This window comes from Engystomops pustulosus, chromosome 3 (assembly GCF_040894005.1).
Source record: "Engystomops pustulosus chromosome 3, aEngPut4.maternal, whole genome shotgun sequence".
Classification (NCBI taxonomy): domain Eukaryota; kingdom Metazoa; phylum Chordata; class Amphibia; order Anura; family Leptodactylidae; genus Engystomops; species Engystomops pustulosus.
Window position 1 is genome coordinate 31,006,300 of NC_092413.1, and position 72,089 is coordinate 31,078,388.

Genomic DNA, 72,089 nt, shown 5'->3' on the forward strand with positions numbered 1-72,089 from the left:
TATCTACTCTGGCTTGGGTTTCACAAGATTGGGATTCCACAAAGCTGGACATATAGTTATGTACATGTGCATCGTATGGTTGACATGTCCCAACCATAAAAAGTTGAGCATACACCTTACATTTATATATCCATCCTGCCAGAAATTACTACACTTCCGTTTTTGCGCTGGTCCTTTTTCTTTTTCGAAATACTCTCTTTCGCATGTTTTAGGTGTTTATGACCCATTGCCAATCTATGAACCCTATAGACGACTATACATCCTTTCCCATTGTTTTCTTTCCACTACACATGCCGAAATTTCCCGAACAAAGAAAAGTTAATTACATCGCACCAAAGCCCAGAGCTCATTCATTTATGTGGCTTTAAAAAAATCCTATTGTGAATATTAAATATAGATTTAAATATTTCAGCCTGTAATTTATTGTATGGAAGCCTGACATAATAGCTTAATCTGTAAAAGTGTTATCTTCGTATTCCGGGGTTCTGATTTAATAAGATATTTATTGTTTTAGTAAGCATTTTTAAAATATAATCTGTACACAAACAGTCATTCTGAGTAATAGGCTTTCACATCGCAAATGTCACATCTTTAAATCACATTAGACCTCGAAAGAAAAGAAAGAACGCTTCCTCCCAGTTTAAACATCAGCCTTCCATTTATTATGTACGTGTTTATAAATCTCTTCGGAATACACTTTTCATCTGGGAATCCTAGAGCGGCGATGCTGTTTGTCAGTATGACTTATATAGTTGTATATATTGGTCATAGTTCTGCGGCATCGCATTGTCTTAATCCAAGGTTATCTTGAAGTTATACTGATGCATGCTTATTTATTCAGGGGCGAGGAGCTGCCATTTGCACACTGAGTAAAAGTCTAACGTAAACTTTTCGCATTCATAAAATTCTTGAGTCAAAGAAATAGTAGACTGGGAATAAAATAAAATTAACTCATTGCCAACCACTCTTGGTTCTTACCTCATTTTACCATGGAAGCTGAGAAAACGTATTGCCTCGAGTATAAGCTTAGGATGAGAAATTCATTGGTCATAGCCTCACCTCGCTGATGAAATGCCCATTAGCCTCCTCCACTCATTAAATACCCTGCAGCCTCCCAGCTGCTGGGGTAGCCCAGCACCTGCTCCCAGTATATAGCTATTTCCAGCATTGCCCCAGTGTATAGCTATGTCCATCGCACTGTCCACAGTATATAGAGTAGCCCAACACATGCCCTCAGTATATTGGGTAACCCAGAACCTTCCCCCAGTAGATCAAATAGCCCACCACACACCTTCAAGTATATAGCCCAGCACCTGCCCCCTGTATAAAGGTATGCCCAGCATTGCCCCAGTATATAGATATGTCCAGCACACCACCTCCAGTATATAGGTGCATCCAGCGTACTTCTTCCATTATATAAGTATGCCCATCACCTGCCCCCAGGTATGGTGATGGTATGCCCAGCATTGTCCTAGTATATAGGTATGCCCACACCTTCAAGTATATAGGGTAGCCCAGCACACTATCCACAGTATATATATATATATATATATATATATATATATATATATATATATATATATATAAGTAGCCCAAATCATGCCCTCAGTATATTGGGTAGCCCAAAACCTTCTCCCAATATATAGGGTGGCCCAGCACATGCCCTCAGCCTGTAGGGTAGCCCAGCACATGACTTCAGTATATAGGGTAGCCCAGCACACTGCCCCCAGTAGATAGAATAGCCTAGCACATGCATTCAGTATGTTAGGTAGCCCAGAACATGCCCCCACTAGACAGGTTTGACTGCAAAGCTGCCCCTAGCATGTAGGTATGCCCAACACAGTGCCCCATGTATTTAGGTATTCCAAGCACATACCACCAGTATATAGGGTAGTCCAGAAGCTGCCCCAGTATGTAGAATAGTCCAGCATATGCCAGAAGTATGAAGGTGTTGTAGTACAAATTAATAATATGCATACTCACCTACCAGCACTCCCCGCAGCTTTCTTGCCTTGAATATGGAATTTTTCATGCACCAAACAAAACCCAATATTTATCTGACTTACTGCAGAAAAATCTTATGCAATGCTTCATATAAGTTGTTTTACATCCTAAGAGCTATTGATTCATGGCAAAAAAAACTTTAAAGTTACGAGTGAAAAGAATTATTTATGGAAGGGAGCTTAGTGCGAGAGTAGTCAAGTAAAAAGTGAAATAAGCAATTTTTTTCTGATAAGACTCAGTGGGGTACATTTACTTACCCGGTCCTGTTGCGATCCACCGGCGCGTTCTCCGTAGAGAATTCGGGTCTTCTGGCGATACACTAAGGTAGTGCGCCCTGTGTTGCTGCTGTGCTGAAGTCCCATCCTATCCTGGTGCAGGTAAGCGACACTTTTTAAAAAAAATACAACTGTTTTTCCGAATCCGTCAGGTTTTCCGACGGCCACGCCCCCCGGATTTCCGTCGCATGCATGCCGGCGCCGATGCACCACAATCCGATCGCATGCGCCAAAAACCCGGGGCAATTCGGTGCAAAACCGGTAATTTTCGGGAAACCCGACGAAAAAGAGCGATTCGGGCCCTTAGTAAATGACCCCCATTATCTATCTGCATATCTATTATACTATTTTTTATTTGTTTGTACATTCATTTATTTATGAGAAGTTTGTCGAAGTTTATCACATACAATACATGGTGTGCTAATTTGTCAGACAGATACTGTCCACATCCGCTTCTTCCTTTTTGTCCACTTGGCAAAAAGGTTAAAATTCACAACTTTTTATACACAAAAAACAGTATAGTACAGAAGAGATGAAAGATGGCGGAGAGTATACTTAAAGGAACACTCCAGTCACAGCTGATTCGTTGAATTGTACCTTATTGAGGAGCTGAAGGGAGGAGCAGGACTCTAGTAGGTTCTAGCCAGGTTCTAGGAATACAATGAAAATGAGTCCTGCTCCTCCCCCCAGGTCCTGCACCATGTATTATTCAAGGAAGTAGTTTCTTCTGGAGTGTTCCTTTAAGTCACATATTCAGCAAAGCATATATATTTATAGCCCAAATGGATGTCCATGTTTTGAGAACAGATAAGCCAAAGAGCAGTTAATGGAGGCCATTTGTGATAAATAGCATTTACCATAAGAAAAGAATGACAGATGTTCTCAATTTGACTTTCCACATGGTAGAGAATGATTTAATCAAATCACAGAATAAAGCCCAGGTAATTTCATTAAACGGTAGTAGTTCTGGAGAGACACAATTTCCCTGTTATGTTGTTAAATGAAAATTGAATTTTCCCATTTTTTATTATGAAATACATGCAAATTCCTTCTGTTTGTTTGTAAAATATTTATATTAGGATAAATGTCTTCTCCCGTCATTTAATATCTTCTTACCAATGTAAATGTAAGGTTTTCAAATATTCTAAAAGAGGATAAAGTAAAATATAATTTATGCAATACCGACGGTCCCCTACTTAAGGACACCCGACTTACAGATGACCCCTAGTTAAAGTCGCACCTCTTTTCCCACTGTGACCTCTGGTGAAGCTCTTTGAAAGCTTTACTTTACTCCCAGGCTGCAATGATCAGCTGTAAGGTGTCTGTTATGAAGCTTTATTGGTCCAAATACAGCTAAAAATTTTTAAACTCCAATTGTCACTGGGGCAAAATTTTTTTTTGTCTGGATCAACAATTATAAATTATACAGTTTAAATACCACATGAAAAGAATGCATTCACAGGCTCATATGCGGTACAAAACGTAAATCCAAATTTATTACACAAAATTCATCATGACAGACAATCAAAGAAGTACACACATTTAAAATAATTTAAAAATACTATATACATGAATACATACAGTCACCTGGTATAGTGAACTGTAAACAACCCCCCGACCAACACTAGGTAAGTGATACAAGGCCAACCTGTCTGCCCAATAGTAAGATAAATGCTCAATTGCTAAATGCCAAAGAGTAAGGTATGGTCCCCTAACGGTGTGAACCGGCCAGAAGAATTGTACCAACCTCAGAGTCCATGAAAGAGTAAAGAAATATTGCTTACAAGGTAAGCAAGACAAAAACATGGATGAGTACCGAGGAGAGGACTATGGTCAATGGAGTACAGGCGACGATCCTATGGGCAGTCAAGGACGGCACAGGTGGACAGGGGTGGCGGACTCCCCACACATTTCGTCGTATGAAAACGACTTCCTCAGGGGTAATTATACAGTTTACACATTATACAATTACATACAAATTCAACTTGAGAACGAAGCTATGGAACCTATCTTGTATGTAACCCGGGGACTGCCTGTATAGACATCTCAAGTGATATTTATTGTCTACCTCAGCTTCCTATGTAAGAAAACTAAGTGAACCCCTTGAAATTACATGGAGTCCTGCATTGATTACTTGGTCCCATTGACATTCAAGTTACAATTATTGGCAAGTACAATCCAGGTAAACTAAGAACACAAATATCAAAGTAGTGCTCATCGTTAGAGCTCATGTTTTTTTAAAGGTCACCTGTCATCAGGTCTCTGTCACTATTTCTGTCACCTCTACCTGTTGGAGCAACTCACAAGGATCCCATCCCAGTCTTTATCTAGTCAATTCATACATTAATAATTATAAAATCATCTTTGTTATTATGTAAATGAGGCTGGTCACATGGTAGAGGCAGTGATGTCACCCCTGTTACCCCTCCCATCTCCTACCCCTGCTCATGTCTTTGTGTAATGTATAGTAAAGCATAGTTAGTGTCTGTGCTTTACCTGATGACATGCTCTCCCTTCTAATACACATGTAAGAGACACAGACATCAGCTACACAAGTACCTGACATGTTCTGCTATAACATGTGAGAGAGACAGACATCAGCCACACAAGTGCCTGGCATGTTCTGCTAAAATATGGCTGCCTGGAGCTGTTGTATCTCTCCTATACACACACAGGCTGCAGGGGGCGCCAGCACCAGGAAGCACATGGAGGAGTTATTACACCATTATACCTCACATCATTATACAGGCTGTCAGTCATGTGTAAAGGAGTATCTCATACACACACAGGCTGCAGGGGGTGTGGCCAGCACCAAGAAGCACATGGAGGAGCCATTACACCATTATACCTCACACCATTACACAGGCTGTCAGTCATGTGTATAGGAGTATCTCATACACACACAGGCTATAGAGGGGTGCCAGCACCAGTAAGCACATGGAGGAGCCATTACACCATTATACAGGCTGTCAGTCAAGCACTGGGGGAGTGGCTGTACCTCCCACTCATGAATAAGCTGGACAGCTAGAATATGCTAATGACTCACTGGACATCTCACAGGTCATTTGCATAAAGCTTTAATTGCTTAGGTTTACAGGCATGTAAAGGGACAATGAAGGGATAGAGGCATTGCTTTCTAATGGCAGTTTATGAAAACATATTTAGTTTAGGGGGTTATTTTGCTTGACGGGTTCTCTTTAATGGGCAAAATTACTTTCTCAATGCTCATAACTTCTCCATGAAAAAAAGATGAGACTGGAAGAACCAACAGCCAAAAACACTCTTGCTGACTTATTTTTCAATGTATTGTTCTTTTTTTTACTGTTTTTGGTTTTCCTTTCTGTATTATTTTTGTACAAATTATTTTTGTAGATAGATATATTAGATAGACAGAGGGAGATTTATCATTTGCCCCCACCCACCATGGGACGTTAGCCACATTAAGAGGCCGACCTGTCGTAGTTTTTCAAAAAAATGTGCAGGTTTTTAGAAAGTATGTAGACATGGGGCAGGAACGCATGGCTCACTCAACTCCATGGTGTGGAGGTGGCGTAGTCCCAAATAAAATCGCAGTTTGCAAGAAATTGCAATTATGGCAGCACTGTTTTACCAGAAATTGGTGTTTAGGTGCTCCCCCATCTCCCCCATAAACTTTTTACATGGATAGATTTGTTCCCACCTGAGGAATCTCCATGTAGATGAACCACACAACAGTGAACAAGGAATAACCAAAATTTTGTAGATAGATATATAGATGATATGTAGATAGACAGATAGATAGATATCGTAGATAGATTTTTTTTTACAATGTGCAAAGCAAAAGAATGTTAATGTGATATAGAAGAAAATTTCAAGGTTTTTTTTCAGTGGAAATGTCATCACGCCTCCTTCATGTGAACCAGATGTGTGTCAAGCCAAGATCAGTGATGTATGCATTCAGCATATTGTATAATGAAACCCCATGAAATATTAAAAACAAACATTTAAAATGCGCCATGCTTGAAAATAATTGCATTTATCTTCCTTCTCTTGAGTAGAGTCATTAAATGCATTTGCATATCTTAAACACAGTCTGCGAGGTTCTCCATTTTAGTTACTGTTGAGTCACATTCATGTTATACTCACTAGTGAGAGCTGTAAAATCAGCTTTGGAGAGGAATAAACCAGGGGTTCCTATATTTGGCATGGATGTTAAATGTTATGTAGGAATAATAGGCTAAGCACATTTCCTTATTTCAGCAATGCAAGACAATTCATATAAAATATTTAAATACAAACCCAGTAAACAAAGGAAATATGCAAATATATTCTCCAATTTTACAGTGTTACAGTTTTCTATGACCGTCCAGGTAAATCATTTTGAAGCTCTAAACTTGATGTCTTCTGCTGTATCTGTCGGGTCAGTATTAGGTTACAGCCTGTTCCCACCGGCGGATTGTCTGGTTCTCTGGTAGGCCAGAACAACACATTCCCTATCATGTACATTTTAGAGAAGATTTACCATATATACTCGAGTATCAGCTGACCCGAGTATAAACCAAGATACCTATATTTTAACACAAAAAAATGGGAAAACGTATGAAGCCTAAGGTGGGAAATGAAGCCGCAATATGCAGCAAAGACTTACCGGCTATGGAGAGGGCTCAGCCTGTGAGCCCTCTCCATGCATTGCGACGCGGCGCGGCAGCCAGTCGTGAACCAGTTAAATAAAAGGCTGGATTCACTCTGGCGTGTATGATGCTTGTCTATTGCAAATACATTGAATGTTGTTTCTGTTTTGTCTCAGTTTTTTTTTTTGTTTTTGGTCCACGTCTGCCAAAGCTGAAGATTTAACAATGGTTAGAAAACATAACACCTGGATTCCCAGCATCATCAGTGAAAAATTGGACCTGTCATCAGTTTTTTTTTTTTTAGTGGACCCATAGACTTCCATTGCCCTCAGTGATCCGTTAAAAAAAATGGGACATTTTTCAAAAATGTTTTCACAGACAACAGATAAGTGGAAAACGACTGAAATATAAAAACATTGATTTAAAACAATGACTCAGTAGGGTATCCATAACAATCACTGAATCAAGGACATAAAAAAACAATGATAGTGTGAAAGAGCCCTAAGACGTTGCTGCCGTTTTCTACTGCTCCAGTGTTAGCCGCCGGAGCAGTACCTGGTCTCCCGGAGACACTAGGAACAAGGGAGATGCAGTTTGTTACCACTTATCCCTCCACACAGCTCCGGACTTAATGAGCATGATGCATAGAGGAACGGCGCTGCTGCTGGCTCCATAGACTCGGTGGTCACATGACCGCCGGGTCTAAAGGGGTAAAACAGAGCTGCTGGGTAGACCTAGTCCAGCTCTAATCACAATCCCCAAAATGACAGTTGGTCATTTCCCTTGTAACTGAGTCTCTTATAGATGCCTCAGTTACAGGTGAATACTTGTAAAAAAAAAAAAAAGTGAAAATGTCCCCCAGGGGCACATAAAAAGTAAAAACACTCACACAAAAATACTAATAAATATTAATAAAAATACATTGCCATCCCCCCATATGATAAAAAAGTCCCCCCGACACACTACAAAAAGCATTGCCAAAGTCATCCCGTTTGCCTGAAGTTATAAATATTATATATCATAATGACCGAAACACAATAGGGAATTCATTAATAATGTTCATTTTTAAAGTACTATAAAGAACAAAAAAAAGCCTTTTTTCCACTTTTAACCTGAAATAAAAATAAAAATGAAAAAAAAAAGGCTTAAACTTTTATTACCTTTTTAACCAGCTCTATGTGTCCGGCAAAAAAAAAACAGAGCAAATAAATTTAAGGTAGCATGCAAAAAAACAAAGTTATGGTCCTTAAACGGCACATAAGAAAATGGCTAAAAATGGCCCTGTCACTAAGGCCGCGTCACTAAGGAGTTAATGTAGCCCAAACAACACTCATAAATGGCAACTTGGGACACTAAACTAAAGATCCGTTAGGGGGTGGTTAAGTGGCTTAAATCACACTGATTGGTTCTCTTTAAGCCTCTTAAAGCTGAATTCACATGTAGCGTTTATATTGCATTTTGAAATGTAATTTAAAGACTGTGGGGAGGAGCCTGGGCTGATTGCATTGCGATAACATTATATTTACATAATGTTGAGATTAGCTTTGCATTGCAGTAACATTGGGGGAGATTATTATGGCTTACTCGTGGAGAATCCACATGAAGCTCCCCATTCCTGCCGGTTTCGGAGTTTCTCCGACCAACATGCCACTATGGGAATGTTGGGCGGAAAGCAGGGTGGGTGGAGGGCGGCGGGGTGTGAACTCCCGGCTTGTCACATTTAATACAGTCTCGCTAATATAGTGCATGAGACACAATTTAAAAGTTAAATACGCCACTCAGTCCAAATCAGTCGGATCGTCCGATGGTACCCCCCCTAATTTGTGTCGCATGAAATCCACTGCAGCTGCGCTACAAAAAGGGTCTCGTGCGCCACAATCCCAATGCACACATTAATTAAATACCTTTGCAAACTGTTTTAGACCCTTAGTAAATGAGCCCCAAAAAGGTTGAATCTTGCGTCAACCCTTTTAAGCATTTTATTATTTTATTTTATTAGTAGGTAGAAGTAGATAGATTAGAGACTGACCATACGATGACAAATTAGGCAGGGCTACCCAAAATTTGTTGACAAAAACTGTAGAAACTATAAGTTTTGCCTGGTCTCTCCTGTGACTGTTATTTCCTAAGACTGATTTCTAAATATTTTTATTATTTTAAAATATTCAGGCAACTTTGAGTAAGGTTTTCATTTTAGAGTAGAAATCATCTGTCATATCTGACAGTCCATCTAGTCATACCAACAGAATGCTATCACTATAGGCAACCGGCCAATACTACTAATGAGCTGAAGACTATATTGTACTTCACATAATATAATCACAAACCAAACTGTTGATAGCATAAAGAGACAAGAACATTTTCTGTAGTAGAACATTTCCTAAACATTGCCGTATGTTACACACATATTGTTGGAGGTAATGTGCCAGATAAAATCTCAGATCTGTTTCTTTTACATAATCAAGTTTAACACTGTGGATATGTAATACGGGATTTGAAGTTAGATATTTTGCTTATTTGGTGAATTTAATACTAATATTTATTTAGCCTTTTCCATGATTACAGCTTTTCAGATTGGTATTAGTATCAATTCCTCTAGAAGAACAATAAAAATTAAAAAAATAAATAAATATTACATTTCAAAGTAAATGCAATGGTAGGTACGAGGATGTCTAAAAATTGATGGCTTAACAGCTTTTGCATTGTAAAGTAAAATAAATACCAAGTTTAAGAGATTCCCAAAACAAAGGATCTTGTGAGGCTGAAGAACTTATATGATATCATAACAAAGTTATCTCCTTCCTCCTGAAGATTTATCATCTTTCCTGGAGGCAGTCTCTTGGAATCTCACATAATTTTGCACATAAGGAAGCCATTTTGTGGTGTGCAAATGTGACTCCGGAGAGGTCAAACAATCTTGTTGATCATGGGGCTCCTCGTGGTAGGTCTTTTATGGATATAAGAGCAGGGGGCTGTTTTACCTCCAATTGAATAGAACATGTGGCCTCCTGCTCCATCTTCTACTCTATCAATGATGGAGATAGCCAAGAGAACACAAGGAAATCCTCTACCCAAGTCTCAGGAACTTCAGCAAATGTGGCTCCTGAGAGGACAGTCTTGCTGATCGTGGGCTTCCAGGTGGTAGTTCCTCCATGGATCTTGGGAGTGGATGACCGTTGTACCTACAAATGAATAGAGCATGAGCCATGGCACTGATGGAGATGGATATAAGGGGAATTCCTTTACCCGCATTTCAGGGACAACTGAAAACAGGTGAACCATCCACCAAGAAGCCTCCATCAGGTGAGCAGTTATTTTCTCTACTGTGATAAGAGCTCTTTTTGGACACTTTGATGCACCACTCTTTCTTCAGACATAGTGGAGCATAGTAATCAGCTACTTTTGTCAGCTTAATAGAATGCAATTGTAGTAGCATTGCCAAAGTTTGACCTACCACTCCACCATTTATTTGCTTTACATCCGACTACTAAGCCCCCCACCAATCATCAAGTTACCCTGGTCCTGTGGCCAGTAAATGAATTGTTATAACTGGACAACCACTTTAAAGAGAACCTGTCAGCAGGTTTAACCCCACTAAACTACCAGCCCCCTTCAGGTCGGGTATGAAATGTCTTTGAAATGTCAAGGATGTCTTAAAATGTCAAGAATTACCTCTGGTGAAATGTCACCTGTTTACCCATAAAAATTCTCCCCCAAAGTCAAGCAAACATGACACTGCACCTCTCATATTCACATGAGATGAGTCAAGTTTAATAGTTGCAGGGGAAGTTTCACTTCAGAGACACATATATTCTGTTCTGTAATACCTAGAAAAATTGCTACTGGTGTCATATTAAAGATACAGATCTAAAGATTTCAGATTATTGTTTTGTGAGCTGTAGAACTGGACATACAGGCGCTTAGATACATAGTTGGAAATGAAAGCTGCAGATAAAGATGCAGTTTCCATGTATTATGTACCTGCCTGTATGTGCTGTTCTGTTGCTCTGATGGTAGATTCCTCATGTTAGGTTTCCTTTAAGAACTTATTTATTATTTATTTTTTACTAAAATGTAGAAAGCTGATCCCTTTTACATGACAAACATAACAATGCCTTTGACCACTAGGACACACACATCCAATATTTTACACATTACTACATCTTTACTATGCAGGTGCACTGGAGCTGGAGGCAGCTGGTTAAGAAAGTAGTAGCAAATAATTATTATTTCTTCTCCAAGTTGGTATGGAGTTGTTTGCACAATTTAATAATACTCTATCTTGTTCAGGCTGAACAAACTGGTCCCTGTGGAAAAAATGGCAGCAATAAATCAATAGCCCAGATGTAATCTTCGATGTCTAAAATGCAAGGAGATTTTGGAGCATAATGGCACTGGTTGTCTATTGTCATTCAGACATGAGCTGCATCAGAAAAAAAGGCTTGTGGGAACCTGATAAGAGTTGGTCAAAAGTGGGTCATAAATCAAATGTAGGCAGCATTCTGCTGATTTCACACACATGCTCACTGGAAAAAGTGATAGATCTGCAATTTACTGCTTATCACATCTGCTACAAGTTTCATAATACCCAAGGCTGACCTTCACTGGGTAAACACTGCGGCTGCCTACCTGCTTCACATGGAAATATGTATGGATGGGGCTCCTGGCTAATGTAGACAAGGAAATTGCTATGGAAATCGTCATCTAAACGGGATAATACGCGGTGTGATGGCTCCTAAAAGAAATTATTTCCCTGCTTGGATGACAAAAATCAGAATTTATAAAGGAATTGTTCTGTCATCCGATGGCAATTCATGAAAACGATGTAAAAAGAAGGATCAAAGTGGTGAAGGATCATAGTGGTGAAGCATCATAGTGGTGAAGGATCATAGTGGTGAAGTATCATAGTGGTGAAGCATCATAGTGGTGAAGGATCATAGTGGTGAAGGATCATTGGGGAAGAATCATTGGGGAAGGAATGGCACCAACTATTTCTATTTAGACATTTCACATGTATTGAATCCCTTATAATGAAGAAGAGTGGAACTTGGGCTTTGTTCACATCCAAATTGAGGATATTGGATAGTATACAGTAATATGTGTACTGTCAAAACTACAGTAATCTGACACTATAAATCATTGTGATCCATTGTACCATGGATCTGGCACTGTGAGATGGCCACCAACATTACTTTATTCCCGTCACAATGTCAGAGTCAATAGTAGGGAACACAAATTGTTAAAAGCAGATTGAAAAACATCTTTTTGTATTTACATTTACTGTTATCTTTCTTGAGCTTCTTCCTGTGCTCTGTTTACATCATTTGGTGAAATGCTTTACATTGTCATGGCCATAGGCTAGATCCAGCTGAGAAGTGACATCATCAGAAATGATGTAATGAAAGGTCAGTGTTATCAATTTCGAAGTCATTGTGCAGGGAGAGGGAGGACATAAGCTGTGACATCATCTATTGTCAGTAGTGATGTAATGATGGGTCAGTGTTACCTATATAGAGGTTATTGTACAGGGAGGGGGAGGAGATAACCTGTGACATCATCTATTGTCAGTAGTGATGTAATGATGGGTCAGTGTTATCTATATAGAGGTCATTGTACAGGGAGGGGGAGGAGATAAGCTGTGACATCATCTATTGTCAGTAGTGATGTAATGATGGGTCAGTGTTATCTATATAGAGGTCATTGTACAGGGAGGGGGAGGAGATAAGCTGTGACATCATCTATTGTCAGTAGTGAAGTAATGATGGGTCAGTGTTATCAATTTCGAAGTCATTGTGCAGGGAGAGGGAGGACATAAGCTGTGACATCATCTATTGTCAGTAGTGATGTAATGATGGGTCAGTGTTACCTATATAGAGGTTATTGTACAGGGAGGGGGAGGAGATAACCTGTGACATCATCTATTGTCAGTAGTGATGTAATGATGGGTCAGTGTTATCTATATAGAGGTCATTGTACAGGGAGGAGGAGATAAGCTGTGACATCATCTATTGTCAGTAGTGATGTAATGATGGGTCAGTGTTATCTATATAGAGGTCTTTGTACAGAGAGGAGGAGGAGACAAGCTGTGACATCATATATTGTCAGTAGTGATGTAATGATGGGTCAGTGTTATCTATATAGAGGTCATTGTACAGGGAGGGGGAGGAGATAAGCTGTGACATCATCTATTGTCAGTAGTGATGTAATGATGGGTCAGTGTTATCAATTTCGAAGTCATTGTGCAGGGAGAGGGAGGACATAAGCTGTGACATCATCTATTGTCAGTAGTGATGTAATGATGGGTCAGTGTTATCTATATAGAGGTCATTGTACAGGGAGGAGGAGATAAGCTGTGACATCATCTATTGTCAGTAGTGATGTAATGATGGGTCAGTGTTATCTATATAGAGGTCATTGTACAGGGAGAGTGAGGAGATAAGATGTGACATCATCTATTGTCAGTAGTGATGTAATGATGTGGCAGTGTTATCCATAACATAGGTCATTGTACAGGCAGGGGGGGGAGATAAGCTGTGACATCATCTATTGTCAGTAGTGATGTAATGATGGGTCAGTGTTATCTATATAGAGGTCATTGTACAGGGAGGGGGAGGAGATAAGCTGTGACATCATCTATTGTCAGTAGTGATGTAATGATGGGTCAGTGTTATCTATATAGAGGTCATTGTACAGGGAGAGTGAGGAGATAAGCTGTGACATCATCTATTGTCATTAGTGATGTAATGATGGGTCAGTGTTATCTATATAGAGGTCATTGTACAGGGAGAGTGAGGAGATAAGCTGTGACATCATCTATTGTCAATAGTGATGTAATGATTGGTCAGTGTTATCTATATAGAGGACATTGTACAGGAAGGGGGAGAAGATAAGCTGTGACATCATCTATTGTCAGTAGTGATGTAACGATGTGGCAGTGTTATCCATAACAGAGGTCATGGTACAGAGAGAATGAGGAGATAAGCTGTGACATCATCTATTGTCAGTAGTGATGTAACGATGTGGCAGTGTTATCCATAACAGAGGTCATTGTACAGGCAGGGGGAGAAGATAAGCTGTGACATCATCTATTGTCAGTAGTGATGTAATGATGGGTCAGTGTTATCTATATAGAGGTCATTGTACAGGGAGAGTGAGGAGATAAGCTGTGACATCATTTTTTGTCAATAGTGATGTAATGATTGGTCAGTGTTATCTATATAGAGGACATTGTACAGGGAGGGGGAGGAGATAAGCTGTGACATCATCTATTGTCAGTAGTGATGTAATAATGTGGCAGTGTTATCCATAACAGAGGTCATTGTACAGGCAGGGGGAGGAGATAAGCTGTGACATCATCTATTGTCAGTAGTGATGTAATGATGGGTCAGTGTTATCTATGTAGAGGTCATTGTACACAGAGAGGGAGGAGATAAGCTGTGACATCATCTATTGTCAGTAGTGATGTAATGATGGGTCAGTGTTATCTATATAGAGGTCATTGTACAGGGAGAGTGAGGAGATAAGCTGTGACATCATCTATTGTCAATAGTGATGTAATGATTGGTCAGTGTTATCTATATAGAGGACATTGTACAGGGAGGGGGAGGAGATAAGCTGTGACATTATCTATTGTCAGTAGTGATGTAATAATGGGTCAGTGTTATCTATATAGAGGTCATTGTACAGGGAGGGAGAGGAGATAAGCTTTGACGTCATCTATTGTCAGTAGTGATGTAATGATGTGGCAGGGTTATCCATAACAGAGGTCATTGTACAGGCAGAGGGAGGAGATAAGCTGTGACATCATCTATTGTCAGTAGTGATGTAATGATGGGTCAGTGTTATCTATATAGAGGTCATTGTACACAGAGAGGGAGGAGATAAGCTGTGACATCATCTATTGTCAGTAGTGATGTAATGATGGGTCAGTGTTATCTATATAGAGGACATTGTACAGGGAGAGGGAGGAGATAAGCTGTGACATCATCTATTGTCAGTAGTGATGTAATGGTGGGTTAGTGGTATCTATATAGAGGTCATTGTACAGGCAGGGGAGAAGATAAGCTGTGACATCATGTATTGTCAGTAGTGATGTAATGATGGGTCAGTGTTATCTATAAAGAGGTCATTGTACAAAGAGGGGGAGGAGATAAGCTGTGACATCATCTATTGTCAGTAGTAATATAGTTATGGTTCAGTGGTATCTATGTAGAGGTCATTGTACACGGAGATGGAATAATATGCATTTATGGGATATATTATGGATGAAAAAGGCTACGTACATTTTGTGATTCAGAAGCCAAAGTTTAGAGATGTGTCCTATGAAAATGAGTAATGAGTAAGAAAAAATACTTTTCATGTCCTGTTTGGCAACTCCAAAATGTCTCTTCTTAAAAACCATGACAGCATGATGCACCTTTCATGCCAGGCTGGTGTAGAAGCAAAAGCTATGCAAGCCATGTAATAACTGGCGTACATTTCTCCCATTTTTGTCTATCCCCCCACCACCACCATCACCATTCTCAAAAATATAGTCTTTGGCACTCAACATATTTAACAGCATTGTACATAACTAGCAATATATTATTAGCAATGTAGAATTCAGGAGGTGGATACAGAAAGTTAAGGGCCTGAGGTGCAGTAACAGCATATTGGCCCCTTTTAGATAGACCCCTTTTAGATAGATCGATATGACTCTCTAACAATCTATTACTACTTGTTTGCCATGAAATGCATTCGCTCCGGCCTTTATATACAAAGTGAAAGACAGTAAGAGGAGGCATTTGGGTGAAATGGAGGCACCTCACCTACTACCTACTTACTCACCTACACATAGGTTACACCAGTCATTTGGCTGCCTATAATGGTTGAAGTTCAGCTTAAATTACTTAAAATAAAGAGTTTTATGACTTTTAAGTCCTATTTTTCATCTGCAACTGAACACTGGGTGCTCCCACCAATACGCAGCTTGAAACTGCTGCTGTCACCTCCTTGCTTGACCTTCAGTAAAAAGAATACAGAATGATAATAGATCATGTTGAAAAAGTTTGTAGGTCCCTCAAGTCCAACCTATAATCCTATAGTCTTGATCCAGAGGAAGGCAAAATTAAAAAAAACGCCAATTGGCCCACATTAGGTATGTTCTTCTGGCCAATTACAATCTTAAATTTATATATTACCCTAATCATCAATATCTATGTTATATAGAAAAATATTCTTGGATAGTGTAAGAACAGCCGTCTCCACTCCCAATGATATCACCAGGCGTAACCGTCACATAGCTCGGTATCTCCCCCGCATCCTGTGGCTCCACACATCTTCCTCTTCTTAGTTGTTGATTCCTGGGTCCTATGGCACCTGTACGGTCAGGTCCTGATGTTTGCAGGATCAGTGTACACACTTCTAAACAACCCCATCCAATTAATGCACACTTCTGTGAACCTAGTTTTTTTTATTCGGACCGGATTGCCACCTACCCTGCTGTGTATGAGTATGCTCATGTGACCTCTAGTGCTTTTAACCGGTGTCCACTGACCTATATGGGCCACCCAGGACCACCACTAGAGGAAGCGGCCTATATATATACATATATTAATGTGCTTTGAACTGGTATTCCCTGACCCAACCGGCACATCTGCTGTCCATTCTAGGACTATCACCAGAGGAAGTGGCCTTGCCATCTATCTGCAGTGAAGTACAGATATTTGTATGGGGGTAAAAAGATGAAAACTGGAGAGATTCAGATTCAGGGATAACGCCCCTAGTGGTGGCCCAAAGTCAAACCAGCTGGAGAGTAGACCGGGTCCACAACCCACTGTTAATTATAGATTTTAGTAATGATTTTAACCACACACAGTATACACACACACATACTATATGTAGATAAGAAGATACATATGTATATTAATTTAGCATATTCTGCATATACTGTAATGAATGCTTTTCCACATTAAATTACATGATCTCGTTGAAAGCCTCTTAAAAGAACATATTCACTTTTTAGCTGAGGACGTCAATGTTAAATTGGGTACTGTTCCATTAAATCAGTGACATCTGGTATGCCTGTGTAAATGAATTACCAAAAGTAGATAGAAAACCATCTGCATTTCGTTTTGCTCGTTGCATCAGTAGGCATACGTTGTGAGCAGTGACTTTCATTAGCCGGATCTCTGCTATGATTTCAGCAATAGTGTAGATGTAAATGCTGACCCTGATTCCTGCATGAATAGTTTGCTTATATTTCACCATTGTATTACTCCTGCTCAGTGGTGGGCAAGATGGAGGTAAAAAAAAAATCCAAGGAAAAAAAATTTCAAAAAGTGCTATTCGTATTCTGATTCTGAGATGTAAATCATAACCGTACATCTATAATATAACACATAATACAAAATATTTGTATTGGAGGTTGCATCAGATTTCCAGCTCCGGCACATAAGGATAAAATATCACAATGTCTTTGCCTTTGCGGTGCAGATATCGTACAGAGAGCCTCATTATAGCATTTGGAAAAACAGTGTCTGAAGGCAATAGTGCATAAATGAATTATTTAAGCTTTGCAGTAAATTGCCCTGATCTTCTGTGCTGAGCCTTAATGCACTCTAACAGAGCCCTGGGAAGCAAATCATAGCAGACAAGGGGTATAATGTAAACCAAGTTTTATTAGGCACGAATAACTAAACTATACATTTTATTAAGTGTCAATGACATATCGTTGTTTTGCAAGGTTGATTCGGTGAGTAACCATCATCGTAAAACCCTACTACGGTTTTTCGTGTTCTTTTCTTCGAAATCTTTAACTGAAAATACGATCTTTACATGTCACTTGGTTGAAGAATAGACATCAATTTTTAGTGGAAGCGACCATCAAGAACGTAGTTATAGGGGATGCAGAGGTAGGAAACGCATCATAGCCTCGTTGCCTGGAGGAATGTGAAAGGCTCCACTGCCAAAGAGAACTCAGATTTTATAATGAGTTTAAGGATTCATTCCCATTTGAAGGATTAGCTCTGAGCTGCAATGTTAGACATAGCCAATGGACAAGAGGGGCACAGTTGATGGAATAATAAAATATGCAATTTTTGAAATTTTAGTCACTTCTTTGACTCTCATAACATATTAGCCACAAGTTTATAGAGTAATTATGACAAACACTCAAAGGGGGTTTCTAGGCTAAAAATATTGATGATTTCTGCTAAGAATATGTTCTCTACAAGAGACCGGGGCCAGGGTCCAAAACTGAACATCAACTGATGCCAATTGGTTTTATTTATCATTAACATTTTCTATAAAATAGGTCCTTAAAGCGTAACCATCCTTTCAGAATATTTCTGATATTGTGAGTGTTGTGGGTGTGAACATTTTTCTAATATACTTCATTAATAAATTCTGCTTAGTTTGCAAGAAACAGACTGCAAAGTGTCCTTTAGTTACAATGTTACTTCTTCATTGCTTTGGCAAAAGACGGGTCTCTCTCTACTCTCCTACGACTGTTGATCCATCCTGCTCCCTCCATGACTGTAGTATGCTATGAACAGTATTTACAAAGATCAAGCTGAAAGTAAATGCTTTAATCCTCCCTTCTCAGAGCTGTTTAACCAAACAATGGGATATTAGATGTGAGCTCATGTAGCCTCCAAAAACTCACATTGTACAGGCTAGAATGTGCATCTCTGTGGGGGGAGGTGCTTGATTTTTTTCACAAACTAAGCAGAATTTGTAAGTGAAATATATCACAAAAATGTTCAGCACCTCCCCCCCTCCACACACCAAATAGATGATCGATTGTCAGCAGCTGATCTACAGAGAATAAACACGGAAGCAGACATTTCCATTTTCTATATAGTGGTCAGACTAGGTTACTGGATCAGCTTTATTCATTTGAATGGTTCTATACTACAGTGACTCTGTTCAGGCAATACAGAGAAGGGGTAGCTGTCGGATACCAGTTCTATTCTTTAAATCAGCTGCTGACAATATGCAATCTCTGGGGGTGCTTGATGCTGATATCAAGAAGCTATTTTATGGATAATGTTATTGTGAAAAACCTCTTTAATTCCTTATAAAATTGGTATCAGTTGCTCCATGTAATTACAAGGTGTTGGACCATCCCCAAATAATATAAAGGACCAATTCTTAGGATAGACATCAGTATATTAAGCATACTGTAAAATTTGGCTTCAGCACCATCCTCTATCTATAAAGTACTTGCCGAGGATGCTCTGCTGACTGTAATTTTGTACTTCGTTTGATTTCTGTCATCCACTAATTTAAACATTGCCTTATTTAAACCCTGACTGCCTTATTTGATATCCATCTCACCAGTATGTCTCCAGCTAACTTTGTTCTGGGGCGCAGACAGTTAAACTAGATGTGATGGATAGATGCTTTCTTCATGCACATTCCTCCCCTGCTAGACTGGTTTGTCTTAATCAATTTTAAAGGGAACCTTTCACCAGGGACCTCATTTTCACTAAAGACAGATTGTAAAAGCCCATTACACTTGCATTGAAAATGTCTCTCTGCCTTTTCTAAGCATTTGCATAACAATATAATTGTGTGTTATAACTTACTATTGCTTCCTAACAAAATCATGGGGTAGTCACAGAGGCTGGGCTTTGGTTTGAATGCATTTCAAAAAATAACATGTGACTTGTCTAGGCTGCAGGCTGCCTCCATCTTTGTGCTCCTGTACAGCTTGTCCCTCCCCCACTGATGTCAGACTGACCAGGCTGTGACCTCTGAGAAAGAGCAGGAGGTGGAGCTGTACAAGAGCACAAAGGAGAGGGCCAAGCTCTGAGGAGTGAGTAACACAGACAAGGCACATGTTGTTTTTTTAAATGCATCCAAACCAGAGTCCAGCCCCTGTGCCTACCCCAGGATTTTGTCAGTGTGCAATGTAAGTGATAACACACAATTATATTGAAATGCAAATGCTTAGAAAAGGCAGAAAGGCATATTTGCACTGCAGGTGTGATAAGCTTTTGCAACCTGTCTTTAGTGAAAATGAGGTCCCTGGTGATAGGTTCCCTTTAATCACACCCATCTGTCTCTTGCTAACTTTGTTCTGGGCTGCAGACAATTAAACTAGTAGTGATGGAAAGATTCCTCCTCCACTCAGATTCTTCCCCTGCTACTCTAGTTTGACTGCATGTCATGAGCAGGTCCAATCACTATCTGAACCTGGACTCATATATCTCATAAGAGGATTGTCTGCCCACTACCCATTGCTCTATATATATCTTCCTTGGAGGTTGCTAGAGTTTCCTGGACTGCGTATTTTAGACATTACCCTTGCTTGGCTTGACCATCCATTTGTCTCTTGATTAAGTACTGTATTGTCCTCTTAGTTTTGACATGTATTGTAGAAACATTCTTTTGAGTTTGTTTTGTTCTGTTTTAGTGTTTCTGTGTTTTCACGTTTGGGCAGATAAGGAATATCGACCAGTTGTCACCTACCATCTATAACAGGATGGGAAAGTAGGTTGAGAAAACTGGGTGGGGCTAGCTTTAGTCTAGTCATAGTCTATGTCTTTCCTTACCTTTTCTATTTCCAAATGATTGTATTCTTCCACCAACAGTGCGAAAAATTGACTATATTTAGCATTGCAACTCGTATTCACTTGAATTGAAGTTAAGTGCAGACAAACCTATGAACAAGAATAGAGCCGCTTCTGGGAACAAATAGCCCATCATTTTTCTTATGGCGAATGATCCCTTTAAGTGACTGCTAACCTAGCCCACAAAATCAGTTAAGCATTTTGGTTTTGAGAGATTTTTACAGATCTTAGCGCCACTTACTAAAGACAGACTTGCTTTGTCCTTCCCCTAACAATATGTCAGCACAGTTAATGTAATGTATATCTGAATTAAATGCATTATACCAAACACACATGTGATTTACCAACTATGGAATAGCAAAATAAACTAACCGGAGAAGCCATGTTTTTCAAATCACAGAGCGGTGTGATAAAATAAACCATGGTTTATGTGGCTTTATTTTCAGCTTAAGGCTCAGAGAAAATGCAGATTTAACACAGAAGAATATCCATTTGGAAAAAAAAGTACTTGTCTACCAGCATTTTTATGGTTAACAAAGCAACTCCTCGCATCTCGTAATAGACAACAGAGTAGAACCAGACCCTGCTAGGATAAACCAATTATACAAGATAGGCTTAACAGGCAGACAGATTGCTCTAAAAATATCCAAGTAGAAAACAGGTAGAATATTCTCGGTGTTATCCGGGTGAGGAAATAATATCCCCAGGATCCTATGTTATGGACAAACTAAGGAACTAAGAGACGGAGGAGGATGAATCCTAATGTGATTTTATTATGCTGCTATAATTTTAGGTATTGATTTTATGCTGTAAATAGTTTTGCATTCCTAAAAGAACAACTGACAAGTAACAGTAAAAAAAAAAGTATCATATTATAGAAAAATGGGTACATTTTTGGTTACCTAAGGGGGTCCTGAAACACTGGTTTACATAATTGGGGAATGTAAGATGAAATCATTTTAAGGCCCTATGAGGAAGACATGGAATCATAGAGAAAACTGAAGAGCTCTTCATTTTGATCCTCATGGTCTGTTTAGAGCAGTGATGGCAAACCCTTGGCACGGGTGCCAGAGGTGGCACTCAGAGCCCTCTCTATGGGCACCCATGACATCACCCCAGCGCAGAGTTCGCCAGACAAGACTCAAGGACTTTTGCAGTCCCAGGCAGCCCAAAACCCTGGAAGGAAGCTACAATGATGATCCGACCTGCTACTTCTTTCTACTGTATTGGTGTCCTCAGGTTCCTATACGATTTAAACCTGTGACAGACCAGGGAGTAAAACGTTACTGCTTAAATTAGTTTGGGCACTCTGTGTCTAAAAGGTTTGCCATCACTGGTTTAGAGGGTTGAAATAATGTTTTTTTTTATTATTTTCCCCAGCAAAGCTGGATTTTGGGTGGAGGGAGGGTGGATATAGATATCACTTAATAAAGTTTTTTTCTTCTTCATCGGATGTGTATATAAAAATATTATAATATTAAAATAATATTAAATATTAAAAATAGTTCATTTTAATACTTTTATTTTATATTATTATATTATTTTTATTTTATTTTAATATTAAAATATATTAATTAATTATGAAACCATTTATGAAATGTATTTTTTACTGTTGTAAAGTAATATTGATTAAATAATTGTTAGAAAATAAAAAAAAAAGATAATTTGGGAAAGTATACTTACAGCCTGATAGTATATTTACAGCACTGGCTTTAGCTGCCATAGCTGCCATCAGGTAGTTGGTGAAATAATTTTTTTTTAATCTATCTCTCATTTTAGAATAAAAAAAAAAAATTTACAGAGGAGATTAAACAAGTCACTTTTTGCTGGTGATGAGTCATGCTAAGTTTGGGCTCTAGAATGACATCACAAGTATGGTTCTAAGTGCTACAGTGCCCAAGATAGCACCATCATAACACCAACTCTGGCCACTCAGTGTGACAACAGAACAAAGAAAACAAGCAACACATACTAGTCTCTTAATTAATAGATGTGATTCATGTTAAATGAATGCATGCAAAAAGTAGAACAGAAGAACATATGAAATATGTTTTTCATGGTTTTATGGGAAAATGCAAATAGGTTTTCAAGGATGGGATAAGGAAAACCACACCTCTTTTAGCTACCTTGTACGGTAGCTCCCATGACATCAAGCATGACATTCAGGAAGCCTAATAATATGATGCGGGATTAAGACCAAACCACTATATGTATTCCAGAAGTAACATATTCACACTGTAGACAGAACTTTCGACCCCAATCCTCATGATTTTTATAATGTAATATGATTATGATATGGTTTACTATAAGAAGCTGAAGAAAACAAACATGTTAGAGATATCAAATCAATTACCTCTGACATTTACCTTTTCATGTTGGAGGCACCTGGACCAGTAATGTCACATATAACCTGGACACAAGCCAGAGGTCTTCCTTCTTCAAGGCTTTATTAGATTGCTGTATTCCTTAAGTGTTTGTTACAATTAGGAATTAGGTATGTTTCTTTTGAAAATATTACAGTGTGTGTTGTCACCAAGGTAGTATTTGAAAATGATTTTTAAGATATCAAATTACTTAAACTGGTTGGCCACACATAAGAAAGTTTACCAGGTCTAAAATGATGCCCTTCTTCCTTGAGGTGTCATGGGCAACATTACCTTCCAGCAGCCACTTTGAGGATACCTTGTGATGTTCTTTTGGGTAGGGCGGGGGGTTCCCTCATTACTAAATGCACGGCCCTTCATAAAATCCAATTTCGTGTCAATGGTTATGCAGATGTCTTTGTCAGTGACAAACACAAAGGTAACAATGTTTTGAACGTTTTCCTTACATGGTTCATATCTCACCAACGTCTACAGGAATAAACAAGGGAAAAAGTGGCTAGAGGGTCAAGAAATTGAAGGATCAAATTTGGTGGAGGAAGCCTGATAATGTGAGGTTGTTTCACAGCCAAAAGCATTGGATACTGGACCAGCATTGGTGGTGTTCTATATGGGAGTACCCTACAATTACTTTGTACATTCTATGGGTAATAACGACACAGAGTTGTAGCAAGACAAAACTCATCGAGATTGGCAGGTGAATTAGGATTGACACCATAGTAGTACAGTGGATGACTGTTAATATGTTGTCACAATTGTTGAATATGAATGATGGCAAGGCTGAGGATCATTCATTCATCTTCTCTAGACGCGGGATAGAGTACCGGACGCCTAATCCACGTGGACCCACAGGCAGCGCATCACATCATACACTACATGCTAGGCTACAAGGCTACACCTTAAAAGCTGTAGCTACAAGAACTGTGTCTCTAATACTACACCTGAGTCGCGCACTTTGGTTTTCTCCCTCTTCTCCCTGGTTCAGAGAATCGGTCCACTGCTTGACAATTGTTGAATGTCAGCATGGTGGTACAGTGGGTGAGTTTTTGATGCCACAGTTGATGAATATCATTCTGATGGTACAGTTGTTGACTGTAGGGTCTCATGGTTGTTGACTGTACAGTGTGGTGTCACGGTTGATTAATACCAGAGTTGTTGGCTATGAATATGGCATACTGTGTATTGTGTGACTTTGATAAAGAATATTCGTTTTATCTGTATCCTGTGGATGGGCTGGAGAACCTTTTCTTTCTTCTGGAATTCACCCCTCAGACCTTCAAGGATGTCTCTGTGCACCTGGGAACCTGTTGTGGTTTCTTCTTCAAGTTAAAGTTTCAAGTTGTTGATTAATGGCACAGTAATGTCTTCTCCCCTCCTCCTCAGTCATGGCTCTCCCCCTTTCCCTCGATCAGCCTCTCCCCTGCTCCCTGAATGAGGTGACATGGGGGAGAGATTGAAGAGAAGACGACTTATGACATTTGAATTACCCTTTCCTCCTGGACTCACGACATGCTGCAGGCAGGGAACTAAGGAGTGTAAAACAATTAAAAAGAACTGGATTTATGCATATTGCTGACTAATGAATTTTTAAATGAACTTGCAATAGGCTATTGGAACCTGTCATCAGGTAAAAATTGCCTTTCTGATAACAGATTCCCTTTAAGCAGATTAAAATGTGTCCATTCATGTGATGATCGCACAGGAGTATCCCCAAACCAATGTAACTTGTAGAAGAAGAAACTATAACAGTTTAAATAATGGAAGAACCTAGAACAAACTTTTTACATTAAGCATAGTTATTTCCCATGCGCATGCGCAAATTATTTAAGTCTCATTGCTACAAATTGGTCTAAGCTGAGTAATGAAATGTGCAATCAATATAGCACAGCTTGGTCTGAGACTGAAAAATATTAGACCTCCCCTATCATAATGGCTCAGGGAATGTGAAAAATGAAGAAAAGTGGAAAAGGTTTTGTTCTATATGGGAGTACCCTACAATTACTTTGTACATTCTATGGGTAATAACGACACAGAGTTGTAGCAAGACAAAACTCATCGAGATTGGCAGGTGAATTAGGATTGACACCATAGTAGTACAGTGGATGACTGTTAATATGTTGTCACAATTGTTGAATATGAATGATGGCAAGGCTGAGGATCATTCATTCATCTTCTCTAGACGCGGGATAGAGTACCGGACGCCTAATCCACGTGGACCCACAGGCAGCGCATCACATCATACACTACATGCTAGGCTACAAGGCTACACCTTAAAAGCTGTAGCTACAAGAACTGTGTCTCTAATACTACACCTGAGTCGCGCACTTTGGTTTTCTCCCTCTTCTCCCTGGTTCAGAGAATCGGTCCACTGCTTGACAATTGTTGAATGTCAGCATGGTGGTACAGTGGGTGAGTTTTTGATGCCACAGTTGATGAATATCATTCTGATGGTACAGTTGTTGACTGTAGGGTCTCATGGTTGTTGACTGTACAGTGTGGTGTCACGGTTGATTAATACCAGAGTTGTTGGCTATGAATATGGCATACTGTGTATTGTGTGACTTTGATAAAGAATATTCGTTTTATCTGTATCCTGTGGATGGGCTGGAGAACCTTTTCTTTCTTCTGGAATTCACCCCTCAGACCTTCAAGGATGTCTCTGTGCACCTGGGAACCTGTTGTGGTTTCTTCTTCAAGTTAAAGTTTCAAGTTGTTGATTAATGGCACAGTAATGTCTTCTCCCCTCCTCCTCAGTCATGGCTCTCCCCCTTTCCCTCGATCAGCCTCTCCCCTGCTCCCTGAATGAGGTGACATGGGGGAGAGATTGAAGAGAAGACGACTTATGACATTTGAATTACCCTTTCCTCCTGGACTCACGACATGCTGCAGGCAGGGAACTAAGGAGTGTAAAACAATTAAAAAGAACTGGATTTATGCATATTGCTGACTAATGAATTTTTAAATGAACTTGCAATAGGCTATTGGAACCTGTCATCAGTTGTAGCAAGACAAAACTCATCGAGATTGGCAGGTGAATTAGGATTGACACCATGGTAGTACAGTGAATGACTGTTAATATGTTGTCACAATTGTTGAATATGAATGATGGCAAGGCTGAGGATCATTCATTCATCTTCTCTAGACGCGGGATAGAGTACCGGACGCCTAATCCACGTGGACCCATGTTAGGATCAGTGGATCCTCTGGACCACCGCGGGAGATGTAACTAGCCAACACCCGGAACCGGAGCCTAGCGGCACCTGGTTTTCACCAGAGCCCGCCGCAAAGCGGGTTGGACTTGCTGCGGCAGGAAACCACTAGGTCGTTCCCAGGTGTGACTAGCCCACGGTGGCAGCCGAGGTCGAGGTACCTTAACGGATGACAAACTCGTAGTCGGGTCCAGGCACAGGGTCAGGGCAGGCGGCAGAGATGCAACGTCAGGTTCAAGTCCGGGGTCAGCAACAGGAGGTCCAGGCAGGAGGGTACGGGAACACAGGCACACAGCAACAGGGAGGAACACAGGTAACACGGCAACACAGGACTCAGGAACGGGAACACACAGGAATACACTGGAACGCAGGAATACAGGGATACGCAGGAACACAGCAATACTCGCTAGAAAGCTTTCTCTAAGGCTAAGAGGCACAAAGATCCGGCAGGGAATGATGGGAAACAAAGGGTTATATACAAAACAGGGAATGACCAATACTAATCACCTGTGCGCTGGCCCTTTAAATCTTGAGGCAGTGCCGCGCGCGCGCCCTAGGGAGCGGGGCCGCGCGCGAGACCCAGTCCGGACGGGAGCGGGAGCCAGGAGAGGTGAGTGCACCGGAGCAGCAGTGGGGCAGCGGAGGGAGGCACGGGTGCACCCGCGATCCGCGATATGGATCGCGGGGGTGCCCGCAACGGAGGCACGGGTGCACCCGCGATCCGTGGTATGGATCGCGGGGGTGCCCGTGACAGTACCCCCCCCCTTCGGCCTCCCCCTCTTCTTCTTGGTCCCGAGAAACCTCTGGAGGAGAGTCCGATCAAAAATATTCTCTTCAGGCTCCCAGGATCTCTCCTCAGGCCCGAACCCCTTCCAATCTACAAGGAAGAACCGCTTACCCCTTACGAACTTCATGTCCAGAACCTCCTTGACTTCATATACATCTGGAGAATCAGCCTCAGGAGCCGGAGGAGGGGATTGCTGGGAGAAGCGGTTCAAGACGACTGGCTTCAGGAGGGATACATGAAAGGAGTTCGGGATGCGCATAGATGGAGGAAGGCGGAGCTTGTATGCCACTTGATTAATGCGCTTGATTACCTCAAAGGGGCCAAGGAACCGGGGCCCAAGTTTATAGCTGGGTATCTTAAGCCGGACGTATCTGGAGGATAGCCATACTTTGTCACCAGGAGAGAAGACAGGAGGAGCTCGACGTCTTTTATCAGCCTGGGTCTTGGTACGGTCAGAAGCTCGTAGAAGGGACTGGCGGGTCTGGTCCCAAACAGCCTTGAGATCCTGCACCAGATCCTCCACCGCAGGGACAACAGAGGGAGTAGACAGCGGGAGAGGTGGGCGAGGAATACGTCCATAGACCACGAAGAACGGAGCCGAACCAGTAGATCCCGAGTCCAGAGAATTGTAAGAGAACTCAGCCCAAGGTAGAAGGTCAGTCCAATTGTCTTGACGGGCTGAGACGAAGTGGCGCAAGTAGCAGCCCAAAGTCTGGTTCACCCTCTCTACTTGACCATTCGACTGAGGGTGGTAAGCAGAAGAAAAGTCAAGGATGACCTGTAGTTGGTTACATAAAGAACGCCAGAATTTAGAGACAAACTGGACTCCTCGATCGGACACAATGTGAAGCGGAAGGCCATGCAGACGGAAGATATGTTTGAAGAACAAACTGGCAAGCTGTGGAGAAGACGGAAGACCTGGAAGGGGAACAAAATGGGACATTTTGGAAAACCGGTCCGTCACCACCCAGATGACAGTATTGCCCGAGGAGACAGGCAAATCAGTAACAAAGTCCATTGCCACGTGAGACCACGGGCGACTGGGTATCGGCAACGGGAGTAACAGTCCAGCCGGTTTGAGACGAGAGGCTTTATTGCGGGCACAGGAGGAGCAGGATCCCACAAACTCCCGAACATCTTTGACCAGGTCTGGCCACCAGTAATAGCGGGAGATGAGAGCCAAGGAGCGCTGCACCCCAGGGTGCCCAGCCAGACGAGAAGAATGTCCCCAAGACAGAATCCTCTTCCTGAGAGCAGGTCTAACATACGTCTTGCCAGGAGGCAGCTGCCGAAGGTCCACCGGAGCTGCAACAACAAGCTGGTCAGGAGAAATTATGTGCCGAGGAACTGGTTCATCTCCAACAACATCTGACGAACGGGACAGAGCATCAGCCTTGACATTCTTGTCTGCCGGACGAAAATGAATCAGCAAGTCAAAGCGGGAGAAGAACAAAGACCACCGGGCTTGCCTGGGATTCAGGCGCTGGGCTGTCTGGAGGTACAGAAGATTCTTGTGGTCAGTGTACACACAAACAGGATGGAGAGCTCCCTCCAGAAGATATCGCCATTCTTCAAGAGCAAGTTTGATGGCTAATAGTTCTCTGTCTCCAATGGAATAATTTCTCTCAGCTGGAGAAAAAGTCTTGGAAAAGAAACCGCAAGTCAAGGTTCGGCCCTTGGGCCCTTTCTGAGTGAGCACCGCTCCAGCTCCTATGGAGGATGCGTCCACCTCCAGAAGAAAGGGTTTGTCCGTATCTGGCCTAGAGAGTACGGGAGCCGAGGAGAAAGCAGACTTTAACTTGGAGAAGGCCATTTCAGCAGCTGGAGACCAGGCACGTGGATTGGCACCCTTCTTGGTGAGCGCCACGATGGGGGACACCAGAGTGGAGAAATGGGGAATAAACTGACGGTAATAGTTCGCAAACCCCAGGAACCTCTGTATGGCTCGGAGACCCTCTGGACGTGGCCACTGAAGAACTGCAGACAGCTTCGCGGGGTCCATCTGAAGGCCTCTGTTGGAAATTATGTAACCAAGGAAGGGAAGGCAGTGCTGGTGAAACAGGCATTTTTCTAACTTGGCATAGAGGTGATTGGCACGAAGTCGACCTAGAACTTGTCGTACGTGTGCCTGGTGGGACTCAAGGTCTGGAGAGTACACCAAGATGTCATCGAGGTAGACCACGACACAAGTATAAAGAAGGTCCCGAAAAATGTCGTTCACAAACTCCTGAAAAACAGCAGGGGCATTACACAGTCCAAAGGGCATCACTAGGTACTCAAAGTGCCCGTCACGGGTGTTAAACGCCGTCTTCCACTCATCACCTTTGCGGATCCGGATGAGATTGTAAGCACCACGGAGGTCCAGCTTGGAAAACACCTTGGAACCACGTAGGCGATCAAAGAGTTCTGTAATCAACGGCAGAGGGTAACGGTTTTTTACCGTGATCTTATTCAGCCCACGATAGTCTATACAGGGACGTAGGGAGCCGTCCTTCTTGGTAACGAAGAAAAACCCTGCGCCAGCTGGAGAGGAGGACTTGCGTATAAAACCCCTCTGCAGATTCTCCTTGATGTAGTCGGACATGGCCAGAGACTCAGGTACAGAAAGAGGGTAGACACGACCTCTGGGAGGAGTGGCGCCAGGAAGAAGATCCACAGGGCAATCATAGGGACGATGTGGTGGTAGAATCTCCGCCTGCTTCTTGGAGAAAACGTCCGAAAAGTCCCGATAACAAGCTGGCAGACCCTCCAGAGACTTGGGAGCCAGAGTCGAAGTCCTCACAGGTAGCGGACGGATAATCTGCATACAACGTGAAGCACAGTTCGGACCCCAACGGAGGATATGCCCGGAGGACCAGTCCAGTACAGGGGCATGAAGCTGCAACCAGGGGAGACCCAGCAGTAGAGCAGATGTGCTTTGGGGCAGCACAAAAAACGAAAGTCTCTCTTGATGTAGGACACCAACTTGCAGAAGCAGGGGCTCCGTGCGAAACCAGATGGGTACGGAGAGAATCTGACCATTGACCGAGGCAATAGACAATGGCTTCTCGAGACGAACCACCGGGAAGTGATGCCGAGAGACCAAGGCTGCATCCACGAAGTTCGCTGTAGAGCCCGAGTCCAGGAAGGCAGTAACCTGGATCTGGGTACCGGTGCCAACGCTGAGGAGCACGGGAAGAGTCAGACGTGGAGAAGCTGTATTTACACCTAGGGACGCTTCTCCCAAGAAGCCTAGGTGCTGGCGTTTCCCGGACGTTGAGGACGGACAGGACAGGAACCGATGAAATGCTCAGGGCTGGCACAGTACAGACATAGGTTCTCCTGTCGGCGTCTTGAACGCTCTCGTAGAGTGAGCCGGGTTCGGTCAACCTGCATGGGTTCCTCAGCAGAAGATTCAGGCGGACCCTGGAGCGGCCTTTGGAAGACTGGCGCCAGGCGAGGAATGCGTCTAACACGGCCTTGAGGATACTCGGAGCGTAGTTCCTCAGCTCGCTCCTTAAACCGAACATCAATTCGAGTGGCCAAGGTGATGAGGTCACTCAGAGTAGATGGAAGATCCCGAGCTGCCAGTGCGTCCTTGACCTGCGCAGAGAGCCCTTTCTTAAATGTAGCGGTGAGGGCTGCATCGTTCCACGCAAGTTCAGAAGCCAGGGTGCGGAATTGAACTGCGTACTCTCCCACCGATGAGTTGCCCTGACGCAAGTTCAACAATGCAGACTCCGCAGAGGAGGCTCGTGCTGGTTCCTCGAAGACAGACCGGAACTCAGACAGAAACGCAGTGAGGTTAGACACAACCGGGTCATCTCTGTCCCAAAGCGGAGTAGCCCAGGCCAGGGCTTTCCCGGAAAGAAGGCTGAGGACAAATGCCACCTTGGACCGCTCTGTGGCAAATTGCGACGGCATCAGTTCTATGTGCAAGGAGCACTGGGTTATGAAGCCCCTGCACATCTTTGGATCTCCATCATACTTGCCGGGCAAAGAGAGGCGTAGCCTGGGTTCAGCAGCAGGAAGATAAGCCGGGGCAGCAGGGGTCGCAGCGACCGCTTCAGGAGACTGTTGCTGATGTTGGGTAGCAAGTAGTTGTTGGAGCATGGCGGTGACTTGCTCTAGCTGATTCCGCTGTGCTGCAATCTGCCGGGACTGGTGGATCACGATGGTGGCGAGATCAGGCTGACTGGGAGAAGGAGCCTCGGCGGGATCCATGGCCGGATCTTACTGTTAGGATCAGTGGATCCTCTGGACCACCGCGGGAGATGTAACTAGCCAACACCCGGAACCGGAGCCTAGCGGCACCTGGTTTTCACCAGAGCCCGCCGCAAAGCGGGTTGGACTTGCTGCGGCAGGAAACCACTAGGTCGTTCCCAGGTGTGACTAGCCCACGGTGGCAGCCGAGGTCGAGGTACCTTAACGGATGACAAACTCGTAGTCGGGTCCAGGCACAGGGTCAGGGCAGGCGGCAGAGATGCAACGTCAGGTTCAAGTCCGGGGTCAGCAACAGGAGGTCCAGGCAGGAGGGTACGGGAACACAGGCACACAGCAACAGGGAGGAACACAGGTAACACGGCAACACAGGACTCAGGAACGGGAACACACAGGAATACACTGGAACGCAGGAATACAGGGATACGCAGGAACACAGCAATACTCGCTAGAAAGCTTTCTCTAAGGCTAAGAGGCACAAAGATCCGGCAGGGAATGATGGGAAACAAAGGGTTATATACAAAACAGGGAATGACCAATACTAATCACCTGTGCGCTGGCCCTTTAAATCTTGAGGCAGTGCCGCGCGCGCGCCCTAGGGAGCGGGGCCGCGCGCGAGACCCAGTCCGGACGGGAGCGGGAGCCAGGAGAGGTGAGTGCACCGGAGCAGCAGTGGGGCAGCGGAGGGAGGCACGGGTGCACCCGCGATCCGCGATATGGATCGCGGGGGTGCCCGCAACGGAGGCACGGGTGCACCCGCGATCCGTGGTATGGATCGCGGGGGTGCCCGTGACAACCCACAGGCAGCGCATCACATCATACACTACATGCTAGGCTACAAGATAGCCATTAAATAATGGAAGAACCTAGAACAAACTTTTTACATTAAGCATAGTTATTTCCCATGCGCATGCGCAAATTATTTAAGTCTCATTGCTACAAATTGGTCTAAGCTGAGTAATGAAATGTGCAATCAATATAGCACAGCTTGGTCTGAGACTGAAAAATATTAGACCTCCCCTATCATAATGGCTCAGGGAATGTGAAAAATGAAGAAAAGTGGAAAAGGTTTTGAGAAAAACAATAATTCTGTCTCAAACAACATTAATAGTTTCAAGCTGAGTCTTCCAACTCGAAAGAATCACATAGAAATGTTACATTGGAGAGGCATAAATGGAGAGTTATTATAAATGTTACACATTCAAACAATACATTGAGCTACTCAGAAATGCAAATGTGCACTTAGTATGAAAAATACATCTCCCTTATTTCACCCATGGTAAAAATTCTCAATGAATAGATGAGAGGAAGGAGACATTTATTTTTCTTCTACAAAAGTTTCTTAAATGTGCAAAATCAAGATATGACTTGTGAGAGTTGTATTTTGCATGTAGTTAGGGAAAGGGAGAACAAAAACTCTTCTTCAAAGTGTTATTATTTTCAGACTTGGTTCCATGAATAGAGATGAGCGGACCCAACTTTAAGGTCAGGTTCGGGTTCAGGTGCATAACCTGGAGATATTGCCGAATTGACGCCCCTGGCCAACTATCCACGGCTATAATTAGGCTATAATTAGTCCCCCGGCCAATCATAGCCATGGCTAGTTTGATAGGGGAATCAATTTGCCAAATTGACTGCTCCGCAGCCAACCCTGCAATATTCCAGAACCCCAGACCCAATGTTAGAGTTCAGGTCCACTCATCTCTATCAATGATCCTTCAGATAGTCTACAAAGTTGGGAAAAAGCCATCATCTTGGTGGAAACGTAGCAAAAAGAAAAACTCTAGCAGTCCAATCTTCAAGCAGCATGTTTCAGAGAAGGAGAAGCATGAGCATGTTCATTGTGTCCTAACTTTATAAAATATGTTATAGAGCAGGAAAATATGATCAAGATGTTCAAAGTGTCCTCTTTGCAGGCAGCATGTTACAGAGCAGAAGAAACTGAGCAGGATGTTCATAATGTGCTGCCGGCAGGTAGCATGTTACAGAGGAGGAGGAACTGAGAAAAGTGCACATACTGTCTTATCTGGTGGCAGTATTTTATAGAGCAGAAGGGGCAGAGCAGATTGTCCATAGTACTCTTTCTTCAGGCAGCATGTTATACAATAGAAGAAGCTGAACATATCATATGTTGTGTCCTATTGTCAGGTAGCGTGTTACAGAGCAGAAGTTGAGCAAATTATGCATAATGTCCTTCTAGCATAAAGAGAAAACATGAAAAAAAGTTTTCTAGGATGGGGTAAGAAATACCACGCCTTTTTTTTAGCTACCTTGTAAGGCATCTCCCTTGACATCAAGAATGACTTTCAGGAAGCCTTATGACATGTTGCAGGTTTAAAACAAAACCTACTTTAGAAGGAACTGATTCCCAGCTGTAGACAGCAACACTGTTTCAAACTGGTTGGATCTCTTCAGTACAGCGTAGAGAACTGGTTTTGCTGAGTGAGAGGCTTTTGACTAGGGTCCGGAAGTAAGAGTTCTCCTTATGAAGACTGCCAAGTAAGGTTGCCTTGTAGGCATTTGGAGACTGTAACGTGTCACCCAGACAACTGGAAGGCACCTGGGAGTACCCGGGAGGAAAGTCTCTATGGGAAGAATCCAGAGGGAGGAGTCTGTGGACGAGTGGACCCTCTGGACCACCGCGGGAGATGGTATGAGGCCCACCGCGGCAGCCAAGTTGTACAGGAAACAGTCCAAGACTGGGATGACAGCAGGAACACGGAGGAACACTGGTAATGCTGGCATGGACTAAAGACACTGCTGGACTGGAACCCTGGAAGGCACAGCAGGAAGTGTATGGGATCACTGGAGCCAGGAGACATGGAGACTTCTGGAAACGCTGGAAGACAGGACACACCAGGAGCATATGAGAATGTTAGAGACAGGAGACACAGAGGCATCTGGAAATGCTGGAGAAACATGGAGGCGTCTGGAAACGCTGGAAGACAGGATCGTCTGGAAATGCTGATGGGCAATCACTTCAACAGGAACTGCTGTGGGAAGCGAGGTGCGGAAACCTTGGATGTTCTGCAGCCTCGGCAAATGAGGCTTAGTCGGGAAGTAGGCTCGTGGCAAGGTAAGCCCGGGCCGCGGGGGCATCCGTGACAGTACCCCCCCTTTTAGGGCCCCTCTTCTACTTCTGCCTCTTCTTCCGTCTCCTCCAATTCTTCATGGTGAAGGAACACCTAAGGAGGAGAACAGGGACCGACAGCCGTGGAACCTGGAATGGCACTCAGATGGCCAGAGACTGGAATGGCTCAGGGAAGCGGGAGACTGGAATGGCTTTTGGAAAAGCCAGAGACTCTGGAGAGGCTTGTGGGTAAGCCCGAGACTCTGGAGATGCTTCTGGGAAAGCTGGAGACTCTGGAGAGGCTTCTGGGAAAGCCGTAGCAGCACTAGGAAGCTGCGGAGGATGGAGCGGCTCTTGGAAAGCTGGAACAGCTTTGGGAAGCTGCGGAGGCTGTAGTGGCTCTTGGAAAGCTGGAGACTCTGGAGCGGCTTCTGGGAAAGCCGGAACAGCTTTGGGAAGCTGCAGAGGCTCTGGAGCAGCTTCTGGCAAAGCCGGAGACTCTGGAGAGGCTTCTAGAAAAGCCGGAGACTCTGCAGAGGCTTCTAGGAAAGGCGGAGAATCTGGATAGGCTTCTGGTAAAGCCAGAGACTGGAGCAGCTTCTGTAAACCGAAGCCAAGCAGGGTGGACGTGGAAGTTGACCTCGAAGTTGCTGGGAGTCAAGCAGTTGATGAAGCATGGAAGCAACTCTGCTTAATTGTTTTTCCCGAAAAAAGAGCTGCCGGGACTGCTGGGCAACTACTCTGGAAAGATCAGCAAGCAACTGATTAGAATCCTTGGCAAAGTCCCTGATCCTGGTGGAGTCCATGGCTGGATCTTGCTGTAACGGGTCACACAGACAACTGGAAGGTACCTGGGAGTACCCGGGAGGAAAGTCTCTATGGGAAGAATCTGAAGGGAGGAGTCTGTGGACCAGTGGACGCTTTGGACCGCCGTGGGAGATGGCATGAGGCCCACCGTGGCAGCTAAGGTACAGGGATGTGCAGGAAACAGTCCAAACCTGGGATGACAGCAGGAACACGGAAGAACACTGGTAACGCTGGCACTGACTGAAGACACCCCTGGACTGGAACCCTGGAAGGCACAGCAGGAAGCGTATGGGAACGCTGGAGACAGGAGACACGGAGGCGTCTGGAAACACTGGAAGACAGGACACACCAGGAGCATATGGGAACGCTGGAGACAGGAGACACAGAGGCATCTGTAAACGCTGGAGAAACACCGAGGTGTCTGGAAATGATGTGGAAGACAGGAACATCTGGAAAAGCTGATGGGCAATCACTTCAACAGAAACCACTGTGAGAAGTGAGGTGTGGAAACCTTGGAAGTTCCATAGAATGCTGAAGATCTGGCCAGGATGGAAGGGAGGTGCTGGATTATAAAGGGTAAGCCAGATTACCAGTGCCAATCAAGAGGACGCTGGCCCTTTAAGGCTGGGAAAGAGCACTTCTAGGGAGGGCACTTCTAGGGAGCGCACGGCCTCGACAGATGCGGCCTAGTTGGGAAGCAGGCTCGTGGAGAGGTAAGCCCGGGCCGGGGAGTGCAGCGCTGTGCCGGGGGGCACAGGTGTGCCTGCGATCAGTGACAAGGATCGTGGGGGCATCCGTGACAGAGACTTATAGCCATAGACCCTCTGGGATTCTGGGAAAACATGAAAATAAGTTAAAACCAAGCTAAAAGAGGCATGGTTTTCCTAATCCCATCATGAAAAACGTATTTGCATGTTTTCCCTAAATCTCCTAGTGGAGCATCAATGGCTATAAGACTCCACACACCTACAAGGTAACCATAAATGGAAGCCTCCGTAAGGAGAACTCTTACTTCCCGACCTTACTGACATACAGTCATCACAAATGTACAACTGCCCACTTGACTCACAACCCAAGAAAGAGCAGGATTTTAAAGAAATAAATGAAAACCTTTCCAGATTATTTTCTGACAACATATTAATCAGCTTAGCCTGACATGGTGGGGAGGCGGAACAATTTTAAAAAGTCTGTAAGTTGTATCAAACAAAAACATTTGCCAAATATTTAAAAAGTAAATAAAAATTACTCCGACTAATATGACATGATAAGACAAATTAAATATTTGAAATGAAACATGAATGAAAACACAAGTTTTTGCTTTCCAAGCCACATAGTAAAAAGTAAAAAGATAAACTTAGAATTTTCCTTATACTAATTCGATATATATTTACACATTTCATTTATTGTATGTTTTTCCTGCAAATCCACTGTATTTCTGGCGAGTGGTGGCTTTATTATGTTAAATTATGTTATTATGTATGTAGTACAGTGCAAGTCAAAAGTTTCTGCATTTTTCTGATTTTAGAATAGTAGTCAAACGATCCAAGCAGTATATAAACACCCACGTATTGTGCAGTTACCATAAATAATATCAAAACCAAATAAAAATGTTCATGTTTATTAATTCCCTCAGTCCATCAATTTATTTTCCGTCATCTCCAAAGATATTCATGTTCATTGAAACAGTCAGATGAGTTAAAATTCCTAAAAGTTTTAAGCTTCTCTAATTCATTATTCAGGTTCATGATCAAACAGATGCTTGGAACTGCTGATGACTTCGACCTCTGTGCCAGGGTGTGCCGGTCTCTAGAAACAATGCAAGTATGTTCCAGACAAAAATGAGAAAAGTTACATAGTCATTATATTTTGTCATTTCTATTGTTCACAGCTTTCAGCGTTGTAGTCTGCTATTTGTTAACCCTTTAATGACAAGGCCCTTTTGGGTTTTTTTTTTTCATTTTTCACTACCCACTTTCTAAACTTTTTTATTTCTCAGTGTAAAGAGCTGTGTGAGAGCTTGTTTTCTACAAAAAAATTTGCATTCTTTAGTGACAGTATTTAATATTCCATGTCGCGTTCAGGGAATCTGGAAAAAAATTCTGAATTCACTGAAATTGGTGAAAAAACGCATTTGTGCTATTTTCTTGCAAGCTTGGTTTTTTACGGCTTTCACTGTGCACCCCAAGTGACATGTCTCTTTTATACTTTTGGTCGGTATGATAATAATTTATATAGGCTTTATGGTGGTTTAATACATTTTAAAAAATTAAAACCCTCTGTACAAAAAAAACCCTAATTTTGCCATCTTCTGGCACTAATAACGTTTTCATACTTCAGTGTATGGAGCTGTGTGACATGTAATTTTTTTGCAAGATGAGCAAAATGGGGAAAAATTATGAAAAAGTAGCATTTTGGACTTTTGGCGCTATTTTCCGTTTGAATGCCGGGAATAAATGTTATTATATTTTGATCTGACACTTTGGGATGCGGAAATACCTAGCATGTTTAGGATTTTTACTGTTTATTTCTTTTTATATCAGTTCTAGGGAAAGGGGGTTGATTAGAATTTTTAATGTTTTTTTTACATGTTTTATTTGTTTACTATTTTTCAGACTCCCTAGGATACGTAAATATATAGGTATTTTACTGATTATTTATTACTATGTGCCACTAGCCAGTGAAGCCTCTCCATACATTCACAGCCAACATGTGATGTACTAATATGTCACATGTTGCTAAGGAATTAACACGATTCTGATTACAACAATATACAGATGTATTATATACTATTAGCAGAGGAAGCTATTGCACCCAGGCTTTGTTACCTAAGAAGAGACAATTATCATAAATGCCATATGATGGGTAGGCATTAGAGATGAGCGAGTATACTCGTCCGAGTATACTGCTCGGTCGAGTATTAGCATACTCGGACCGGCTCGTTACTCGGACGAGTATCTCGCCGGCTCGAGATCGAGCAGTAAATTAATAAAATAAACTGAATAAAAGAATTTTTATTGTAAAAAAAAAAATATTACACATGTTTGCAGATGTTTTACTTGTAAGAACACATTGAAATAACACTATTCTTCACTTTCCAGGTGTTCGCGCGTGTCTCCCGCTAAGTTAGGAGATGTGCACGAACATCTGGAATGTGAAGAATATTGTTCTTTCAATGTGTTCTGCACTTAAATGGTCCTGTATTCACCGTTTTTAATGTTTTAATTCTATTCTTCACTTTGCAGCTGTGCGCGCGTATCTCCGAACCTATCGGGAGACACGCGCGCACACCTGCAATGTGAAGAATAGAACTAAAACATTAAAAACAGTGAATACAGAACCATTTAAGTGCAGAGCACATTGAAATAACACTATTCTTCACATTCCAGATGTTCGTGCACATCTCCTAACTTAGCGGGAGACACGCGCGAACAACTGCAAAGTGAAGAATAGTGTTATTTCAATGTGTTCTTACAAGTAAAACATCTGCAAACATCTGGATTTTTTTTTTTTTGCACTGTTCTTTTACTGTTCAGTTTTATTAAAAAAATGCTCGGGTCTCCCATTGACTTCAATGGGGCTCGTTATTCGAGACGAGCACTCGAGCATCTGGAAAAGTTCGTCTCGAATAACGAGCACCCGAGCATTTTAGTGCTCGCTCATCTCTAGTAGGCATATTAAAGAATTGAACTGTAACCCAGCAGCTTCAATGAACCCCTTGGTCATTACTAGGGGTGAGAAGACCCGTTAATGGTTTGAGTTCAACCTAATCCAAACCGTAAAGTTCTGTTTTGTTGGAATACCAAACCTGAACCCGTGGGTGTTATCCTTCAAATACCACCAGCAAAGTAGCCAGTGGCATGTGCATGCTGCCATTTTCCATAGATTAATCGCTCCCTGTGATGCCATTGGAGAGAATAAACCCCAAAGTAAATAATTGAAATGGCATTTAATGGAGGCACCCAAGCAGCATTTAAAAAGTTAAAGGAAACCTACCACTTGAAATGGCAGGTTTAAGAAGAAAACACCGAGCACCAGCTCAGGGTGAGCTGGTGCCGGAGCTTATTTTTGTTAGTGTTTTAAACCGCTGTATCACGGTTTAAAACACTTTTGAAACTTTATAGCCGGCGCAGGCAGGTACGCGCTCGGCGCTTACCATGCGTGCGGCTCTCCTTCACTTTCTATGTAGCCGCGCGCATGGTAAGCGCCGAGGGCGTACCTCCCTGTGCCGGCTATAAAGTTTAAAAAGTGTATTAAACCGTGATACAGCGGTTTAAAACACTAACAAAAATAAGCTCCGGCACCAGCTCACCCTTAGCTGGTGCTCGGTGTTTTCTTCTTAAACCTGCCATTTCAAGTGGTAGGTTTCCTTTAACACCCGAGAATGGAGCCAGAACCAATTATCAGTGCAACCGGCAAGGGAGTGAGCCAAATATTCAGGGACCTACACCCTCAATGTTTGGCACCTACCCAAACATTGCAATTCGCATCCACATATCACTACTCAGTACATTAGGCTAGAACTAAAGTGCAAGTCAAAGTGCAAAGTGCAAGGCTAGAACTAAAGTGCAAGTCAAAAAATTCTGCACATTTTTTCAATTAAAAATACTTTCCACAATTTTCACCTTTTCAGAATCGAAAGCAAAAGATTCCAACTAAACAAAACCAACGCCAACAAACCCCTATACAACACTTTGATGTCATTTGACTTTTCAAAATGTATCCATTGTAAAATCTTCAACCTTACTCTGTACATCAATATTCAAGACGCAATATTTCAATAAAGCACTCCACCTTCCCCTAACATGACCATTTGGAGGTCTTAAGCATTAGCAGTAGCAAAGATCTTTGAATTAGCAGTAGGTCAGTATATAGTCAAGTAACTGAGGCTATAGAGAAATATGTAGGCATCAGTGTTACATTGTTCTCCTTTTACTCCATTCTTACTAATTTCAAAGAGGACGTCACTAAATTGAACTGGAGCATAATCATTGTGTGGATTATTAACATTAATTTAGAGGCATTATAAATAGAGCTAAGCAGCTATATTCAAGCTTTGCGGTAAGAGGGGTAACATTATCTTGGGGACTGTGTTCCATTTTTTTTTTAAACAATGGTATTGAGTCTGACTGCTATTGGTGCATCAATGCATTATATGATCTTCTTCAGGTACTGATGGAAGTGAAGAAAATTTCTGGGGGCCCTAAGGCGTACTTTCGCCCTGGGTCCTCTAAGTCTTACAGTATACTACTGAAAAGAATACAAATGTATCTTTTCCTGAGGTTGAAAAACATGGCTGTTTTTTTTTCCAAAAACAGCGCCATACCTGACCATGGGTAGTGTGTGGTAAGCTCTACTCATTTCTATGCAGCAGAGCTTCAATACCTGCATATACTATGGTCAGGTGTGTCACTGTTTTTGGAAGAATGCAGCCATGTTTTTCAATCTTGGGAAAACCCCTTAAAGAGAATAAACACATCAAAACGAATTGATATAAATTCTAATTAATATTCCCAGCAGCCCTCGTAACACATATGCATACTGTTGGCAATAACTCAAATAACTTCCGCTTCCTTGTAAATTTAAAGTTCTTCTCTTTATTAATCAACTTCTTAAAACACAATATTCATAATATGTCCATGTCTGTAGATGCTTACGTGTATAATACAGCTTTGTTCTTATTCATCACTCATCATGTGACCTGAGCTGTTTTGCCCAATGAATTATAGGCACTTGTTGGCCGTTTTTTTCTGAAGTCATAGCCATGTTCCATTCTGGCATCTAGACTTTGGAGAGGTAACATTGCTCCATTCGTTGTATTTGTTAAATAACAGTTGCCTAACCTGACACGTTATACTAGATTTATCCAATGCGATTGTTCAAAAAAATTGCAAAAATCATTGCAATTGTACTTTAATAAGGGAGTGACATTGAGAGTAGGACAACGCTAGACTTGCAACAATCGGCACCAAACTGATCAATCTCCATTTAACATCTGACAGATGTGGCAACAACTCGGACTCCCTTCTTCATGAAAAATAATACTAATTACTAAGGAGAACTACAGGAATTGGAACCCCTTGACTAATTCGATAGCTTGGACTAGTCCCTATACCGATAGGTACATACAAGCTTTCCATTCAGTCGATGGGCATTATAAAACAGTTGATCTGAACTTGGTGTCTTCCTTTATCCCTGGGAAATTCCAATCTAATTCTATTTATGTTAGTAAAATGCTCCTCCATTCAATGGATATGAAAAATATGTTTGTGAATGGTGTCCTTATACTCTCAACTTTTATTTTTGTGCTGACTAATAGACTTGCCGGGGCATGTTATGTCCAAAATTTATCAAATATTTGACATGCATATTTTTTTCCTACAAAACCATGTTCCATGAAAAACTATTAGAAGGGGAGAAGAACTATTTAAATGGGTATTCTCATGTGGGCATTGACATTTAATTTATCTGCTATATACATTACCTTAATTGGATGCTATAATAAATGTACATGTATTAATATAATTTGCCATAAATGTAGTCATCTGGCCCCTTAAAAACAAGATTGTTTTTCTTGGATACAACCACTGCTCCTGTAGTGATTGTACAAAGAAACAAATCGTTTTTACATATGACATTTTTAGAAGTCACTGCATGTCACACAGTTGCCCTGTGGTAATGAATGTTGAATGTTGAATCCAGGTGGATGCAGGGCTCAATGGCTCATGTCCGGACATTAATGCCAGAGGGTAGGAGTGGTCATATCCAAGGACATCTATGTAGTTTATAAGGGACAAAAACATTTATGGGAAATTTTCTTCATCCAGGTACATTTATTTTAATAACATGCAATTGAAGAAATCAAATTGAAGTAATGTTCGCACTATACAAAATACAGATCTATATAAAAAAAAATGTATAGTGCTGCAACTCATTCTCTATGGTGCCCACATTACTTGCATTTAATTTCCAATTTTTAACCCGTTGGTGTTAAGGGTATGTGGTAGCACATGAGACTGGTGGGTTATAACTGTGAAGTGCCACTAGCCACTTGCTATTTTTTTTTCAATTGAAGAAATGTATATATAGATATATAGTAGATCAATTAAATTAAATGTGAATGCCCAGGTGGGAATACCCCCTTTAAGTACTGTCCATCAACCATAGAAATACTGGCAGCACAAGAACTGAAATAAATAAGTTTTACATCTGTTAACTTACTTTTATCCAAATTTCACCTTAAGTAATTAAACCTAAAATGTAAACATAACACAATATTACAACTATATTTGAAATAGAATTTGAAATATTTTTTTATATATTTGAAATATAACTTGATTTAAACTCCGTCCTTGTAAGGTGTAAGGTGGGGAAATCGGGGACTTTGTTTCAATGTTTACACACCAGAAATCCCCCCAATATTATTTATTTATATTTTTATTTATTTATTTATATTTATATATTTATTAATATTTTTTTATTATAATTCTCTTAAAATTGTAAATTGTACAAATGATGATGCCTTCGTGTATATATTGCTCAATTATGTAAAAATCTGTTTATCACAATTTTACTTCATTAGTAACAAACACGATGAATCCCTTTTAATGTTTTTTTTTTTAAATCAGCAATAAGATGAATTATTACTTACATTATTTTTATATTCGCACACTTTACAGGACACTACTGAGTTATTCCGGTTCCATTGGCTTTTACACTGTTAATAGATTGACAATCCACAAAATACAATTTCAAAAAAAGTGAAAGCATTTACATAAATAGGTATAGTAATTATTAGAGAAATATGGTGTCAGATTAATAAATGACATTGTACGAATGAAGCAAATTCCTCCATGGGAGTCTTCTGGGTAACTTTATCTTGGTTAAAATAAGCATTAATGACACATATAATATACATCGTCCATTACAAGGGAAGTTAATTATTTATACTCTTCATCTTCAAAGCCCTTCCTAAGCCTCTCTGATCATCTGTATGGAACAGCATGGTCAGTAGTCCTACACAATTGTAAAGTCATTACAAATCATAGACCCACAACCATTCATTATGATTCGCTGCCAGGGAATGCAAACTCAACTTCATTTTTCTGAAGAACAAATAGTTATTTAATAACGAGCGGCAGATTTTACATGCTTCAGATATAATATATGATACCAAACAGATATTAATGTTCTTCCAGACAGCCAGCCATGCAACTCCTAGCAACGTTTGTTGTAAGAAATAGAAGGGGGGGGGGGGGATCCGGCCATTTGGTGCGCTTCCAGTACAATCGATCATGGTTAGACATCCACAAAACTTTTAAGGTATTCCAAACAGTTTAATCCCCATGGTGCCTCATAAGGAGTGAAGCCAGAAAATGTTAATGCTGGCAATAAGACAATCCAGTGAAATGTGAAAATATGAATTTATCTTCATAAAAAAAACTGTTGAATTTATTTAATACAGATTAAAACTGAAACTGTTAGTCAGTCTTGTCTTCCTCGCAGTGGTCTGTTGACACTCAGTATGAAGTCCGTTCCTACAGCTAAAAGAGTTGTGTATGCTTTATAAACACAAATTTTGACTCAACGCCGAAGAAGTAAAAATAGACTTCCATATGTAGCTTTCACTTTCCATCTGACAGATCACTTTATATTGTTGTGCTAAAATCTAATAGTTGAATGGTGTTTGGATTTTAAATCCGAATTTTTGGGCTTAAACTTGAGACAACCGAGATTTAAGGCTATATGCACACGATGTATGCCCCCCGTACCGTAGGTGAGGCTACTGAAGTGTATGGGGGACGAACATACATCCCCCATATGTTCCTGTGAATGTAGGCTTAAGGATGGATCCTAAGAACATTCATCCTTGGACCGTACCATTGTCTAGGTCAATGGATATAATAGAGAAAAGTGGCTCTGCAGGTAAAGATATATTGGGGGTCTTTTATCTTTATATTTCTTCTTGTTTTTTCTCCCTTTTTTGAGACATTTTTGACGCATTGCAATTTTTGTGCCCTTTTTGGGGGCATTTGGAAATGTCTACCGGATGTCAGTAGGACACATTTATCTTCTAATCCAGATGTGCTAAATGTTGCAAATGACATTTATTATTTCCAATTGTCTAAAATTTGCAACATTTTTTAGCACAAAATATTCTAGGCGAAACCATACTTAAGGAAAACTTAGAAAATGGAAAGAATTGACTTGAGAAATGACTTCTTAACAAATGTCTCAAAAAGAGTCTGAATTGGCAGAGTTTTCTGCTATAGCCTCAGCTGGTTTTGTGGCAGAAACGATAGAAAATGTGGCGTGCCAGGCGTTCACGCCCTGGCCCAGAACCCGCCCACCCTCACACAACCAAAGTGATGTTTGGGTCAGAGAAGGCCAGGAAACTGGCAAGGAGAGGGAAGTTTATAATGGATCTCCCCTAATGTGTCTAGTAAATTCTTACACTACTGTCAGTTGTACAATGAGTACATTATTGTTTCACAATATTGGTTATTAAAATTATAGACATGTAGCTATAATGTAATAACATATAATACAAAGGTGAGCCCACTTACCTGCCTTGCCCTGTGCAGCATTGAGACTGTATCAATGGCACGGAATGTCCCACTTGAATATGTAATATGTTTAGATCCCCATAACACCAGAATTGCCACCCTTAGGACTATAGTTGTTAAGCAGCAGGCCGAACAAATATTAATTATTGTGCAAGCAAAAGGTTTGGCCAAATTTTTTTTTCAATTTGGGAATTTGTTAGATCCATCCATGATTGATGATGATGAGAAACTCAATTTTTTGGAGTTTTTATTTCAACTAAAATGACCCTCTTCCTGGAACATATCCTTTACTATTTGAGACCACATCATTTTCTTTTCTTTACTAAAAAAAAAACATGAACATTTTTTCCAACTTGTTCCCTTATCATTGAAGCCAGGGAAATGTCAGGAGCGTATGATTTAAGTTTCTGTGATTTGCTAATGGGCTGACTTAGTGTGATGCCAAAACAACAAATTTCTCATCATCATCATCTCTGTCACAAGATGGCTTGGAGGTCACCAAATGACTTATTGACCCTATGTAGTAATACTGAGGTCACAGCAATCCCAGTCTGATTATCGGAGGGGTGTTGTCTGTTACAAAGAAGAAAATCACTATTGCTTAAGTGATATAACAATTTCTAAGGATAATTACTCAATACTCGAAAAGTATTTAGTATATTATAATCTATTTTCCAAACACATGATGTTCAGTATGTTGATAATGTGTTAATGATGTAGCATTTTAAGAGAAAGTACAAGAACACTTTCATACCTATTTAAAATGGAACCCATACAGAACAGAGCAGGAAATCAATGAGGAAGTTGAGGTGTAGCTTCAGCCAATAGCAGAAGAGCAGGAAGTGATGTCAGAGATAGTTTTGTAAGTTTGGTAGCTGGACTCAAGAAGGACAACCCCAACCCCTATGTGTACGAGTGCAGATGCAGAATTTTATTGTTTAATTTCATGGCTATGTAAGACAAATGGATCTATGTAGTTATCCATGTAAAATAATCAAGCAGCCATTTCTTCCATGGTGTGTTCATGTGATGGAGAGCTCCCAATTTCATTTGGTAGTTACAGAACTACCTCTAGCCAAGGTATTGGCGATCAATTGCTGTATGTAGACCTACAGGCACCATTGCACTTTTCTAATTAACTCAAGTTATCTCAAGCTTTCCAAACAAGGCACCCATCAGTAATTTTTTTCCAGCACCCTGGTGGTATTGGTTCTTCTTAAGGAGATTCAGTCTGTATACTGAAACTTAATACCTTAAAGGAAACCTACCACTGCTCACATGATAAAATCATGCGAGCAGACCTCCTGGTAGGCTATTTAATACTGATGCCGGCACATACTTTAGTTAGGTACGGCGATCATTAGTTTAGATAAAAAAATGTTTTACTCACATATGAAAATAGCCCTCCGGTGCTACCCCTATGTCATCTTCGGAAGGGAGATGCCTTCCGATCTTTATTTATTCCCGCCTCCTTCATTTTAGCCGTCCTCCTTCGGGTGCAGAGAGCCGTGACATCACCAAGCTCTCAGCACCTATCGCTGTCCGGCTGTGTGAGAGTTAGTATCTGCGCATGCGCGATAGGTGCCGAGAGCTTGGTGACGTCACGGCTCTCGGCACCTGAAGGAGGACGGCTACAATGAAGGAGGCGTGAATAATTAAAGATCGGAAGCCATCTCCCTTCCGAAGATGACGTAGGGTAGCACCGGAGGGATATTTACATATGTAAGTAAAACAGTTTTTTATCTAAACGATCACCGTGCCTAACTAAAGTATGTGCTGGCATCAGTATTAAATAGCCTACCAGGTGGTCTGCTAGCATGATTTTATCATGCGAGCAGTGGTAGGTTTCCTTTAATGACTAGGTCCATTTTCGTTTTTTGCATTTTAATTTTTCACTACTGGAGGCTTGCTGGCTATATACTGGGGGGGGGGGGGGTCTTGTGACCAATGAATTTCCCACCCTCGGCTTATACTCGAGTCAATAGGTTTTCCCAGTTTTTGGTGATAAAATTAGTGGCCTTGGCTTATACTCAGGTCGCCATATACTCAAATATATACGGTAGTTACAAAAATGATAGTTTATGTAGGTAAATAATGACAGATGATAGATATACAAGTATCTAACTACTTTTACACCTTATACAGCTAAACACACCCATTTTTCCGTCAGTCATTCAATCAGTTCAAGGAGAGGTAATAGGAGCAACACAAATATTTATGGATATATATGCATTTTATAGAAAGCACAGCATATTTATTTACTTACACAAACATGTCAGGAAAGGTGTTAGGTCCTCTTTAAGTAGTCACGGCACACAATATATCTGGCCCAGTATATTTTTGGCATTAGAAGCCATATCTGTAATTTTATACCTCACATTAGTAGATCCTGCACCAACTGTTTCTCTCTTGCTGTCCACTGTACCTGACACCAACACTAGTTTACAGACATAACATCAGACCTAAGTGTATTTGACATCAGACGTAGTATTATTGTATTTGGCATTAGAGCTGGCACTATTACACTTGGCACCAGACAGGATATTATTAGACTTGGCACCACATAGTGGTTACCAGTCTTGTTACGGTGTTGGTAAAGACTGAAAGACATTGACATATTCTCCGGTGATATATAGGTGTATGTAAATATCACTAAACATGTTGGCAGGTGTACAGAATATTACATGAGAACTAATGTTGCAATGAATTCAAGCCCCAAATATTTTATAGTAAAATAGTAACAGCTATTTTACAGAAAATCTTTGATACTTGAAATTCTGATCCACGTCTTCCCAATTTTGGGCGTTTCTGCTTTAAAGGAAACCTACCATTTAGAATGGTAGGGGTAGGCTGTAAGTACCGAGCACCAGCTCAGGGTGAGCTGGTGCCGGTACTTACTTTCGTTAGTGTTATAAACCGCGGTATCGCGGTTTTAACACTTTTTAAACTTTAGAGCAGAAGGGGCTTCGGCGCTGCGCGTGACCGTGCGCGCGTAACATCTCCGCTATTTCCTATGGAGGCGCGCGCACGATCGTGCGCACGCAGCGCCGAAGCCTCCTCTGCTCTAAAGTTTAAAAAGTGTTAAAACCGCGATACCGCGGTTTATAACACTAACGAAAGTAAGTACCGGCACCAGCTCACCCTGAGCTGGTGCTCGGTACTTACAACCTACCCCTACCATTCTAAATGGTAGGTTTCCTTTAAAGGAACCCTACTGATGCAGAATCACAGCCTTATGTATATTAGACACTAACATACCTACCTAAGAGTAGGCCCATATTTCTCATATTTGCTGGAAGATACATAAAAAAGAAAGTTTGGCATGGCGCATCTCCCCCAAATTTTCTTGGAAATGCCAAGGACCCATCTTTTAGAGATCCATCTGGTGTAGAGCTCTTATGATGCCCCATGGAGAAAAAAGTTTGTTAACCTGAACCCATAGGTATGAAATAGGTATGTGTTATTGCTGTCATTCGATATTCAACCCATTATGTACCCTTAAAGGGATTGACTGCCCCCAAAACAAAGTGGCTTTAATGTGGCTTTACATAAAAAAAATCTAAACTTACCTTTGGAGCATGTAACTGTGATGCCATTCAGTATCCTCAAAAGTGACATATACATTTGCAAGATCTTACTGATGGAGCTCAGCAGTGATGTGCCATATGTAGATAAGGCCTGTGTTTGTATGCAGCGGTCACTTGCTCCAAACAGCATGTCTGATTCAGTCCACGAGTGTTTTACGTTAATGGAAATTTAAAGGAAAAAATTAATAAATTCTACAATTGCTGGGAGTTCCACTATTTAGAAACCTACTGAGGGTACGATAAAGAAGAATTTGAATGGAGCAGCAGTAAATCAAATACAATTGAAAGTCTATGGACCTGAAAAAAAGGCATTGGGGGGAATTTATTAAGGCTGGAGTCTAGAAAGCCATTTATTAAATCCCCCCAATGTCGGTCCTACGCCTGTAATCACTAAGAGGCTCCAGCCCCTAAGAGGATATGGGCACAAACTCTGCCGGTAAACTGGCCGTTTATTTATATAGTTTGCATGGGTTTTCCAGTGGGGACTATAGTAAATGTCTCTCCGGGCAGGGAATAGGTCTGAGAAGCCAGAAAACTGGCAGGGAGGGGGAGATCCACATGCCTTCTCTGTAGGCCCAGCTCTAGGTTTCAGTAGGCCACTAGGAGACAAACCCTTAGTAGGCCCATTTGCAGTATCCAAAATTCAGAAACTGAAACAGTCCACTATTCCCTAAAATATTCCCTAGTTTATCATCCCAAACAGCCCTCTCATGGTTATTTTATATACAGTCCCTCATTGTAATTTTTTATATAGCCCTCTCATGGTTATTTAAAATAAGCCCTCCTCACACCCTTATGTGCAGCCTTATGTTGACCCCCCCCCCAGCAGCTCTGTGCCCTGGCTCTTGCCCAAGTATGCCCTATGCTGGCATCTGCCCTGCTTCTCGACCAGAAAACTGGTGGAGAAGGCAAAATGAATCTCCCCCATTGTACAGAGATTGGATATCTCCATCAGCCCAACAGACTTTGAGAGGGGCATCGGTGTGTATGTTCAATCTCAAAAGTGAGAATTTACACGAGAGGTTTGCCCCTGATCATGGGTTCAAACACTTCTCACTTAACCAAAAATGTTGACCTCCTCTAAGACAAAATGTACATAAATGATGTAAAAAGGATCTAAAAGACTACTGTAGAATATACTGTAACTCTCAAGGAAGTATCAAGTACTAATCCAAAAATTAGAAATAAAAGAATGTTTTTAATTGTATAATATTTCAACCCTTCAGATTTTTCTAGATCCCAGATCCCAATTCTTTGGTGATAACAATCTACACATTATCTAGAAGTAAAACTAATTGCTACCGATGTTTCTCATGCTGACATTCTCCGTGTCAGACGTCCATACATCTATCTATAAACAGCCCCTATTTTAAGTTTTGCATTTGGAATAATTGCCTCTTGCTCGTCTTGAGTGTCTATTAATCACCGTGCCACACACTTTGTGAGATAAATCTAGCACTGCATACCAAACATGTGAAACCCACTCTGAAAATCAAAATAATAGTGTAGTCTCAAACGTCCCCTCTGGGTCTGCACATATCCTCTGCATTGTAACTCACAGAAATATAGCACTTTCCACACTTAAAATCACATGCTGGATGGTTTCTGTAAGGGTCAATGCTTGGTCCAGTCAAATATTTTTCTAGCCAAAATAAATAAACTTATTTGAAAGGACTATGGTTGTAGAGTTACTCATTTTGATATTTTTTTTTTTTTAGAAACTAAAGTTAAGTGTCTTTTCAATTAAAAAATTATTCTGTTTTTCATTATTATTTTGGTTTCATTTACAATTAATAATAATAATGATCTTTACTTATTTATTGCCAACAAATTCCGCAGCGCTTTACAAATCATAGGGGGCAGATATAATATTACATTACAGAGTATAAACAGTCATATGGAACAATAGGAGTAAAGGCTCTGAAAGAGTTTACAGTCTATGAGGATGAGGGGGTGACACAAGAGTTTGCAGTCTATGAGGATGAGGGGGTAAAAAAGAGCTTACAGTCTATGAGGATGAGGGGGTAAAAAAGATTTTACAGTCTATGAGGATGAGGGGGTAAAAAAGAGCTTATAGTCTATGAGGATGAGGTACGGCGATCATTAGTTTAGATAAAAAAATGTTTTACTCACATATGAAAATAGCCCTCCGGTGCTACCCCTATGTCATCTTCGGAAGGGAGATGCCTTCCGATCTTTATTTATTCCCGCCTCCTTCATTTTAGCCGTCCTCCTTCGGGTGCAGAGAGCCGTGACATCACCAAGCTCTCAGCACCTATCGCTGTCCGGCTGTGTGAGAGTTAGTATCTGCGCATGCGCGATAGGTGCCGAGAGCTTGGTGACGTCACGGCTCTCGGCACCTGAAGGAGGACGGCTACAATGAAGGAGGCGTGAATAATTAAAGATCGGAAGCCATCTCCCTTCCGAAGATGACGTAGGGTAGCACCGGAGGGATATTTACATATGTAAGTAAAACAGTTTTTTATCTAAACGATCACCGTGCCTAACTAAAGTATGTGCTGGCATCAGTATTAAATAGCCTACCAGGTGGTCTGCTAGCATGATTTTATCATGCGAGCAGTGGTAGGTTTCCTTTAATGACTAGGTCCATTTTCGTTTTTTGCATTTTAATTTTTCACTACTGGAGGCTTGCTGGCTATATACTGGGGGGGGGGGGGGTCTTGTGACCAATGAATTTCCCACCCTCGGCTTATACTCGAGTCAATAGGTTTTCCCAGTTTTTGGTGATAAAATTAGTGGCCTTGGCTTATACTCAGGTCGCCATATACTCAAATATATACGGTAGTTACAAAAATGATAGTTTATGTAGGTAAATAATGACAGATGATAGATATACAAGTATCTAACTACTTTTACACCTTATACAGCTAAACACACCCATTTTTCCGTCAGTCATTCAATCAGTTCAAGGAGAGGTAATAGGAGCAACACAAATATTTATGGATATATATGCATTTTATAGAAAGCACAGCATATTTATTTACTTACACAAACATGTCAGGAAAGGTGTTAGGTCCTCTTTAAGTAGTCACGGCACACAATATATCTGGCCCAGTATATTTTTGGCATTAGAAGCCATATCTGTAATTTTATACCTCACATTAGTAGATCCTGCACCAACTGTTTCTCTCTTGCTGTCCACTGTACCTGACACCAACACTAGTTTACAGACATAACATCAGACCTAAGTGTATTTGACATCAGACGTAGTATTATTGTATTTGGCATTAGAGCTGGCACTATTACACTTGGCACCAGACAGGATATTATTAGACTTGGCACCACATAGTGGTTACCAGTCTTGTTACGGTGTTGGTAAAGACTGAAAGACATTGACATATTCTCCGGTGATATATAGGTGTATGTAAATATCACTAAACATGTTGGCAGGTGTACAGAATATTACATGAGAACTAATGTTGCAATGAATTCAAGCCCCAAATATTTTATAGTAAAATAGTAACAGCTATTTTACAGAAAATCTTTGATACTTGAAATTCTGATCCACGTCTTCCCAATTTTGGGCGTTTCTGCTTTAAAGGAAACCTACCATTTAGAATGGTAGGGGTAGGCTGTAAGTACCGAGCACCAGCTCAGGGTGAGCTGGTGCCGGTACTTACTTTCGTTAGTGTTATAAACCGCGGTATCGCGGTTTTAACACTTTTTAAACTTTAGAGCAGAAGGGGCTTCGGCGCTGCGCGTGACCGTGCGCGCGTAACATCTCCGCTATTTCCTATGGAGGCGCGCGCACGATCGTGCGCACGCAGCGCCGAAGCCTCCTCTGCTCTAAAGTTTAAAAAGTGTTAAAACCGCGATACCGCGGTTTATAACACTAACGAAAGTAAGTACCGGCACCAGCTCACCCTGAGCTGGTGCTCGGTACTTACAACCTACCCCTACCATTCTAAATGGTAGGTTTCCTTTAAAGGAACCCTACTGATGCAGAATCACAGCCTTATGTATATTAGACACTAACATACCTACCTAAGAGTAGGCCCATATTTCTCATATTTGCTGGAAGATACATAAAAAAGAAAGTTTGGCATGGCGCATCTCCCCCAAATTTTCTTGGAAATGCCAAGGACCCATCTTTTAGAGATCCATCTGGTGTAGAGCTCTTATGATGCCCCATGGAGAAAAAAGTTTGTTAACCTGAACCCATAGGTATGAAATAGGTATGTGTTATTGCTGTCATTCGATATTCAACCCATTATGTACCCTTAAAGGGATTGACTGCCCCCAAAACAAAGTGGCTTTAATGTGGCTTTACATAAAAAAAATCTAAACTTACCTTTGGAGCATGTAACTGTGATGCCATTCAGTATCCTCAAAAGTGACATATACATTTGCAAGATCTTACTGATGGAGCTCAGCAGTGATGTGCCATATGTAGATAAGGCCTGTGTTTGTATGCAGCGGTCACTTGCTCCAAACAGCATGTCTGATTCAGTCCACGAGTGTTTTACGTTAATGGAAATTTAAAGGAAAAAATTAATAAATTCTACAATTGCTGGGAGTTCCACTATTTAGAAACCTACTGAGGGTACGATAAAGAAGAATTTGAATGGAGCAGCAGTAAATCAAATACAATTGAAAGTCTATGGACCTGAAAAAAAGGCATTGGGGGGAATTTATTAAGGCTGGAGTCTAGAAAGCCATTTATTAAATCCCCCCAATGTCGGTCCTACGCCTGTAATCACTAAGAGGCTCCAGCCCCTAAGAGGATATGGGCACAAACTCTGCCGGTAAACTGGCCGTTTATTTATATAGTTTGCATGGGTTTTCCAGTGGGGACTATAGTAAATGTCTCTCCGGGCAGGGAATAGGTCTGAGAAGCCAGAAAACTGGCAGGGAGGGGGAGATCCACATGCCTTCTCTGTAGGCCCAGCTCTAGGTTTCAGTAGGCCACTAGGAGACAAACCCTTAGTAGGCCCATTTGCAGTATCCAAAATTCAGAAACTGAAACAGTCCACTATTCCCTAAAATATTCCCTAGTTTATCATCCCAAACAGCCCTCTCATGGTTATTTTATATACAGTCCCTCATTGTAATTTTTTATACAGCCCTCTCATGGTTATTTAAAATAAGCCCTCCTCACACCCTTATGTGCAGCCTTATGTTGACCCCCCCCCCAGCAGCTCTGTGCCCTGGCTCTTGCCCAGGTATGCCCTATGCTGGCATCTGCCCTGCTTCTCGACCAGAAAACTGGTGGAGAAGGCAAAATGAATCTCCCCCATTGTACAGAGATTGGATATCTCCATCAGCCCAACAGACTTTGAGAGGGGCATCGGTGTGTATGTTCAATCTCAAAAGTGAGAATTTACACGAGAGGTTTGCCCCTGATCATGGGTTCAAACACTTCTCACTTAACCAAAAATGTTGACCTCCTCTAAGACAAAATGTACATAAATGATGTAAAAAGGATCTAAAAGACTACTGTAGAATATACTGTAACTCTCAAGGAAGTATCAAGTACTAATCCAAAAATTAGAAATAAAAGAATGTTTTTAATTGTATAATATTTCAACCCTTCAGATTTTTCTAGATCCCAGATCCCAATTCTTTGGTGATAACAATCTACACATTATCTAGAAGTAAAACTAATTGCTACCGATGTTTCTCATGCTGACATTCTCCGTGTCAGACGTCCATACATCTATCTATAAACAGCCCCTATTTTAAGTTTTGCATTTGGAATAATTGCCTCTTGCTCGTCTTGAGTGTCTATTAATCACCGTGCCACACACTTTGTGAGATAAATCTAGCACTGCATACCAAACATGTGAAACCCACTCTGAAAATCAAAATAATAGTGTAGTCTCAAACGTCCCCTCTGGGTCTGCACATATCCTCTGCATTGTAACTCACAGAAATATAGCACTTTCCACACTTAAAATCACATGCTGGATGGTTTCTGTAAGGGTCAATGCTTGGTCCAGTCAAATATTTTTCTAGCCAAAATAAATAAACTTATTTGAAAGGACTATGGTTGTAGAGTTACTCATTTTGATATTTTTTTTTTTTTAGAAACTAAAGTTAAGTGTCTTTTCAATTAAAAAATTATTCTGTTTTTCATTATTATTTTGGTTTCATTTACAATTAATAATAATAATGATCTTTACTTATTTATTGCCAACAAATTCCGCAGCGCTTTACAAATCATAGGGGGCAGATATAATATTACATTACAGAGTATAAACAGTCATATGGAACAATAGGAGTAAAGGCTCTGAAAGAGTTTACAGTCTATGAGGATGAGGGGGTGACACAAGAGTTTGCAGTCTATGAGGATGAGGGGGTAAAAAAGAGCTTACAGTCTATGAGGATGAGGGGGTAAAAAAGATTTTACAGTCTATGAGGATGAGGGGGTAAAAAAGAGCTTATAGTCTATGAGGATGAGGGGGTGACACAAGAGCTTACAGTCTATGAGGATGAGGAGGTGATACAAGAGCTTACAGTCTATGAGGAGGAGGGGGTGACACAAGAGCTTACAGTCTATGAGGATGAGGGGTGACACAAGAGCTTACAGTCTATGAGGATGAGGGGGTGACACAAGAGCTTACAGTCTATGAGGATGAGGGGGTGACACAAGAGCTTATAATCAATGAGGATGAAGGGGTGACAAAAGAGCTTACAATTTATGAGGATGAGGGGATGACACAAGAGCTTACAGTCTATGAGGATGAAGGGGTGACACAAGAGCTTACATTCTATGAGGATGAGGGGGTGACACAAGAGCTTACAGTCTATGAGGATGAGGGGGTGACACAAGAGCTTACAGTCTATGAGGATGTGGGGGTGACACAAGAGCTTACAGTCTATGAGGATGAGGGGGTGACCCAAGAGCTTGTATTATGGTCCATCCAATCTTTATAAGGGAATAGTATAAAATAATTTAATAAAAATTCTGCTACTTGAACCAGCCATCAGCCCACATCTTATATACAGTTCCATGGTGAAAATAACTGCAGAGAAGCCTGGAGCTTGGTATATATCTGATGTTTGCCAGATAACCAACGGGAGGAGGACACAGAATGGATTAGTAAAGAGAGAGCTGACGTTTCATGCAGTTAGCTAGTGTGATAGGCTTGCCTAAAGAGATGGGTTTTTTAAATGATCTTTATTAATTTTCTACATGAATATACAAAACCAGTACAGTACAAAAAGAAATTAAAGAAATATATCAATTAACAACCCTATCACTCCACCCACTCATATGGACCAGCCAGAAAGGACCAGATAGGAACCGACAAAAAGAACTGTAGAAAAAAACTATATAAATAGAGGGGATGTGGAAACCAAAAGAAATCTTTAATAGACTGGAGTCATAGCAAAGATAAATAGACGACCAAGTCAAAGACAAATTGTAATGATGAATTCCCCCCTTTGTGCCTAGAGGCACTTGAAGGGGTTGGTCACTTTATGTTAACCAGTTGAATATTGATAAATAAATGAAGCCCTTGGTTCAAAAATGTATTTTACCCCAACAGTTGGGGCGTGAAGGGGGGCACAGCTGGCCGGGAGTGGGTCGGTGCGGCACACTCAATGCACTCTCTGCTGCCGGTGACTTTTTTAATGTGTGAAAAGTCGCCTACTGCATCTTTTCTATGCCAGGCCCATTTCCACCAACCTTCTAAAACCAACTTTTAAACCATTAATTATGCTAATGAGTTGAAAGGGCCCTGGGGGCATTACCAGAGCCCCTCTGTGCTGCAGCGCCACATGTTGCTACACTGTATCACCCTCACCCTGCTCCCTTAGCACTGCCCCCTCCCACTGCCTGCTCTAATTTTACACAGTGGGAAGGGGGAGTGCTCCTGCACAGTGTAACAGCCTATGAAGCCCTTCTGTCTCATTAATTTAAAAGTTGATTCAGAAGGAATCATGGTCATAGCACCTTGTTGCCAGGTCTTAAAAAAATATAATGTATAGTAGTCATAGTTCATTAGTATGGACTTTGCAAAATAATACAAAGTCCACATAAATATTGTAAAAAAAAATAAAACATATTATGATAAAAAATATTTTAATTGTGTAAATGCATAAATATTCCAAAGACCTGACCTCAGAATCTGGGGGTTAATAACTGGTTTCTTTATTTTCATAGAGATGGAGTGATGTAAGATGTATTCTGATTAGTGTGCCCTTTAATGGATCATGTACGAAGAGTCCACCTTTCACATCAGAGCCATTAATTTCTCCATAGTGTTATGGAAAAAGCAGGTACAGTCTCTCCGTGCTGATTGAAAAGTGATGGATTGTTTTCATGTAGAAAAAAACACATTGTTTTCTTTAGCACAGCAGGATATTATGTTTGCGAGATTCAGCAGTGAAATATTATGCATATCTACAGCTGGCTTATTGCCGGGGTTTTCGGAATGTCTAGCAAAATCTTGGATCTTTAGGTTGCATTCCATATACATTCAAGGTGGCCAGTGTTGGTGATGGCCGGCTGAGTAAATATTCTCCACACAATAGATATAGGCTACAGATAAACATTTCTGACATAGTTCACTGCAAAAGCCAGGGAAAAATCAGTAAAGCACATATCATGCAGTATTATATCACACTGTATTAATGTAGACATCGAGGATTTAAAAACAAGCTTCACGTTCCAAGCCTTTATTAGATTTCAGCTCAATAAATAAGCAGATATGACATAAAAGGGAAATAATTCTTAGTTACAAAGCTATAAAAATAGAAATGTTATAACACTTAACTCAGGCTGACAGTGGTCAGACAGTGTCAGGCTGGCCCACCGGAGCCTCCGAGGATCCTCTGGTGGGCCAGTGCTCTAATTCAATACTGGACTCCAGAGGTACTACAGAAGAAAACCCAATATATAGGCTGATAAGGTCTTTCTTATATAACGGAGGATGGGCCCTCAGAATGGGGGCCCTAGATTTGTCACCTTACACCAATGGCAAACACATATATCTGAACACATATATCTGCTGTGTAATAACAGTGTTTGGGGCTATTTTTTGTGGCATACCCAACTTCAGGACTGTTTTTTGCAGTTGTTTTCTCTACTCTGGCTGATAAAGAGGAATTCTACATTAATCTACGGCACCTATAAAGCATTTGCTCTATGAATAAGTCAACTTATTTGCAACTAGTATTAATGTAGTATAATTTGTGAGTTAATAAGAATAAGATATTTGTCTGTAGCAGAAGAGGGGGTGAAGAGTATGAATATGAGGATCCTTGAATATGGGCCAGGTGAACATCAACTAGGTTCTTCTAAGTAAAGCACCTACGATTAAGATAAGACAAAATAACTTTATTGTCCACCACTATACATACAAGGAAGTTTCATGTCCAATACACTAGGAGCTACTCCTATACTAATCATTAATATACACTTAATATACAGATTATAGATTTGTTCTCTTTGCATCAAATTCTACTTAAAGTGAACCTGTCACCACATACATCCCCACAGAAAATATGTTTTAGTGTACTGTACAAGTGTTGTATCGATATCTTTATATAGTGTATTGCGGCCTCCATTCCGGTAAAAAAATGAATTTTATTCCTTGTGTTTGGAAGATAACGTCAAGGAGGAGGGGAAACTCAGCCATGTAATCAAGCTCCCTCCTCTCAGTCGCTCCCAATCCGGCCTCTCTCCATCGACATTGCCCGAGAACTTGCCTATGCCCAAATGTGTCTATGTGGTGTGCCTGAGAAGCCGACTGGGGATGTGTAGGGTCAGCAAAGAACTCACAGGGTGCATTAGCATCCACAAGTTTTCAGCCGAAGAGCAGGATGGCAAAGTCAAAAAGGGGTAGGGTTAGGAGATCGAGCGCCTGATAGGAGGCAGAAGGAGTTTGATTGCAGGGCTTAACTCTCCAGCCTCCTTGACTTTATCTTTAGATCACAAGAGTAGGAATAAAATTCATTATTTACCGGAATGGTGGCTGCAATACACTGTGTAAAAGTATCCACGAAACACTTGTAAAGTACACTAAAAGTTACTATTTGCGGGTTTTTTCTGTGATAATAGATTCCTTTTAATTCGTGCATAAATATCTGAACATTTTACCTTTTATTGACAAATATTTTTAGTGAAAACACAGGATAAAGTTAGGTAAAACCAAATTGGTATTTTCCTTGGTCTATTTGAACTGTGTTTGAATGGTCCACGCATAGTGTGATAATTGTAAGGAAGTATTGTTTTTCCATATGACAGATTAGCAGACAGGGATTATGGATGGGGGGGGGGGGGGTTGATCACAATACAGAACAATCTGAAGTGAGCAAACTGCATTAATCCACCAATATTGACATTAGCATTCCTCTTGCTTGAGATGTGTGTCAAACCGGAGTGAATAACTTTACCACATCTCTTGAGACGTCACATAGGCAGTGACCCATGACATATTTCCTGATCAGTCTCATAGCTGTTGTATATGGTAAATGCACTTAACCTCAGAATATCCACTCCAGTCTACTATAGAAGACAGTATGGCTTGTAACTACTTGTTAAATCTACTCCCTGTGAACGGTGACTATGGGTGCAGTATATGTATATCCTGAATATCAGCTAGATTTTCATATATAATATTTGGGGATATGCATTAGTATGTGTCACATAAAAAGTCATTTAAAAAGGAGAATGCAGAGGGCCAAACTGTGCAAATATTATATGGATTAATAAAACATATTTCAAAAATATACATAAAAAAATTTGAAATACTGTATATATTGAGTATAAGCTGACCTGAGTATAAGCCGAGGCCACTCATTTTAACACAAATAACTGGGAAACCATTTGTACTCAAGTATAAGCCTAGGGTGGAAATGCATTGGCCACAGCCTACGCCAGTAATTTAATACCCACCCGCAATGTTCAGCACACACCCAGCCACTCAACACTACTGATCAGAGGAGACTGCAATATCTGTGGTAAATCCAAGAATTACAGTCCTGTTGGATATGCCAAATATTTTCTACAAGACGAACTTAATTGTAACCCAAAGAGTATCAGTGATTGGTACCTTTTTGGCAGAGGAGTTTATGATAATGGCTGACCATCTTCCATAGAAGGTAAAGAAATTGGGATAGCAATAGGAACAAGAAAGATTTGTGGTACAGGACACCTGAGTCTTATTCTGACAGCTCATAGATGTCGGACCGTTAAAGGTGAGAGCATTAAACTATACCAAGTGGTATTTTTATCCTCTAGTTTTTTGCCTAGTCAGAATTGAAGAATAGTTATGCATATATACGAGTAATAATGTAGATGCAATGTTTGGGCTCATTTGATATTTAATCCCAATGACGTTCATTTTAGTAAATAAAAGTAATGATTTCAGATGAGCTCACAAAAATAACAATTCACTAAATAATTTTTTATGATGTAGACAACAGGAAATCAAACTATCAATCTGTATTAAGGCAATAAGTAGTATAGACATTTATGGTTTCATCTATACAACTTGATCATGGCCACCAAAGCTACGGAGCTGATGATAGAAGAGTTTCTTACAAAAGAGCCCAATAGACTTTGAGTAATGTGTTCTGGTGGTCTTGTCAACCAATATTGACTTGATGACCTTTATACTACGGAGTTCAACCAGCATGCAATTTTCTGACACCTCTACATTGTGATATGGCTTTGCTCAGAGAATGTAGAGTTCAGCTTTTCTTTTACTTTCTTCAGTGCAAAAATTTTGTAAAGGCATATTCTCCTTTATCATGTAAATAGAAGAAGTGATATACACACTGGTCATCATACTAGGCATTGACTTTCATCCCTTTCCTCTACCTGCGAATGTAAGTGGTCTAGGTAAGCACAGGAATTAAGGAATTTACATTTGGAGTTTGCAGCGTGAAGAAATCTCAGTGGGTCAATCAGTCATGAGGCCGGAAGACCAGTAGGATTAATTAGTGGACCATTGGAACCATTGTACTGATTCCTCTGTCGTAAGTACTGGTGACCAGAAATGACAGAAGAAGACATCAACAGGAAGAGGTAGTGGACCAGGTAATGGACCTGACAGTACATTGGTAAGACAATATACCATATATACTCAAAAAAATGTGCTGAAAACCCAAACTCGGCTTATACTCGAGTAAAAAAGTATAGGTTTTACCAGGTTTTTGTGGTAAAATTAGGCGCCTCGGCTTATACTTGGGTCGGCTTGTACTCGAGTATATACAGTAATACATGGGAGTACATAATCCACCAGAGCTCAAGCCAATCTTTATCTTAACTCTCAACAGTGGTCAAATAGAGTACATTGAGTGTGATACCTCAATCAGCCATAAATAGATCTAATTTGCCTCATATGCCGATACTTAACTAAATTCAAGAATATTAATCATGCTCACCAGCCTACACTATGCTGACCGCACCAAGTGGTAGCATCGGTTAGGCTCACTAGAGTATCCTGCTGTGTCCCAGACTATAAGACAATATTGGACCAAGAGGTCAAGAAAGACATTCAGATATGGAGGCTGCTTTTTCCTTTTGTCATGCCCCGTAAGAAACTGAGAAGGTGAAATCCAGGGTCGGGTAATGCTGGCTAGCATGCTATTTGCATTCATGATTTTAATGCACATTTTTCGATTCACGGATGGGCTACGCTATGTGAATTCCTTCTTTCCCATAGAGGATGCTGAGGATCTGTACCTTAGGTCGAATAAGATGAAAAGAGAGAAAAATTCACAGTAGGGTTGATCTGAATGGTGACTTATTCTCATTTTATACTGTGATGAAATAATTTTCAATTAAGCTTGATGTTTTGTGGGTAAAGAAATTTTAACTATCTGGTGTAGAGCTGGAGTAGCTATTGGAAAGCGTGGAGTGAATTGACGCGCCCATTTGTGGCAGGATCGGATGGACTCGCTAGAATATCCTACTGTGGTCCCATACTCTAACACATAATAGAATAATACATTATTTCAATGTGGAAGCTACCTTTTCCAATCAATTGATGGAAGATGGAACACTAGAATCATCATATGGTGCGCATTGTCCAAGCCTTCTTCTAATACGTTTCCAAATACAACAAAAGGCCATTTTATGTTTTCCGATACGTCCCTGTATCTGTTATATATCCTTTATTTTGATCTAAATTTTGTATAATAATACATTTTATCTTTTAATTATTTTATAGATTATGACAACAGTTTCCAAATTTTATTATATTGCCCTTAAAGGTAATGTTTGATATGTTCTACGCCGTATCATCAATCATATCTCCATCAGTTAGCTCGGCATTTTGATTTTGTCACAATATGAACATCTTAAACAAGTCTATTCAGTGTTTGCTTTTCATTCTCCTCATTGTCCCAGGAGGCATTTTGCTTTTCATTAAAAACTGCCATAACCTTTTAAACCCAAAAATGATGGATTGCCGTTGCAGTCTTGCAGAGTAGAGCTATGGCAGGAATCTCACCACGTTCAGGGATCTCACTTGTTCCAACTGCTTCCTGTTACACATGAACTCTAACACTAAAATTAGCCGGATTCACATGTTCAGATTCTCACTAGGAATTTGCTCGAATAAAAAAAGACGGGAATGGAATATACAACATCTACAATATGTCATGGATTACTTATTAAGAAAAATGAACAGGCTACTCAGCATTTCTTGGACACAGCAAACAGAATGTAAGTGCTGGAAAGGAGATTTTTATAATTGGATTTCAAAGTAATTTAGCAAAGCAGATAAGGCCTAATGGGCAAATATTACAGGTTACAACTGGAACAGAAAGCCATGTTATACAAGATGGAAATCAGAAGAAATAATAGCTGTATAAAATCAGGCTGTATTCACTGGAGATCAGCAGAGAGTAGGTGCCAGGAGATAGAAACTGTTGCCCTGCAGTAACAATAAAATGAATGCCAGGCTCCAAAGCAGACACACACAATAATTGTTTGGTTTCGTGAACATGCGTAGATGGTGACCTTGTCTCTTTGTCTGTAGAAGGTAGAACAATTGCAGTGCAATTTTTGTTTTCAGGACCAATATATTTTTTATATTTTTTAAACAATTGTTTCCATGTAATAAAGAGTTTTATTACATTTACAGCCAAATTTGTATAATAAAACAGAAATAATATAATGATATAAGAAAAGGAACGTATAGTCAAATTTACAGAGACACTTACAAAACAATTCATAATAATCAATAATAATAATTCCTTTATTTATAGCGCATGCAGATTATGCAGTGCCACACAGAGCTTGGCAGGTCAGTCACATTTTCAATTTTGTACTTGTTTTTATGTTTAATGTATACTTACAAGTTCGCATAAATATAATAGAACATCTATAATATGTATGTAAAAAATATACATTTGATATATTAATGTTAGATATGTAGATATACAGTGTTACTTCTCCCGAAAACCACTTCTTTGAGAAGACCCTCCCTCTAAAAGACTTTTTTTTTTCCATTAAATTCTATGGAAGCTACAAAACTGGGTGGTCTGCTCAAAAATTTTCACCGTTAAAGCAATTTTTGTAAATATATATATATATATATATATATATATATATATATATACCTATCTATAGTTATGTATGTATACTGAACCATATGTCATCAGTATATATATATATATATATATATATATATATATATATCAAATACAGTCCGAAGCGGTACTGCTATCCTATTCATATTAAATGGGTGCCAGCCGAAGAGCCGGGTTAAAAAAGTCCACTTCCAATATTTCAAAATAAATGGCAGCACTTCCAAAATTCATGTATATATGTAGTTGTAATATAATATATAATTAATTAAGTGTGTTTTATAAAGATACTTTTTGGGGTTTTTTTATTACTGAATTCCGTCTACACCCTTTCAGTGTAGAAAAAAATGATTTAAAGCTACTGAGTTATTAGAACAAGAGCCAATTTTCATCAGCATTTCTCGTACACTTTCACAAACAGACCAAAAAATAATACTGGAATAATAAACATCAAAAATATGTGTTTACTATTCCTTGTATACAAGGCAGGACACTACAATTCTCAGCCACACTTGCAAGTGCTTGGCTACCCCCTACTGGGCATAGAGGTCACACACCTAGAGCGAAGGATTATATGAAAGCAGTGGTAGATTCTAGTGTCATGTTAAAAAGAAAAAAAGTTAATGAAATTATTATTTCTGTCTCTAATATTGGCAAACATTTTTTGCAATGTTAACACTTTTGTTTTAATAAATTAAAAATTTGTGGCTGTCTGTCCCTATTTGTGAAAGGGTTACACTCACACAAATGTTTTTGGAGTTTTGTGTAAAATGATCAATGATTTGACTTTTTTTTTTCATTCTCTTTTGTGTTCTTTCATTGCAAGCAAAATAAATGAAGATACTAATACCAAAGAATTTTTGATTGCAATCAATTTCTGGAAGAAAACGAGGGGTGCCAAAACTTTTGGCCACCACTGTATATAAATCTGTTAAGACAAACTAGACTTTTGTCAGGGGATTCTACCAATTTTGGCAGAGCGGAACAACTTTTACTAACATGGGGTGCAACAAAAGCTGAGTAAATCTCTTGACATCTTCTGTTTTCATTTTCTTTCTTGAAATAAGACGTACAAGTTGTACTCACCATGACTGTCGTTGGAATTGGAATTGAAAACTTCTTTACAATACATCACTATATCATTTACATTGTAGTCTATTAATTGATTATAGTTCTGATCATGACCCACCTTAAAGTCCAAAACTTGTGTTACGCTCTATTTGTGGTCCATTTTTTAACAGATTCATTGGGCCAGATTAATCAATACTCATACACACTGTGGTGGTGTACCGTGTGCAGGACATCACATTGGACAGATGTATCCATGATTAAGACTTTACGGGTCGGAACTTTAGGGAGAACTTCTGTGCACCTGCATGTCTTAAGGAATCGGTGGGTGATATGAACATAGTGTGGAGCTGCTAAATTTTGTAGAGTTAAGCAGATTTGTCAATGTGAAAAACTGACGTAGAAGAGTCTCATAACTGATCCAAGTAATAGGAGGTACAGAGTATGACTAGACAGTCTTAAATTCGACAGTCAGGCTACAACATCCCCTTACTTCTCTGTCCTCTTGTTAACACACCCCCTGCACACCTTTTGCTAATATGCAGCACGGAAATGGGTGTGAATGATATGGGGGCGTGCACGGGGTGTTTACCAAAGGACAGAGGACGAAGGGGGTGTTGCAGCCTGACTCATCTGAAAACACCCAGCTGACTCAATTTACAGGACAACGCAGAGTCAGGGGCTCATTTTATAATTCACAGCATTTCAATATCATTAGACAGAGCAACTTAGTATAGTAAATGAGGTAGGAACTTTGGTTTTGGGGGTAGAGGTGCCTGATAGGTTCCGTTTAACATATTCACAATACAAAGTATGAACCATGACTTACCTAAGGCATTTTCCATACACAAGTTGAGTGCAAATTTGTCAGAACGTCAAAGTATTCATGAACAATGATTGCATTGTGACAGGGCACATTATCCATCTGAAGGTGCCCATTGCCATTATCAATAGTAATAATTTATGTATTATCAATAAGATTCCCAAAATTTAACTTTTACTATGAGAAAATTCCCCTAAAATTACAAAGTATGTAATGTCCAATCCTATATTTCAGGACTTGCTTATTTCTCCTGTGGTGGCAAGAACTGGATCATATTTCAGGGTTCGTTGCTTGTAGCTAAACCCAGGGCTATTTGGTTAGGAGCGTTAATTGTCAGCTGCCTTTCAGAGTCAGTTCCCTTGGCTGAGCTGGGTAGTGTCATAAGATCCGGTGTGCTAGTATCAGCTGTAACTTGAGTGTTTAAAGGCTAAACCATTTGCTGCTGGGGGCAGCGTCCAGGTATTCCTTATATATCTGACCAGTTCTGACTGCAGGTAACTGTTTATTAAAGTCCTTTTACTCCTGTCAATTGCTAATGCTTTGCTATTCTGTGTATTCGACCTCTATTACATTTATTCGACCATTCTCTCGCTATATGATTCTGTGCCTCACTGTCATCTTGGATTCGACACGGTTCTGTATGAGTTTGCATTTCTGCCTATTATCTTTTGTTTGTCCCTCAGTATGTTGTCTATCCTGGTGTGAACTGTCTCTGACTTTGAAAAGTTGTCCGGACTAAGTAAATGGACTAGAGAAAGCACCACTCTGGCCTGAAACAGCTTATCGTCCGTCCTTCATCCTGTATCCTTCAATCCTTGGCCCTGGTGGTAGATGTCCTTTTAAGGCCTGTGCTCTTGGTGTGCCCTGGGTACAATAGGTATTAATGCAGACTGGAGCCCCTCAGCCTCATTTGCATATTTTTAAAAAATTTGCTAACATTGATCATGTGACCTTTTTCATGACAAATTTTTTTTAAAAAACATCTGTTTTATGGCTGCAAGCTTCAAACAACTATACAGCATTTCAGGGCATTTATTTCTGTACAATACGAGCCAAACTTACATCACCATCGAATAGTTTTTATCCTTACTTTTTTTTATTTATAACTTTAGTTGTGCTTTTCATGAAAATACACTTGGCATCCAATTTGGAAGGTTTTAACATTCCTTAAGAGACCCAGTTCAACATATGGTTCAGAGTGTCCTACTTCCACCCAATATCTTCCACCCAATTCCAATTACAGAAAGTAAAAGGATGGAAAGGGTTGTTTTACCTTGCATGTGTCAAAATAATTCAACGTCAAATCCATAAACCAGCAGATAGGGAATATCTTCTGTCACAAGGGAAAGGAGAATCATGACAATAGCAAGTTGTTTTTTATATTCCAGGGCAAAAGATTAAAGAGCAGGGAATTATGTAAGTAAAAGCATAATCTATGTTCTCTTCATGCATGGATTTCCCGGTGTGTAAGCGTCTTCAGAGCCGACCTGCTCAGCATCAAAGTGTGAAATCAGGAGGCAGCAGGTACTTTCCTCTGCCAGTGGTAAAATCACTGGATTGAAGAGGGAAAATCAGAGTAGTACAAAGTGACAGGAAAAGGAGAAAGTAAATGAAGTGAAATATTGTCTAAAAATGTAACCGCCCCTTTGGCTATTATACACCATCATATCACATATAAACTTCCCAGGGCCATGTCTTTTGAACTGCAGGATGGATTTAAGAAAAAAAACTTTAGCAAAATAGAAAAACAGAAAAAAATTAGAGATTTGTCATTTAGAATTATGTACTTGGTGCCAGGTTCTCTTACCCATTGCAAGAATAATGACATATACAGGCGGTCCCCTACTTAAGGACACCCGACTTACAGACAACCCATAGTTACAGACAGACCCCTCTGACCTCTGGTAAAGCTTTCTGAACGCTTTACTATAATCCTAGATTGCAATGATCAGCTGTAAGGTGTCTGTAATGAAGCTTTATTGATAATCGTTGGTCCCATTACAGCAAAAAATGTTTAAACTCCAATTGTCACTGGGGCCAAAAATTTTTTTTTTCTGGATATACAATTATAAAATATACAGTTTCGACTTATATACAAATTCAACTTAAGAACAAACCTCCAGACCCTATCTTGTACGTAACCTGGGGACTGCCTGTACTTGTTTCGATTGTTATCCCAAAGGGCTGTTATCCGGCTATATAAAAGCCTTCTGGAGGCAGTAGATTTCTGTTGTAGGAACAGTCAGACCCACTAAAGTTCAAACACCCTGAAAGAATAGTAAAAAAGAGTATACAAAACAATTATTATTAAAATAAGAATAACAATTCAAATCACCCCCTTTCTCTGGAATGCATATATTAACCCCTTGCCGCACCATAACTTTCACCAACATCATGGTGTGCCAGCGGGCGTATGAAGAGGACTCATGGGTTCAGCCCTCTTCATACACCCATTGCTAACACCCATGATAGGTGCTAGGTGTTAACCATTTAAATTATCCAGCAAAGATGTAACGGGGAGTTTGTGTGTGTGTGTGGGGGGGGGGGGGGGGGGTTGGTGATCCGTGCTGTGACAACTGGGAGTCTACTAAAGACTCCCAGACTTGTCGTTCAACAAGATCTATAATAGTGTGCAAGTGGCAAAAGGAATAAATCAATAGGAAAATTCATATATACTGTAATACAGTAGTATTGCAGTATATGTTAGGATTGATCAGACCCTCTAGGCTTCAGGTACCTTAGGGGGTATAAAAATACAGAAAAAAAAATTCAAATTGTTGAGAAATATATATTTTTCTAAATGAAAACATAAAAGTTCAAATCCTCCCCTTTCCTATACATATTAAGCATCATCACATCCCAAAATGCCCAATATATCAAAATATAACAAGTGATCAAAAGGTTGTAAAGTCCCCAAATTGTCAGCAATGAAAATGACATCTCATTCCGCAAAAAAGTTTTTAAAAAGTGCAATTGAAAAAATTATTAAAAAAGAATAAAAGTCCCCTGGAGTCCAATCTCATGCAATAATCAAATAAAACATAAAAAAGTGAAAATCATGAAAAAAAAAACCCCACAACATATTGGGTATCACAACGTCCGTAACAAGCCGTACAATAAAATAAAATTGTCACTGAAACTGTACAGTAAACGCCATTAAAAAACGCAAACAAACCTCACAAAAATTATGACGTTTTCCCATCTGACCTCATAAAAAGCGCATAAAAAGTGATCAAAAAGTAACATTTACCCCGACATGTACAAGGCATTGGTTCGACCCTACCTGGAATATGCTGTCCAGTTCTAGGCTCTGGTCCATAAAAAGGATGCCCTGGAGCTGGAGAGGGTTCAACGTAGAGCCACAAAACTGATAAGGGGTATGGAGGGTCTTAGTTATGAGGAAAGATTAAAACAAGATTTATTTAGTCTGGAAAAGAGACGACTACGAGTGGACATGATTAATGTATATAAATATATGAATGGTCCATACAAAAAATATGGTGGTAAGTTGTTCCAGAAATAAATCAAATCAAAAGACAAGGGGGCACTGTCTCCGTCTTGAGAAAACAAGGTTTAATCATGATGCCTTTTTACACCTAAATAACATTGATGTTAATGTTATATAGAATTGTTTCCCCTAAATCCCTTCCTCATCCAATCCCTTCCCTTCCTTGATTGAACTTGATGGACATGTGTCTTTTTTCAACCGTATATACTATGATACTATGATACCAAGAAAAAGTACAGCTTTTCATGCAAAAAATAAGCTCTAAAACTGCTCGGTAAAGAAAAAAATATAAATGTAATGCCAATTGTTAAATGGCAATGCAAAAACAAGAAAATTTCTTACAAAATTACCGTATTTTCTGGACTATAAGACGCACTTTTTTTCCCCAGAAGATGGGGAAAAAATAGTGGTGCATCTTATAGTCCGGATGTAGCTGCAGGAGGGAATGGAGGGCACCCGGCTGCGCTCTGCCAGCTAATGCTGGCAGTAAGCGCAGCCCTTCACAGTGAAGCGCAGCGGCTGTGCTGAGTGCCGCTGCGCTCCTCTCCTCCTCTCAGCCCTCCACTGCTGGAGGGAATGGATGGCCGCACCCCTGCGCTCTGCCGTCCACAGGGCACCGATATACAGGAGCTTTGTGGCAGAGCAGGAGCGCAGCAGTGGAGAGAGAGGGGGAGGAGAAAGGCACGGACTCTGTGGCCAATCCCCACTCGGCTGCCCGGGAGGCTCAGAGGGAAGAGAGAACATGAAGGCTGCCAGCAACTTGAGAAGAGGAACCTATACAGAGCTGTGTGCAGTGTCTGACCTGTAACTTCTCACAGGATCTGATAAGTGATAAGTGCTCCCTTCCCCCAGGTCTCTGCTCTCACACTCTTAACCCCTTGTTGCCTGGTATGTAGTGGCTGCTGACTTGTAAAGGTACTTTATCCCACAGACCAAGCTCTTGTGGCCATTGTACAAGGACTGTCATCCCCTGTGTCCTCCTCCTCATAGATTGTAAGCTCTTGTGGCCATTGTACAAGGACTGTCATCCCCTGTGTCCTCCTCCTCATAGATTGTAAGCTCTTGTGGCCATTGTACAAGGACTGTCATCTCCTGTGTCCTCCTCCTCATAGATTGTAAGCTCTTGTGGCCATTGTACAAGGACTGTCATCTCCTGTGTCCCCTCCTCCTCATAGATTGTAAGCTCTTGTGGCCATTGTACAAGGACTGTCATCTCCTGTGTCCTCCTCCTCATAGATTGTAAGCTCTTGTCACCATTGTACAAGGACTGTCATCTCCTGTGTCCTCCTCCTCATAGATTGTAAGCTCTTGTGGCCATTGTACAAGCACTGTCATCTCCTGTGTCCTCCTCCTCATAGATTGTAAGCTCTTGTGACCATTGTACAAGCACTGTCATCTCCTGTGTCCTCCTCCTCATAGATTGTAAGCTCTTGTGGCCATTGTACAAGCACTGTCATCTCCGGTGTCCCCTCCTCCTCATAGATTGGAAGCTCCTGTGACCATTGTACAAGCATTGTCACCTCCTGTATACCCTCCTTCTTATAGATTGTCAGCTCTTGTGACCATTGTACAAGCACTGTTTTCTCCTGTGTCCCCTCCTCCTCATAGATTGTAAGCTCTTGTGATCATTGTACAAGCACTGTCATCTCCTGTGTCCCCTCCTCATAGATTGTAAGCTCTTGTGACCACTGTACAAGCACTGTCATCTCCTGTGTCCTCCTCCTCATAGATTGTAAGCTCTTGTGACCACTGTACAAGCACTGTCATCTCCTGTGCCCCCTCCCCATAGATTGTAAGCTCTTGTGACCACTGTACAAGCACTGTCATCTCCTGTGTCCCCTCCCCATAGATTGTAAGCTCTTGTAACCATTGTCACATATACTCATACCTATGCAGCCCTGGTAACTCTTGAGACCCCCTGAATACATGCCAACATAATTCTATCTAAAGATAGATGGCGGTGCCCGGGAGAGGAGGAGGGGATGACCACTGCTTGCTCCTGCCCCTCTCCAAAGAGAAACATGGCTGCACTGCACCGCCCAGTTACTTTACTGTTACCTTATTAAATATTTTAGCATACTATTTGGGGAAAAAACATTTTTTTCTTATTTCTCCTCCTCTAAAACCTATGTGCGTCTTATGGTCCAGTGCGTCTTATAGTCCGAAAAATACGGTAGTTCTATGTTTCTGCAAAACAAGTTAACCATAAAAAGCTATAAAAATGGGGTATCACCATAGTCACGATGACCCATAGATTAGAGATTAAACGTTTTTTTTATGGTACGGTGAACATCCCGCGAAAAAACGCAAAAAAACATAAACAAAAATGAGTGATTTTTTTTTAGCCACCACCAAGAAAGAGTTAATAAAATCTGATAATATGCTATTAAACCCCTCATAAATGATGTACCTGAAAAGTGGATCTCATCCACAAAAAAATAATCCTAAATATGTCCAAATGACAAAAAAATAAATATTTTATAGCTTGTAAAATGTGACAATGCAGATCTGCTCTGACTGGCGCTCCTTCCCTTCTATGCCCGGCAATGTGCCCATATAGCAGTTTACCACCACATATGGGGCATCCTCATACTTGGTAGAAATTGGGTATCAATCTTTGTAGAGTTTTTTGTCATTTAATACTTTATGATGGTTTATTTTTAGCCAAAATTAATACATTATCTAAAAAAAATTGCACCCACAATTCTGAACCTCCTAAAAAACCTAAAAAAGAAAGAGGGTTCATAAAAAGCCACGCTGCTATAAAGTAGACATTTAAGAAATGTAAGTTACTTGGGTGCTATGACTATCTGCCTGAAAAGCATCAAATTTTGAACTTTGAAAATGACGAGAAAAAAAATCTCAAAATCCCCTGGATATGTTAAAGCGTTACAAAGGTATAATCTCCTATAATATTTGGGAGTAATCAGAATGTATGGATACACTTGATTTTCCAATAATTGGGATGAAATCTGGGAATAAATTAAATTCTTTCATCTTTTTGGCATTATTAATTTATGATGTTCACCATGCAGTATAAATAACACGAAAACTTAAAGATTGTGAGCCCACACGGCAGGGCCCTCATTCCACTGGTTTCTTGATCACTGTCGTTTTTGTATTTTGTACCTGCGTTTGTTCTAGTCGTAATTTAATTTAAATGCACAAGGACCCCTTATTGATTGCACAGCACCATGGAATTAATGGTGCTCTATAAATAATAATAATCAAGGTAAGTTAAATTCTGGAAGCACCAAATTTGCATAATCAAGTCAAAGTAGACAAGAAGTCAAAATAGACAAAGTAACCTTCTTTGACTTTTGCATTATGAAAACACTCCAAAACTCCAAGATGACTGTGTTTAGGCTTTTTTTTTGTTATTTAAGTTATTGTGTTATTGATATAATTTTGTGTCTTAAAGAGAATCTGTCATCAGGAATATCACTTTTAGCTGGTATCATTTAGCTTGTGAATCGTTTCAGTAGTTTATAATAGTTTATCTTACATTACCTGGATCCTTACCAGCAACAGGTGTTGATTTCCCGATTGGTGGAGGGAGATTGGGGGTTAAAGGCTGCTGCGGCAGCTTCTGTGCCTATGCCTCCACATGTATTCCTCCCCTCCTCCATCACCATCCCCTGCATGCTCAATGGGGAGGGAGCCACACGAGTTTCGAGTAGAGAAGACTGACACAGGCTGCAGCTGCCCCCAGACTGACAAAACACTGCTGGCTGTGAACCAGTTTATGTGAAATCGATTTTTAGAAAATCTTGAAATGATTCAGAATGCTGACAAACACATTTTCTAAAATCAACCAAGCATAGGCTATTACCGTTATCACCTGAAAAAACTGACATTCTTGGTGAGAGGTTCGCTTTAAGTTTTTGTAATGTATCTTATTTTATTCTGTTTATTTTGAAACTTTTTAAAGTGACTTTTGAACAAATTAACAAATTATGCTGTCCCGAGTATAAGCCGAGACACCTAATTTTAACACCAGAAACGGGGAAAACCTTTTGACTCGAGTATAAGCCGAGGGTGGAAAATGCATTGGTCACAGCCTCCCCTGAATATAGCCACTAGTATATAGGCAGCCAGCCTTCAGTAGTATATAGGCAACCAGCCCCCTGTAG